A 72089-nucleotide genomic window follows, 5' to 3' on the forward strand; every position below is an offset into this window, starting at 1 on the left:
GTGGACAACGGAGGGCATTAATAAATAAATTGGTGTTAGTCCTTTATAGCAGCATAATGTTGGAACTGGGTAGTAGATGTCGCCTATATGCTGAAAATTCCTTGTGCTTTTTCTCTTTAATGAAAACGAATACAAGATACGTGGTAATTCACTTCGCTGCCGACTTATCGTGCTTTTGAGGTCCACAGTAGTACCTTGACTCATTCCGAACTTTTCTTCCAGTCATACCTCCTTCCCTTCGGCATTTGTACTATGTAACTCTCGAATTCCGCAAGCAGCTATGATATCTATATTCTTCTATCAGCAACATTACATTTCTTCGTACCATATCATCGCTCGCGGAACTCAACAACGGAAGTAGGCGAGACAGCGGAAGGAGGCTTTATGTACTGTTAGCCGCGACGCTACGGTCGCAGGTTCGAATCCTGCCTCGGGCATGGATGTGTATGGTGTCCTTAGGTTAGTTAGGTTTAAGTAGTTCTAAGTTCTAGGGGACTGATGACCTCAGACGTTAAGTCCCATAGTGCTCAGAGCCATTTGAACCACTTGAACTGTTAGCGCGAAGGCGGAGAGGACGCGAACTTCCATTCACCGTTCGGTATTAGAGCGACGAGCAGCGGAACACGAGGGAACACTACCGAATATGCGCCGAACATGACCGAACGCTCGTTCGCTGACACTCTCCTGCTGTTTACACCACGGCTGATGCTCGATCCCAGCTGTCCGCTGCCGCAGTCTGACGCAAACAGTTGCCGCACTCCCTTGCTGTTTGTTACCCACTGCGACTGCAGCGCTCCAAGCGGCCAGGAAGTTACACAGGATGTCAGATCAGACACCTTTCAGACATCTAACTTCCAAACTTATTTTATTTCAAAGCCTTAAATATGACTGCGAAACAGCACCTGTGTATGCCTGAAGAGGTTGAAAAATTTGCAACTGGTTGGCTGATTTTTCAACATCATCTTATTTTATGTGGCTACCAGTTTCGGCAGTAGCGCCATCTTCAGGCCCTGTGTACAGACAACAATGGTTTTTTTGAAATAGATAACAAAAAAAGCGGGGTGATGAAAAAATGGTTCAAATGGCTCTAAGCACTATGGGACTTAACATCTGAGGTCATCAGTCCCCTAGACTTAGAAACTACTTAAACATCACTAATCTAAGGACATCACACATATCCGTGCCCGAGGAAGGATTCGAACCTACGACCGTAGCAGCAGCGCGGTTCCGGACTGAAGCACCTAGAACCGCTCGGCCATAACGGGGGTGGTGCAGGTCTATTTATATACAGTGGTAACATGTAATAACAACAGTAGCAACCAGTACAGGAAGTTAGATGAGGTTATAGTCCGCCCTCGGTAGCTGAGCGGACAGCGCGACAGACTGTCAATCTTAAGGGTCCGTGTTCGATTCCTGGCTGGGTCGGAGATTTTCTCCGCTCAGGCACTGTGCGTTATTGTCCGAATCATCATTATTTCATCCCCATTGATGCGCATGTGGCGTCAAATCGAAAGACTTGCACCTGGCGAACGATCTATCCGACGGGAGGCTCTAGTCACACGACATTTTTATGAGGTTACAGATAAATTAAAGAATAAGATGAGAGGACAGTTGCGCACTATGTCAACTTAAAATAGTGAGCAAAGTATATTCGTCACATAATCGTAAAAAAGATGCCTACTCAACGGAGGATTTTAGGCGTAGATTATAACCTCGAAAAGTAATTTGTGCAGGTGTCAGGGATAGTCTGTCTTGTGATTAAAGCTCTGTAGTGGGTCTTTTTGCGTTGTGGTAGGTGGACATTATCCGTCTCATTGTTACCTTCTCCCCCTCTCTGTCGATCTTCTCCTCCAACTGTCTCTCTCTCTCTACAACTCCTTCTCCACCTTCTCACTGTCCACCTCGTATACCCTCTTCCCTGTCTCCGTCTCCCCCATTTCCTGTCAAACTCCTCCTTCCATCTCTCTATTTCCTCTACCCCCTCCCCCTTCTGCACATCTCTAGTTCCTCCCCCTTTTTTGTTTATTGACGCTGCAAAGGAAACGTTCATTGTAGAATGAATTCGCTTAAAATGAATAGCTAATCCGTATGTATGAATGATGTACATATGTGATCTGTGAGGACAGTAGCTTCAGCTGAGGTGTGGCCCCTTATATCGCTCCTGGCTAGAGCTTGTGTTTTGGGAGAAAGACCTTTGCTTGTTCAGTGACAGCGGGTTCAGTCGAGTATGTAGTTCTAATTTTCATCTGTTAGAGGACAGTAGCCAACAGGACTAAACAGAAAGAACTATAATTTGGTTAAGAATTTTGAACACCAGAGTCCAACAGTGCACGACATTCAAGAGACAGATCAGGAGAATGAGATTTTCACTCTGCAGCGGAGTGTGCGCTGATGTGAAACTTCCTGGCACATTAAAACTGGGTGCCACACCGAGACTCGAACTCGGAATCTTTGGCGGGTGGCATATTGAGCAGATCGGTGACTAAAACATGAGTGCATTAGACAGCGATAAATACTCTCAGACTTCAAGAAGAATATAATAATTCCAAACCCAAAGAAAGCAGCTGTTGACAGATGTGAAATTTACCGAACTATCACTTTAATAAGTCACAGCTGCAAAATACTAACGCGAATTCTTTACAGACGATTGGAAAAACAAGTAGAAGCCGACCTCGGGGAAGATCAGTTTGGATTCCGTATAAATACTGGAACAGGTGAGGCAATACTGACCCTACGGCTTATCTTAGAAGAAAGATTAAGGGAAGGCAAACCTACGTTTCCAGCGTTCGACAATGTTGACTGGAATACTCTCTTTCGAATTCTAAAGATGGCAGGGGTAAAATACAGGGAGCGAAAGGCTATTTACAATTTGTACAGGAACCAGATAGCAGTTGTAAGAGTCGAGGGGCATGAAAGGGAAGCAATGGTTGGGAAGGGAGTGAGACAGGTTTGTAGCCTCTCCCCGATGATATTCAATCTGTATATTGAGCAAGCAGTAAAGGAAACAAAAGAAAAATTCGGAGTAGGTATTAAAATCCATGGAGAAGAAATAAAAACTTGAGGTTCGCCGATGACATTGTAATTCTGTCAGAGACAGCAAAGGACTTGGAAGAGGAGTTGAACAGAATGGACAGTGTCTTGAAAGGAGGATATAAGATGAACATCAACAAAAGCAAAACGAGGATCACGGAATGTAGTTGAATTAAGTCGGGTGATGCTGAGGGAATTCTATCAACAAATGAGACGCTTAAAGTAGTAAATAAGTTTTGCTATTTGGGGAGCAAAATAACTGATGATGGTCGAAGTAGAGAGGATATAAAATGTAGACTGGCAATGGCAAGGGAAGCGTTTCTGAAGAAGACAAATTTGTTAACATCGTGCATAGATTTAAGTGTCAGGAAGTCGTTTCTGAAAGTATTTGTATGGAGTGTAGCCATGTATGGAAGTGAAGTATGGACGATAAATAGTTTGTACAAGAAGAGAATAGAAGCTTTCGAAATGTGGTGCTACAGAAGAATGCTGAAGATTAGATGGGTAGATCATGTAACTAATGAGGAGGTATTGAATAGAATAGTGGAGAAGGGGAGTTTGTGGCACAACTTGACAAGAAGAAGGCACCGGTTGGTAGGACATGTTCTGAGGCATCAAGGGATCACAAATTTAGCATTGGAGGGCAGCGTGGAGGGTAAAAATCGTAGAGGGAGACCAAATTTTCAGCATTCGTCTATAGCACCACATCTCAAATGCTTCGATTCCCTTCTGTTCCGGTTTTCCCACAGTCCATGTTTCACTACCATACAATGCTGTACTCCAGACGTACATCCTCAGAAATTTCTTCCTCAAATTAAGGCCGGTATTTGATATTAGTAGACTTCTCTTGGCCAGAAACGCCTTTTTTGCCATAGCGAGTCTGCTTTTGATGTCCTCCTTGCTCCGTCCGTCATTGGTTATTTCACTGCGTAGGTAGCAGAATTCCTTAACTTCATTGACTTCGTGACCATCAATCCTGATGATAAGTTTCTCGCTGTTCTCATTTCTACTACTTCTCATTACCTTCGTCTTTCTCCGATTTACTCTCAAACCATACTGTGTACTCATTAGACTGTTCATTCCGTTCAGCAGATCATTTAATTCTTCTTCACTGGGGTGGCGTGGTCCATCTTTGCAGCCACGACGCCTATTTACTTTCAAAATTTTACACGCTGCTCTTGTAAATATTCGGATATGTACACACATCAAAAAAAGCTTTGCATCACCCCAGTTCCCAGAAATCTTGAAGACAGACGTTGAGTGTGGATATTGTCTCATAGACACAGTCCCTTTGTTCAGAAGTGTCACTAAACCCACCCAAAGATGTAAACAACCATGCATGAGTAGCGCCTATTAGACGGAGGGAGTCTGACAGCCAATCAGTTCCAGTCATTCCACCTGGAAGGAGGTACACGGCTCGTGTTGTCTGTAGTTCAACCGTGCCTAGACGGTCAATACCGCTGTTCGATCGCGTCCGCATTGTTACTTTGTGCCAGGAAGGGCTCTCAACAAGGCAAGTGTCCAGGCGTCTCGAAGTGAACAAAAGCGATGTTGTTCGGACATGAAGGAGAGAGAGAGAGAGATAGGAACTGTCGATGACATGCCTCGCTCAGGCCGCCCAAGTGGATGGCCGCTATGTACGAATTATGGCTCGGAGGAACCCTGACAGCAACGCCACCATGTTGAATAATGCTTTTCGTGCAGACACAGGACGTCGTGTTACGACTCAAACTGTGCGTAGTAGGCTGCATCATGCGCGACTTCACTCCCGACGTCCATGGCGAGGTCCATCTTTGCAGCCATGACACCATTCAGCGCGGTACAGATGGACGCAACACCATGCCGAATGGACCGCTCAGGATTGGCATCACGTTCTCTTCACCGATGAGTGTCGCATATGCCTTCAACCCGACAACCGTCGGAGACGTGTTTGGAGCCAACCCCGTCAGGCTGAACGCCTTAGAAACACTGTCCAGCGAGTACAGCAAGGTGGAGGTTCCCTGCTGTTTTGGGGAGGCCGACGTACGCCGCTGGTGGTCACGGAAGGCGTTGTAACGGCTGTACGAGAATGCCATCCTCCGAAGGACAGTGCAAACGTATCGGCACCATATTGGCGAGGCATTCGTCTTCATGGACGACTATTCGCGCCCCCATCGTGCACATCTTGTGAATGACTTCCTGCAGGATAACGACATCGCTCGACTAGAGTGGCCAGCATTTTCTCCAGACATGAACCCTATCGAACATGCCCGGGATAGATTGAAAAGGCGAGTTTATGGACGACGTGACATACCAACCACTCTAAGGGATCCACGCAGAATCGCCATTGAGGACTGGGACAATCTGGACCAACAGTAGCTTGATGAACTCGTGGGGAGTATGCACCAATGCAAGAGGACGTGTAACTGGGTATTGGAGCTACTGGTGGGTACAGCAATCTGGACCACCCCTGGTGGTACAACATGCAATGTGTGGTTTTCAGCAATAAAAATGGCGGAAATGATGTTTACGTTATCTCTATTCCAATTTTCTGTACAGGTTCCGGAGCTCTCGGAACCGAGGTGATGGAAAACTTTTTTTGATGTGTGTATATATCTTAGAAAAATTTCAAAAAGCTCTTGACCGATTCATTCAAAATTTTCATACAATATTGTACCATATATTCAGATGAAGAATGCGCAGATTTTTGAAAAACCGACAGCGAGAAAAAAAAATGCTGTGCTGTGACGCGACAATGTGCGGTTTCGTTTTCTCTCCCTCAGTGCGATATCAGGAGATTTCAACAACTAGAAAGATGCTTCTCATATGTACGCTCTTTTTCCTTACATACAACTAGTGAACCTGATAATGTCTCACAATTACTAAACACGTATGGGAAGCGGATATAATCCCTATCTCCTCCTGCCCCTTCTCTTTGCATCTCCTCCTTCTCCCCCCCCCCCCTCTCGCTTTCCATCTCTTCCTCTTCCCCCATCTTTCTCTACATCACCTTCTTCCACCTTTCTACTCCGTCTCTCCATCCCCCCCCCCCCCCTTCCCCCTTCACCATTCTCTCATCTTGAGGCTTGTTTATTATCGTCGCAAAAGAGAACTGGTTTGGGAACTGAAGTCGCTTAACGCGAATGGGAAAAGCGATTCATTCTCGGCGGGGTCGGAGCTTTTTTCGGCTCGCGGACACGACGCTGTGTTTACCCTTTCGAGAACGGCTGCATATACTGCAGCAGAATTGTAACCATAAGGCGATGAGCCATAATTACATTCTTGTTCTTTTACGATTGTCACGAAGAAAACAAAACACCACATTCTTGTGTATACAATTCTTGTTTAAAATTATAGAGAGGAGAAAGAATATATATGCGGGAGACAACTAGTCTAACCGTTTAAATGCTCTGATATCGTAATTAATACCGGCTGCCGAAAGGAAAACGGAAACGCACATTTTCACACCACAGCAGAGCATTTTCTTTCTCGCAGTCGATTTTAACGGAAGACTATATATTATTCATTTAAGAACTGTGATACTGTATTGTAACACATCACCCCCGACTACAAGTCCATTATAAAATAAAAATAAAAAGTTAGGAAAAATTTTCTGCCTGACTCATGTAGTACTATCATCGTCAGAGGGTGGTACGGGACTACAAGTCCAACCGCCACACCTCCAAAGTGAACTGCAGTGACGCAGTCATTGCCCTGTGGAAATTTACTGCCTCACCAACACAGTTAGACTGCAATAGACCGGTGATGCTGTATTGTAACATATCACACCGGACTACAAGTCCATTAAAAAAAAAAATTACAGCTTGAATGTGATTGTTTATACACTCCTGGAAATTGAAATAGGAACACCGTGAATTCATTGTCCCAGGACGGGGAAACTTTATTGACACATTCCTGGGGTCAGATACATCACATGATCACACTGACAGAACCACAGGCAACAGAGCATGCACAATGTCGGCACTAGTACAGTGTATATCCACCTTTCGCAGCAATGCAGGCTGCTATTCTCCCATGGAGACGATCGTAGAGATGCTGGATGTAGTCCTGTGGAACGGCTTGCCATGCCATTTCCACCTGGCGCCTCAGTTGGACCAGCGTTCGTGCTGGACGCGCAGACCGCGTGAGACGACGCTTCATCCAGTCCCAAACATGCTCAATGGGGGACAGATCCGGAGATCTTGCTGGCCAGGGTAGTTGACTTACACCTTCTAGAGCACGTTGGGTGGCACGGGATACATGCGGACGTGCATTGTCCTGTTGGAACAGCAAGTTCCCTTGCCGGTCTAGGAATGGTAGAACGATGGGTTCGATGACGGTTTGGATGTACCGTGCACTATTCAGTGTCCCCTCGACGATCACCAGTGGTGTACGGCCAGTGTAGGAGATCGCTCCCCACACCATGATGCCGGGTGTTGGCCCTGTGTGCCTCGGTCGTATGCAGTCCTGATTGTGGCGCTCACCTGCACGGCGCCAAACACGCATACGACCATCATTGGCACCAAGGCAGAAGCGACTCTCATCGCTGAAGACGACACGTCTCCATTCGTCCGTCCATTCACGCCTGTCGCGACACCACTGGAGGCGGGCTGCACGATGTTGGGGCGTGAGCGGAAGACGGCCTAACGGTGTGCGGGACCGTAGCCCAGCTTCATGGAGACGGTTGCGAATGGTCCTCGCCGATACCCCAGGAGCAACAGTGTCCCTAATTTGCTGAGAAGTGGCGGTGCGGTCCCCTACGGCACTGCGTAGGATCCTACGGTCTTGGCGTGCATCCGTGCGTCGCTGCGGTCCGGTCCCAGGTCGACGGGCACGTGCACCTTCCGCCGACCACTGGCGACAACATCGATGTACTGTGGAGACCTCACGCCCCACGTGTTGAGCAATTCGGCGGTACGTCCACCCGGCCTCCCGCATGCCCACTATACGCCCTCGCTCAAAGTCCGTCAACTGCACATACGGTTCACGTCCACGCTGTCGCGGCATGCTACCAGTGTTAAAGACAGCGATGGAGCTCCGTATGCCACGGCAAACTGGCTGACACTGACGGCGGCGGTGCACAAATGCTGCGCAACTAGCGCCATTCGACGGCCAACACCGCGTTTCCTGGTGTGTCCGCTGTGCCGTGCGTGTGATCATTGCTTTTACAGCCCTCTTGCAGTGTCCGGAGCAAGTATGTGTTCTTTTTTCCATTTCCAGGAGTGTATAATGCGGAAGCACACTGGACAAGAATAATTCTGGTATTAGTTTTCAATGACATTTCCTCTCTATATTATTGTACATGATATTCATTAACAAATGTCGAATCCATGCTCGACAATGCTTGTTCGAGTAAGGTGAAAAAAACCGAACGTTATTCTTTCAAGAACTCTTCGAGAACTTTGGAAACAACATGACCCCTATATACATTATACACATATATTTATACTTTACCACTATATACATTATACAAAAACTACTTAAACCTAACTAACCGAAGGACATCACACATCCATGCCCGAGGTAGGTTTCGAACCAGCGACCGTAGCGGTCGCGCGGCTCCAGACTGCAGCGCATAGAACCGCTCGGCCACCCCGGCCGGCTATACAGGGTGAAAAATATTTAAACCGACAAACTCTGGGAGGTTGTAGGGGACATCAAAACAAATATTTTTCCCTAACGTCATTTTTTCCTATGAGGAGTATTTAAACCGGTAGAGGAAGATTTCTCTGACGAAAAATTAATTCAACCAACAGAAAAGTCCAGAGGGGACATATCTGGGGATCGAGCAGGCCATGGTACAGGACCACCTCCGCCAATCCACGTTTCTGGCAACTGTCGGTTCAGGAATCGACGCGCACGACGACTGAAATGTGCCGGCGCCCCGTCATGTTGGAAGCACATGCGTTGTCTTGTAGGGAGCGGGACGTCTTCCAGCAATTTGTCGATGCTCTGGAGAGAAAATTGTAATAGTGCCGCCATTTAATGGCCTAGGTGGCAGATACGGCCCAGTTAAACAGTCCTCAACAACACCGACCCACACATTAACGAAGAACCGCACTTGATGAGCGCTCCTAACTGTGGCATGTGGGTTTTCCTCATTCCAAACATGCGAAACAATGGAAAATTGTACTGAAATGCAGGAGGATCTGCAGCTAATTGACGCATGGTGCAGGGAATGGCAATTGAATCTCAATGTAGACAAGTGTAATGTGCTGCGAATACATAGAAAGATAGATCCCTTATCATTTAGCTACAATATAGCAGGTCAGCAACTGGAAGCAGTTAATTCCATAAATTATCTGGGAGTACGCATTAGGAGTGATTTAAAATGGAATGATCATATAAAGTTGATCGTCGGTAAAGCAGATGCCGGACTCAGATTCATTGAAAGAATCCTAAGGAAATGCAATCCGAAAACAAAGGAAGTAGGTTACAGTACGCTTGTTCGCCCACTGCTTCAATACTGCTCAGCGGTGTGGGATCCGTACCAGATAGGGTTGATAGAAGAGATAGAGAAGATCCAACGGAGAGCAGCGCGCTTCGTTACAGAATCATTTAGTAATCGCGAAAGCGTTACAGAGATGATAGATAAACTCCAGTGGAAGACTCTGCAGGAGAGACGCTCAGTAGCTCGGTACGGGCTTTTGTTAAAGTTTCGAGAACATACCTTCACCGAAGAGTCAAATAGTATATTGTTCCCTCCTACGTATATCTCGCGAAGAGATCATGAGGATAAAATCAGAGAGATTAGACCCCACACAGAGGCATACCGACAATCCTTCTTTCCACGAACAATACGAGACTGGAATAGAAGGGAGAACCGATAGAGGTACTCAAGGTACCCTCCGCCACACACCGTCAGGTGGCTTGCGGAGTATGGATGTAGACGTAAATGTAGATGAATTGTGCATGTTGAAGACTCCACCACGACCGAACGTTGCTTCATCGGTAAACAACACAGAGGATGGAAATGTAGGATGAATTTCACAGTGTCCCAGGTAGCACTGCGAAAACTGTGGTCTGAGTGGATAATCAACTGGTTCCAGGTTGTGGACACGCTGCAAGTGAAATGTACGTAACAATCGCTCTTGAAGGACTGTTCTTACATTCGTCTGATTCGTCCCCATGTTAAATGCAATTGCACGAGTGCTGATTGAAGGATCCCGCTCCACATGCTGCAAGACAGCTTCCTCAAATTGCAGCGTTCTTACCGTGCGACGGCGTCCCTGTCCTGGCAAGCTGCTAAATAACCCGGTCTCATGCAGACTTTGGCACACAGCATCAAAGGTGCGGATACGGCGATTAGGATATCGTTGTTGATGAACACGCCGTGCAGCTCGTCCGTTGTGGTGCGCTACGTAGTACGCACCAACCATATCAGTGTATTCACTCCAGGTGTATCGCTCCATTAGTAAACAGAGACAAAGCACTGCTACACTGGTGGACAGCAGTTGCCTTCAACTGAAGAGCGTAATACGGCCTCTAACAACTGAAGATCGTAATACGGCCTCCACCAATTTAGATAATCCTCATAGCAAAAAATGACATTAGGGAATAATATTTGTTTTGATGTCCCCTACAACCTCCCAGAGTTTGTCGGTTTAAATACTTTTCACCCTGTATAGCCTATGTCCGTCCGAATGTTTAGTTAAGCAAACTGTAAAAATTTCAAGCAAATCTCTCAAGAACGTTTCGAGATTTCTGCTAACAGCATTAAAGTAACTGTTATCGTTGTATATGAGTACACATTTCAAACAGATGTTGTATACAGAACACTGTGCTGGTTTGTTTTCTTCCTTGCAGTAGGTTTCAACAGGGAAGTTGCATTTATGGCTCATCGGCTTGTGATTACAATACTACCGTGGAATATGATTCGTCCGAACCTTTGTAACCCAATCCATTTGCAAATAAAAACTATACGAGATGCTGTGACTGAAGCTCAGAGATCCAACAGTTGGTGAGGTTTCTCTCATACCCCGTGAATGATCTAGTCGTTAATTTTAAACAATTCCGATCAAGGCTGCGTTTGCAGTAGCAATAAACGGGGAGTCAGAGGGAAGTAGGAAGATGGTGGCATGACAAGATGGGGGACAATATGGACATAGACAGGGAGCATAAGGACATAGATAGGGCAGGGGGAGGAGAAGAATGAGGAGAAGGAGAAGAGGGACAGAAAGGTGCAGGAGGGAGGGAGGGAGGGGTGAAGAAATGGAGATAGAGAGGAGTAAGGAGGAGATAGACAGAGGAAAAGGAAGAGATGGGCAGAGAGAACGGAAGGAGAAGATGGAGAGAGGGGAAGAGGAATGGAGGAAGAAAATGGAAAATAGAGAGGGGCAAGGTGGCGATGGAGAGATAGAGTGGAAGAGACGGACAGAGAGAGGGAAAAAAGAAGATGAACAGAGAGAGGTGTAGGAGGTGATTAGGTCGTACATCCAATCCCGATACAAAGAAACTGGTACACCTGTAGGGTGTAGGGCCCCTGCTAGTACGCAGAAGTGCCGCAACACGACGTGGTATGGACTCGACTATTGTCTGACGTAGAGCTGGACGTAGGGCTGTCCACAAATCAGAGCACGTTGTAAGGCATCCGAGATATGCTCCATAATGTTTGTGTCTGGGGAGTTTGGTGGCCAGGGGAAGTTAGTTGAAGTGTCTCGCAGTGACCTGCTGGAACTGCCCAAGTTCGTCGCAGGGCACAATGGACACGAATGGATGCTGGTGATCAGACGGGATCTTTACGTACGTGCCACCTGTCAGAGTCTTACCTAGACGTCTCAGGAGTCCCATGTAACTCACACCATCACAGAGCCTCCACGAGCTTCAACAGTCCCCTTCTGACATACGTTGTTGTTGTTGTTGTGGTCTTCAGTCCTGAGACTGGTTTAATGCAGCTCTCCACGCTACTCTATCCTGTGCAAGCTTCTTCATCTCCCAGTACCTACTGCAACCTACATCCTTCTGAATCTGCTTAGTGTATTCATCTCTTGCTCTCCCTCTACGATTTTTACCCTCCACGCTGCCCTCCAATACCAAATTTGTGATCCCTTGATGCCTCAGAACATGTCCTACCAACCGATTCCTTCTTCTAATCAAGTTGTGCCACAAACTTCTCCCCAATTCTATTCAATACTTCCTTATTAGTTATGTGATCTACCCGTCTAAACTTCAGCATTCTTCTGTAGCAACACATTTCGAAAGCTTGTATTCTCTTCTTGTCTAAACTATTTATCGGCCATGTTTCACTTCCATACGTGGCTCCACTCCATACAAATACTTTCAGAAACGACTTCCTGACACTTAAATCAATATTCGATGTTAACAAATTTCTCTTCTTCAGAAACGCTTTCCTTGCCATTGCCAGTCTACATTTTATATCCTCTCGACTTCGACCATCATCAGTTATTTTGCTCCATAAATAGCAAAACTCCTTTACTACTTTAAGCGTCTCATTTCCTAATAGAATTCCCTCAGCATCACCCGACTTAATTCGACTACATTCCATGATCCTCGTTTTGCTTTTCTTGATGTTCATCTTATATCCTCCTTTCAAGACACTGTCCATTCCGTTCAACTGCTCTTCCAAGTCCTTTACTGTGTCTGACAGAATTACAATGTCATCGGCGAACTTCAAAGTTTTTAAATTCTTCTCCATGGATTTTAATACCTACTCCGAATTTTTCTTTTGTTTCCTTTACTGCTTGCTCAATATACAGACTGAATATCATCGGGGAGAAGCTAAAAACCTGTCTCACTCCCTTCCCAACCACTGCTTCCCTTTCATGCCCCTCGACTCTTATAACTGCCATCTGGTTCCTGTACAAATAGTAAATAGCCTTTCGCTCCCTGTATTTTACCCCTGCCACCTTTAGAATTCGAAAGAGAGTATTCCAGTCAACATTGTCAAACGCTAGAAACGTGGGTTTGCCTTTCCTTATTCTAGCTTCTAAGATAAGTCGTAGGGTCAGTATTACCTCACGTGTGCCGGCCCGAGTGGCCGAGCGGCTCCAGGCGCTTCAGTCTGGAACCGCGCGACCACTACGGTCGCAGGTTCGAATCCTGCCTCGGGCATGGATGTCTTTGTCGTCCTTAGGTTAGTTAGGTTTAAGTAGTTCTAAGATCTAGGGGACTGATGACCTCAGATGTTAAGTCCCATAGTGCTCAGAGCCATTTTACCTCACGTGTTCCAACACTTCTACTGAATCCAAACTGATCTTTTCCGAGGTCAGCTCCTACAAGTTTTTCCATTCGTCTGTAAAGAATTCGCTTTAATATTTTGCAGCTGTGACTTATTAAACTGATAGTTCGGTAATTTTCACATGTCAACGCCTGCTTTCTTTGGGCTTGGAATTACTATATTCTTCTTGAAGTCTGAGGGAATTTCGCCTGTCTCATACATCTTGCTCACCAGATGGTAGAGTTTTGTTAGGCCTGGCTCTCCCAAGGCTGTCAGTAGTTCTAATGGAATGTTGTCTACTCCCGAAGCCTTGTTTCGGCTCAGGTCTTTTAGTGCTCTGTCAAACTCTTCAGGCAGTATCATAACTCCCATTTCATCTTCATCTACCTCTTTTTCCATTTCCATAATATTGTCCTCAAGAACATCGCCCCTGTATATACCCTCTATATACTCCTTCTAACTTTCTGCTTTCCCTTCTTTGCTTAGAACTGGGTTTCCATCTGAGCAAGTGGTTCTCTTTTCTCCAAAGGTCTCTTTAATTTTCCTGTGGGCAGTATCTATTTTACCCCTCGTGAGATAAGCCTGTACATCCTAACATTTGTCCTCTAGCCATCCCTAGCCTTCTGACATACAGGGTCCATGAATTCGTGAGGTTGTCTCCACATCCCATACACGTCCAGCCGCTCCATGAATTTGAAACGAGACTCGTCTGACCAGACAAGATGTTTCCTGTCATAAACAGCCCAATGTCGATGCTGACGGGCCCAGGTGAGTCGTAAAGCTTTGTGTCGTCCAGCCGTCGTGGGTACATGAGGGTTACACTCCGAAAGCCCATATCGATGACGTTTCGTTCAATGATTCGCACGCTGGCACTTCTTGATGGTCCACCATTGCAATCTGCAGCAATTAGCGGAAGGGTTGCACTTCTGTCACGTTGAACGATTATCTTCAGTCGTCGTTGGTCCCCATCGTGCATAATCTTTTTCCGACAGCAGCGATGTCGGAGACTTGTTATTTTACCGGAATCCTGATATTCACGGTACACTCGTGAAATGGTCGCACGGGAAAATCCTCACTTCATGGCTACCTCGGAGATGCTGCCATTGTAGCAGTAGTAACCGATCTGATAACTGCGCCAGACACTTGTCTTCTATGTGCGTTGCTGACGGCAGCGCCGTATTCTGCCTGTTTACATACACTACTGGCCATTAAAATTGCTACACCAAGAAGAAATGCAGATGATAAACGGGTATTCATTGGACAAATATATTATACTAGAACTGACATGTGATTACATTTTCATGCACTTTGGGTGTATAGATCCTGAGAAATCAGTACCCAGAACAACCACCTCTGGCCGCAATAACGGCCTTGATACGCCTGGGCATTGAGTCAAACAGAGCTCTGATGGTGTGTACAGGTACAGCTGCCCATGCAGCTCATCAGGAGTAGTGACTGGCGTATTGTGATGAGTCAGTTGCTCGCCAACATTGACCACACGTTTTCAGTTGGTGAGATATCTGGAGAATGTCCTGGCCAGGGCAGCAGTCGAACATTTTCTGTATCCAGAAAGGCCCGTACAGGACCTGCAACACGTGGTCGTGCATTATCCTGATGAAATGTAGGGTTTCGCAGGAATCGAATACAGGGTAGAGACACGGGTCGTAATACATCTGAAATGTAACGTCCACTGTTCAAAGTGCCGTCAATTCGAACAAAAGGTGAAAGAGACGTGTTACCAATGGCACCCCGCGATGTCGCCAAACACGGATGCGACCATCATCATGCCATAAACAGAACCTGGATTCATCTGAAAAAATGACGTCTTGCCATTCGTGCACCCAGGTTCATCATTAAGTACACCATCGCACGCGCTCGTGTCTGTGATGCAGTGTCAAGGGTAACCGCAGCCACGATTTCCGAGCTGATAGTCCATGCTGCTGCAAACGTCGTCGAACTGTTCGTTCAGATGGCTCTGAGCACTATGGGACTCAACTGCTGTGGTCATAAGTCCCCTAGAACTTAGAACTACTTAAACCTAACTAACCTAAGGACAGCACACAACACCCAGCCATCACGAGGCAGAGAAAATCCCTGACCCCGTCGGGAATCGAACCCGGGAACCCGGGCGTGGGAAGCGAGAACGCTACCGCACGACCACGAGATGCGGGCAATACTGTTCGTGCATATGGTTGTTGTCTTGCAAACGTCCCCATCTGTTGACTCAGGGATCGAGACGTGGCTGCACGATTCGTTACAGCCGTGCGGAAAATATGCCTGTCATCTCGACTGCTAGTGATACGAGGCCGTTGGGATCCAGCACGGCGTTCCGTATTACCCTCCTGAACCCACCGATTCCATATTCTACTAAAAGTCATTGGATCTCGACCAACGCGAGCAGCAATGTCACGATACGATAAACCGCAATCGCGATAGGCTACAATCCGACCTCTATCGAACTCGGAAACGTGATGGTACGCATTTCTCCTCCTTACACGAGACTTCACGACAACGTTTCACAAGACAACGCCGGTCAACTGCTGTTTGTGTATGAGAAATCGGTTGGAAACTTTCCTCATGTCAGCAGGTTATAGGTGTCGCCACAGGTGCCAACTATGTGTGAATACTCTGTAAAGCTAATCATTTGCATATCACAGCATCTTCTTCCTGTCGGTTGAATTTCGTGTCTGTATCACGTCATCTTTGTGGTGTAGCAATTTTATTGGCCAGTAGTGTATTTGAATACTCATGCGTATACCACTTTGGCGCTTCAGTGCATTTACCAGCTACGAAGCATGCCTGGTTTACTATCTGAATTTGAAAATCAGGGATTCGTTTGTTATGCACGCTGTAACAGTGGTACTTGTGAGAGGTTGGGCTGAGTGGGTCGCGCAGTGCGGGGCTTCCCCGGACCCAGGCCAGGTGGTTGGGGAAGGCCGGAGCGTGAAGCAGCGGCCCGCCGCTGTCTGCCTGCCCGGAGCCGCCGCAGAGCAGGGCAGCCACCGGTTGCCAGGCAACCGGAGCTCCGATCGATAACCGTGTCTGGCAGCAGGCCCTGCCCAGCCGCGTCTGCAGCCAGGGGCCACTTGCCGCCCTACATCCCTCACACACCTCCCACTCAGTGGGCGGGGTGCAGAGTATAGTCCAGAGGTGGGTCAAACGGCTATTTCGGAATATCTGTTATCGCGGATACGGTTATTTTTAGTAGCAGCTACTTTTATCAGTTATTTATGTCTTTCGGGTAATTTTACTGCTTAATACTCAAGAAAGGGGCCCAGTTAAGGCAGGACTGTGGGCAGTGTGTAGGCGAGAGTTGGGCCAAATGCTTACTTCAGAGTATCTATTATAGCGGTGACAGGTTTTTTTTTTTTTTTTTTTTTTTTTTTGTGTAGCAGCTGTTCTTATCAGTTATTTATAGCTGTCAGGAACCCAGAGAGGGGTACAGTTAACTCAGGACATTGTGCACTGCGTAGGTGAGATGTGGACCTAAACGTTATTCTGGACTATTATTGCAGTTACAGTTATCGTGTGAGACCCAACTCGCTTTATTTGTTTATGAGACCCAGAAAATATTAGATACAGGCTCCCAGGTAGATGCCATTTTCCTTGACTTCCGGAATGCGTTCGATACAGTTCCGCACTCTCGCCTGATAAGCAAAGTAAGAGCCTATGGAATATCAGACCAGCTGTGTGGCTGGATTGAAGAGTTTTTAGCAAACAGAACACAGCATGTTCTCAAAGGAGAGACGTCTACAGACGCTAAAGTAACCTCTGGCGTGCCACAGGGGAGTGTTATGGGACCATTGCTTTTCACAATATATATAAATGACCTAGTAGCTAGTGTCGGAAGTTCCATGCGGCTTTTCGCGGATGATGCTGTAGTATACAGAGAAGTTGCAGCATTAGAAAATTTCAGCGAAATGCAGGAAGATCTGCAGCGGATATGCACTTGGTGCAGGGAGTGGCAACTGACCCTTAACATACACAAATGTATTGCGAATACATAGAAAGAAGGATCCTTTATTGTATGATTATATGATAGCGAAAAAAACACTGGTAAAACACATCTGTAAAATATCTGGGAGTACGCGTACGAAACGATTTGAAGTGGAATGATCACATAAAATTAATTGTTGGTAAGGTGGGTGCCAAGTTGAGATTCATTGGGAGAATCCTTAGAAATCCGGCCGGTGTGGCCGTGCGGTTCTAAGCGCGTCAATTTGGAACCGCGTGACCGCTACGGCCGCAGGTTCGAATCCTGCCTCGGACATGGTTGTGTGTGATGTCCTTAGTTAGGTTTAAGTACTTCTAAGTTCTAGGGGACTGATGACCTCAGTAGTTAAGTCCCATAGTGGTCAGAGCCATTTGAACCAATCCTTAGAAAATGCAATCCATCAACAAAAGAGGTGGCTTACTAAACACTCGTTCTACCTATACTTGAATATTGCTCATCAGTGTGGGATCCGTACCGGGTCGGGTTGACGGAGGAGATAGAGAAGATCCAAAGAAGAGCGGCGCGTTTCGCCACAGGGTATTTGGTAAGTGTGATAGCGTTATGGAGATGTTTAACAAACTAAAGTGGCAGACTCTGCAAGAGAGGCGCTCTGCATCGCGGTGTAGCTTTCTGTCCAGGTTTCGAGAGGATGCGTTTCTGGATGAGGTATCGAATATATTGCTTCCCCCTACTTATACCTACCGAGGAGATCACGAATGTAAAATTAGAGAGATTCGAGCGCGCACGGAGGCTTTCAGACAGTCGTTCTTCCAGCGAACCGTACGCGGCTGGAACAGAAAAGGGGGGCAATGACAGTGGCACGTAAAGTGCCCTCCGCCACACACCGTTGGGTGGCTTGCGGATGCCAATTTTTATTTTTGTAGGCTTGTGTTCTTGGTCCACTTCACCCTCGTCACAGCAGAGTTTTTGATAATTACTGTGTTGATTGATTTTCTGACTTAATTACTATACCATGGATGGTACCAGATTAAATGAATTGTCATATTAGCCTATAAATGTTTTCTTTGATAAGTTCCTTCCTAACTGGAATTGCAATCATGCGTTTCATTGGCATTCTGTGTCACTATTAGCTGTAGTTAGCTTTTAGCAGTTAGTTTTTTTTTTTTTTTTTTTTTTTTTTTTTTTTTTTTTTTTTTTTTTTTTTTTTTTTTTTTTTTTTTTTTTTTAGCTGTTGACGAGTCTTTCTGCGTTACCGCTTCTGGCAGTACTCCGTTTCGCAGGTGAGTTTCATAATACGTGAGTGCTTCGTTGCCTTTGCGCAATTTGGGTTTTGTCAGTTTCTTTATTTTACCACGCCCATATGTCAGTGCAGAAATTTTTGTGTTTCACAGGTTACATGAATACAGGTCGACATCACAGTTTTTTTTAACAGTTACGTTTTTTTTAACGGTTCGCACTGACCAAGTCTACTGAGACTCAAATTATTGGTTTGGTTATTTATCTGCTTATGAATGAGATCGGTTTTCACACACACACACACACAATTGTTTTCAGTTTCATGTTAGTGATGTGGCTTTGAGCTCAGTAGCACATTTAGGTTGCTATTTCACATTCCCAGGTTTATATTTACGACAATACAAACACAAGTAAAGGCTATTCGCTTACAAGGATAATGTCAGAATTGCACGCCAGAAGCATCAGACTGAAGAAAAGAGCTGCGTGAAGATCACATGATCAAATTTATGGTTATTGCCAATATTCATATACTTGTTTCAGGCATAAATGCTAATAAAAATCATTTTTCTGCATTTCCTGCAACTTTTATTTTTCAGTGTATAAGGAACGTTTCTCGGTGAACCATTGCAGATAAGAAGGTGAAATTTCGTACAGACTTTCTAAATACGATGACATATCCTCCTGAAGTACAAAATTTTTCGAAGGCAATTGCTGTCAACTTTACTTAAATTTGTATGATACAAAAATTGCTGTATATCGTACATATAAATATAAAAAATTATTGCGAGAGTTCTAAGACTGATACTCAAAAACTAGTACACAGATTTGTCTACCTAATTACTAAAAATAGCCTAGCACATTTTGAAAGTGAAATGTTCTGTAACCCTTGAGAAAATGTTCCTCGTGTGACAGTATGTGCTGTAAAAGTACCCAGCAACGTCCTGATCAAATTATTTAACACAAAAAAATGAATAAAATGCACATTATAGCCAATAACGTAATGACAACTAGTCCAAAATATGCTTCAATTATCTTTGAGATATTAAAAGTTTTACTATCTTACGTATACCCACATATTTTCTGATGCATCCCTCTTATGATTTTTCATTTTTTTTTATTTTGTTCTTGTAGTTATATCTTCGAAAGGTACGTTGAGATATTTAACTTTTTTTATTCGGTCTGGTTGTTCTGAAAATCATTTCTGACAGGCGGTACCAGGCTAAGAGCTTCTCCGTGCAGGTTAACGGCAACTGCACGCGTGTTGGCGCGTGAATGAACGTAAGGGAATAACAATCCAGTTCCTTGTAAGCACTGTGTAATGCCCTAATAGCCGGGACTTGTTTATACAGGCGCACAAAAATACTTGCTTTACTAGAATACCTGTTCTCTCAGCCGGCCGGAGTTGCCGAGCGGTTAAAGGCGCTACAGTCTGGAACCGCACGACCGCTACGGTCGCAGGTTCCAATCCTGCCTCGGGCATGGATGTGTGTGATGTCCTTAGGTTAGTTAGGTTTAAATAGTTCTAAGTTCTAGGGGACTTATGACCACAGCAGTTGAGTCCCATAGTGCTCAGAGCCATTTTGAATCTGTTCTCTCTCGAAATATCATCGTCTGCTATGACCTGCTATGACACAGTTATTAACATCGAGGTTACCTGTAATGATGGCGCATAACTACCAGAGAACAAGAATTGTAGGCCACAGGAAAATACTTGCACTCATTTAATGACTGTTATTTCCATAGTCGCACCAATTCCTTTTGGTCACTCTATGTAGTCAGATAGGCGGAAGGCATAGTACACATATGGGCACACACATGGCGACCAGTCACACTGTCATTTGCATGAGCTACAGAATGCCATATACACTGAAACGCCAAAGAACTGGTATGGGCATGCGTATTCAAATACAGAGATATGTAAACAGGTAGAATGCGGCTCTGCGGTCGGCAAAGCTTATATAAGACAACAAGCGTCTGGCGCAGTTGTTAGATTCTACATCTACATCTACATTTATACTCCGCAAGCCACCCAACGGTGTGTGGCGGAGGGCACTTTACGTGCCACTGTCATTACCTCCCTTTCCTGTTCCAGTCGCGTATGATTCGCGGGAAGAACGACTGTCTGGAAGCCTCCGTGCGCGCTCGAATCTCTCTAATTTTACATTCGTGATCTCCTCGGGAGGTATAAGTAGGGGGAAGCAATATATTCGATACCTCATCTAGAAACGCACCCTCTCGAAACCTGGACAGCAAGCTACACCGCGATGCAAAGCGCCTCTCTTGCAGAGTCTGCCACTCGAGTTTGTTAAACATCTCCGTAACGCTATCACGGTTACCAAATAACCCTGTGACGAAACGCGCCGCTCTTCTTTGGATCTTCTCTATCTCCTCCGTCAATCCGATCTGGCACGGATCCCACACTGATGAGCAATACTCAAGTATAGGTCGAACGAGTGTTTTGTAAGCCACCTCCTTTGTTGATGGACTACATTTTCTAAGGACTCTCCCAATGAATCTCAACCTGGTACCCGCCTTACCAACAATTAATTTTATATGATCATTCCACTTCAAATCATTCCGCACGCATACTCCCAGATATTTTACAGAAGTAACTGCTACCAGTGTTTGTTCCGCTAGCATATAATCATACAGTATAGGATCGTTCTTTCTATGTATTCGCAATACATTATATTTGTCTATGTTAAGGGTCAGTTGCCACTCCCTGCACCAAGTGCCTATCCGCTGCAGATCTTCCTGCATTTCGCTACAATTTTCTAATGCTGCAACTTATCTGTATACTACAGCATCATCCGCGAAAAGCCGCACGGAACTTCCGACACTATCTACTAGGTCATTTATATATATTGTGAAAAGCAATGGTCCCATAACACTCCCCTGTGGCACGCCAGAGGTTACTTTAACGTCTGTAGACGTCTCTCCATTGATAACAACATGTTGTGTTCTGTTTGCTAAAAGCTCTTCAATCCAGCCACACAGCTGGTGTGATATTCCGTAGGCTCTTACTTTGTTTATCAGGGGACAGTGCGGAACTGTATCGAACGCCTTCCGGAAGTCAAGAAAAATAGCATCCACCTGGGAGCCTGTATCTAATATTTTCTGGGTCTCATGAACAAATAAAGCGAGTTGGGTCTCACACGATCGCTGTTTCCGGAATCCATGTTGATTCCTACATAGTAGATTCTGGGTTTCCAAAAACGACATGATACTCGAGCAAAAAACATGTTATAAAATTCTACAACAGACCGACGTCAGAGATATAGGTCTATTGTTTTGCGCATCTGCTCGACGACCCTTCTTGAAGATTTGGACTACCTGTGCTCTTTTCCAATCATTTGGAACCTTCCGTTCCTCTACTTACTGGTTACTGCTGCTACAATGATGGGTCATCAAGGTTTAAGTGAGTTTGAACGTGGTGTTGTAGTCGACGCACGAGCGATGGGACACAGCATCTCCGAGGTAGCGATGAAATGGGAATTTACTGTACGACCATTTCACGAGTGTTCCGAGATATCAAGAACCCGGTAAAACATAAAATCTCCGTCATCGCTACGGCGTGAAAAATATCCTGCAAGAACGGGAACAAGTACGGCTGAAGAGAATTATTCAACGTGATAGACGTGCAAACCTTCCGCACATTGCTGCAGATTTCAGTGCTGGGCCATCAACAAGTGTCAGGGAGCGAATCATTCAACCAAACATCATGGATATGGTCTTTCGGAGCCGAAGACCAATTCGTGTACCCTTGATGACTGCACAACACAAAGCTTTACCCTTCGCCTGGGCCCGTCAACACCGACATTGGACCGTTGATGACTGGAGACATATTGCCTGGTCGGACGAGTCTCGTTTCGTATTGTACCGGGCGGATGTTACTGGTATGGAGACAACCTCATTACGCCTTGGGCCTTGCATGACAGCAGTGGACTGTTCAAGCTGGTGGAGGCTTTTTAATGGTGTGGGGCGTGTGCAGTTGGAGTGATACGGGACGCCTGATACGACTAGATAGAACTCTGACAGGTGACACGTATGTAAGCATCCTTTCTGATCACCTGCGTCCATTCATGTCCATTGTGCATTCCGACGGACTTGGGCAATTCCAGCACGACAATGCGACATCCTACACTTCCAGAATTGCTACAGAGCTCCTCCAAAAACAGTCACCTGAGTTTAAACACTTCCGCTGGGTTTGGAGACAACCTCAAGAATCCATGGACCCTGCACGTCAGCATGGGACTGTTTAAGCTGGTGAAGGCTCTGTAATGTTGTGCAGTGTGTGCAGTTGGAGTGATATTGGACCCCTGATATGTCTAGATACGACTCTGACAGGTGACACGTATGTAAGCATCCTGTCTGATCACTTGCATCCATTCATGTCCATTGTGCATTCCGGTGGACTTGGGCAAATCCAGTACGACAATGCGACGCCTCACACGTCCATAATTGCTACAGAGTGGCTCCTGGAACACTCTTAGGAGTTTAAATTCCCCAGACATGAATATTATCCAGCATATCTGGGTCGTCTTGCAACATGCTGTTCAGAAGAGATCTCCACCCCGTCGTCCTCTTACGGATTTATGGACAGCCCTGCAGGATTCGTGGGGTCAGTTCCCTCCGGCGCTACTTCAGACACTAGTCGAGAAATTCCAGCAAACGTCGAAAGAGTAGAAAACGATAAAGAAGTGGACACAGAAATTGCTTCGCCATTGTATACAACAGGGTCTACGCCGACGTCTCTTTGGTACTAGAGCACTTACGGTAAGTGCATGAAACCACTCCTGAGTGTAAATAACTTATAACCGATGCAGGTTTGCATGTCTATTCTAGCCTTGGAACTGTCATAGTGACGATGGTACACAGAAATTGCGTCGCCATTGCATACACAGTGAATATATGAGAAGATTTTGGGAAGAAAAATGTAAGACAGAAAAAAATTCCATGAAAATTGATGCCCTTAATAGGGAGTTGTTAATAATAATAATAATAATAATAATAATAATAATAATAATAATAAATCCAACACATGGCTAAGAAAAGGCAATATATACAGTGAGACGGAAGGATTCATGATTGCAATACAGGATCAAACAATAAATACCAGATATTACAGCAAGCATATTATTAAAGATCCCAATACCACAACAGATAAATGCAGACTTTGCAAACAACAAATAGAAACAGTAGATCACATCACAAGCGGATGTACAATACTAGCAAATACAGAATACCCCAGAAGACATGACAATGTAGCAAAAATAATACATCAACAACTTGCCATAAAACATAAACTAATAAAACAACACGTTCCCACATACAAGTACACACCACAAAATGTACTGGAGAATGATGAATACAAATTATACTGGAACAGAACCATTATAACAGATAAAACACCACATCACAAACCTGACATCATACTCACCAATAAAAAGAAGAAATTAAAACAACTAATTGAAATAGCCATACTCAACACAACAAATATACAGAAGAAAACAGGAGAAAAAATTGAAAAATACATCCAACTGGCTGAGGAAGTCAAGGACATGTGGCATCAGGATAAAGTTGACATTATACCAATTATACTGTCAACTACAGGAGTCATACCTCACAATATCCACCAGTACATCAATGCAATACAGCTACATCCAAACATATATATATACAACTACAAAAATCTGTAATTATTGATACATGTTCAATGACCCCAAAGGTCCTAAATGCAATATAACATATACCGTACAGTTAAAAGGAAGTCACGCTTGATCAGGGTCCGCATCACTGTCCATTTTTGACCAGACATAACGTCTGAGAATAGAAAGAAGTAATAATAATAATAATAATAATATATCTAGGATACAGACAAATAATAGGAATAGATAATACAAATATTAAAGAAGAACTAAAAGAAAAATATAAACAAAGACTAATAAAAATACTGAAAACAGAATTGACAGCAAGAAACAAGACAAAAGCTAAAAATACTTATGCTATACCAATATTGACCTACTCATTTGGAGTAGTGAAATGGAGTAACACAGACCTAGTAGCACTCAATACACTTACACGATCACAATGCCACAAATATAGAATACATCACATACATTCAGCAACAGAAAGATTCACATTAAGCAGAAAGGAAGGAGGAAGGGGATTTATCGTCATAAAAAACCTACATTATGGACAGGTAGACAATTTAAGAAAATTCTTTCTAGAACGAGCAGAAACTAGCAAAATACACAAAGCAATCACTCATATAAATACATCGGCTACACCACTGCAATTTCATAACCACTTCTACAACCCTTTAGATCACATAACATCAACAGATACGAAGAAAGTAAATTGGAAAAAGAAAACACTACATGGCAAGCACCCGTATCATCTAACACAGCCACATCCAACACATGGCTAAGAAAAGGCAATATATACAGTGAGACGGAAGGATTCATGATTGCAATACAGGATCAAACAATAAACACCAGATATTACAGCAAGCATATTATTAGAGATCCCAATACCACAACAGATAAATGCAGACTTTGCAAACAACAAATAGAAACAGTAGATCACATCACAAGCGGATGTACAATACTAGCAAATACAGAATACCCCAGAAGACATGACAATGTAGCAAAAATAATCCGTCAACAGCTTGCCTTACAACATAAACTTATAAAACAACACGTTCCCACATACAAGTACGCACCACAAAATGTACTGGAGAATGATGAATACAAATTATAATGAAACAGAACCATTATAACAGATAAAACAACACCACATAACAAACCTGACATCATACTCACCAATAAAAAGAAGAAATTAACACAACTAATCGAAATATCCATACCCAATACAACAAATATACAAAAGAAAACAGGAGAAAAAATTGAAAAATACATCCAACTGGCTGAGGAAGTCAAGGACATGTGGCATCAGGATAAAATTGACATTATACCAATTATACTATCAACTACAGGAGTCATACCACACAATATCCACCAGTACATCAATGCAATACAGCTACATCCAAACTTATATATACAACTACAGAAATCCGTAATTATTGATACATGTTCAATCACCCGAAAGTTCCTAAATGCAATATAACATATACAGTACAGTTAAAAGGAAGTCACGCTTGAACAAGGTCCGCGTCACTTTCCATTATTACTTTCCATTATTGACCAGACATAACGTCTGAGAAAAGAAAGAAAGAAAGAATAATAATAATGAGAGAATAATGTGGTCATAGTACCATCTGGTGAGCAAGATGTATGAGACCGGCCAAATTCCCTCAGACTTCAAGAAGAATATAATAATTCCAATCCCAAAGAAAGCAGGTGTTGACAGATGTGAAAATTACCGAACTATCAGTTTGATAAGTCACAGCTGCAAAATACTAACGCGAATTCTTTAGAGACGAATGGAAAAACTGGTAGAAGCAGACCTCGGGGAAGATCAGTTTGGATTCCGTAGAAATACTGGAACACGTGAGGCAATACTGACCTTACGACTTATCTTAGGAGAAAGATTAAGGAAAGGCAAACCTACGTTTCTAGCATTTGTAGACTTAGAGGAAGCTTTTGACAATGTTGATTGGAATACTCTCTTTCAAATTCTAAAGGTGGCAGGGGTAAAATACAGGGAGCAAAAGGCTATTTACAATTTGTACAGAAACCAGATGGCAGTTATAAGAGTCGAGGGACATGAAAGGGAAGCAGTGGTTGGGAAGGGAATAAGACAGGGTTGTAGCCTCTCCCCGATGTTATTCAATCTGTATATTGAGCAAGCAATGAAGGAAACAAAAGAAAAATTCAGAGTAGGTATTAAAATCCATGGAGAAGAAATAAAAACTTTGAGGTTCGCCGATGACATTGTAATTCTGTCAGAGACAGCAAAGGACTTGGAAGAACAGTTGAACGGAATGGATGGTGTCTTGAAGGGAGAATATAAGATGAACATCAACAAAAGCAAAACGAGGATAATGGAATGTAGTCGAATTAAGTCGGGTGATGCTGAGGGAATTATATTAGGAAATGAGACACTTAAAGTAGTAAAGGAGTTTTGCTATTTGGGGAGCAAAATAACTGATGATGGTCGAAGTAGAGAGGATATAAAATGTAGTCCCCATACAAGTCTGAGGACTGCTGTACACATCGCAAAACAGGGCTGGACAGTGTTACCCCATCCACCCTACACCCCTGACCTAGCCCCCTGGGACTTCCACTTGTTTGGGCCATTAAAGGATGCCATTCGTGGAAGACATTTTCAGGACGATGAGGAGGAGATTCACACAGTGAAGCACTGGCTCCGCCCCCAGGACAAGGATTGGTACCGACAGGGCGTACACGCCCTTGTTTCACAGTGGAGGAAGTCCATAGAACGGGATGGTGATTACATGGAAAAATAGGATGGGTAGATAACACACCATTCTGTCGTGTGTGTAATTCTCATTGGTTCAATACAAAAATGTTGAAGAAAAAAATGCGGTGCATTACTTTCTGGAAAATCATCTTATAATTTGTTTGCCTTCAATGCCAGTTGTAGTAGGGCCATGTGACACATCGTTTTTCGGTAAAATTACTTTACGAAGACAAAAAAATGTGAGTGAAATCTTATAGGACTCAACTGCTAAGGTCATCAGTCCCTAAGCTTACACACTACTTAAGCTAAATTATCCTAAGGACAAACACACACACCCATGCCCGAGGGAGGACTCGAACCTCCTCCGGGACCAGCCGCACAGTCCATGACTGCAGCGCCTAAGACCGCTCCGCTAATTCTGCTTGGCTTAGTCTTCTCGATCAAGTGATTAAATGTTCTAGAAATATTAGATGGATAAACACGTTTTTCTGCTAGAGGATCTGAAGAGGGGTACCACGTCAAAAACTTTTGTCAACATGACCACTAAGGATTCAGGATTCACACTCTTAGCAGTGGAAGCTCAAAAACATGACAAAATAATTTTTTTACATCTGAAATTTCATCATTTTTTCAGGTACTATTGGCTGCACTTGTTGCTATAGGTACACTTTCCTTCATAAGTAAGAGACATTCTTCGATGAATTTTGCTTGGCATACAAACCATATTTATGGGTGTATGAAACTCTAGAATATTCTAAAGCTATTAAAATACTGTGGTAAAAATTGACATAATTAACTATAAAATTTGATTAGGTTAACTTCCATTCAGAAGGCTGTTGCACGCAGCGACTGTAATATTGACTTCTAAATAATAGATTTCAGCTATCAGTCGTCCTTTTGAAATTTTATTGGCAGATCTAGATTTCAGCTAGAAACTAGCCGTTCTCAATGCATTACCATTTTTGATCGATGCATGTAATGCCTGTTGGTCGGGCTTCATCCACAGTTCAATGAAACTGAAACTGATAGCTGAAATCTATTATTTACAAATATATAAAATTTGAGTTTTTCCTAAAGATGAAGTTTACAATGTGACAGATCATTATTTTTTTCATAAATTAAGTGAATTCTAGAGTTTCATACACCTGTAAGTATGGTTTGTATGCTGTGCAAAATTCAGCGAAGAATCTCTCTTACTAATGAAGAAAAGTGTACCTATAGCAACAAATGCAGCCAATAGTAAATGAAAAGATGACGAAATTTCACTTGTAAAAAAATTCTTTTGTTTTGTTTTTGAGCTTCCACTGGTATGAGTGTGAATCCTGAATCCTTCCTTGTCATGCTGGCAAACATTTATGAATTTAAGCCGGCCGGCGTGGCCGAGCGGTTCTAGGCGCTTCACTCCGGAACCGCGCTGTTGCTACGGTCGCAGGTTCGAATCCTGCCTCCGGCATGGATGTGCATGATGACCTTAGGGTAGTTAGGTTTAAGTAGTTCTATGTCTAGGGAACTGATGACCTCAGATGTTAAGTCCCGTAGTGCTTAGAAGGGAACCTCCCCATCGCACCTCCCTTCAGTTATAAGTTGGCACAGTGGATAGGCCTTGAAAAACTGAACACAGATCAATCGAGTAAACAGGAAGAAGTTGTATGGAACTATGAAAGAAATAAGCAAAATATACAAACTGAGTAGTCCATGCGCAAGATAGGCAACATCAAGGATAGTGTGAGCTCAGGAGCGCCGTGGTCCCGTGTTTACCGTGAGCAGCTGCGCAACAAGAGGTCCTTGGTTCAAGTCTTCCCTCGAGTGAAAAGTTTAATTTTTTAATTTCAGACAATTATCAAAGTTCAGGCACTCACACATAATCAACTTCGCTCTCCAAAATTCCAGGACACGTTCCGATTTGCTTGGACATATGCAGGATTTGACGGTCAACACACGGAAAAGTTTGAAAACGTTAAAAACATATGTTTTGACAGAGCACAGGGTAAACTGTGCGCTTGTGAAACTGTTGCATTCATTTGTAGCAGTTTATGTGACAAACTCTTATGTTTTCATCACTTTTTTGGGAGTGATTATCACATACACAAGAAAACCTAAATCGGGAAATACAGAAGAATCTTTTTACCCATTCGCCAAGTGTACAAGTTAGGTGGGTCGACAACATATTGCTGTCACGTGACGCAATGCCGTCACCAGTGTCGTAAAGAATATATCAGACGTGTTTTCCTGTGGAGGAATCGGTTGCCCTCTGACCTTGCGATCAAATGTTTTCGGTTCCCATTGGAGAGGCACGTCCTTTCGTCTACTAATCGCACGGTTTTGCGGTGCGGTCGCAAAACACAGACACTAAACTTATTACAGTGAACAGAGACGTCAATGAACGAACGGACAGATCATAACTTTGCGAAAATAAATACAGTGAAATCTCCACTCGAGGGAAGACTTGAACCAAGGATCTCTCGCTCCGCAGCTGCTCACGCTAACCACGGGACCACGGCGCTCCTGACCTCACACTATCTTTGATGTTGCCTACCTTGGACATGGACTACTCAGTTTGTATATTTTGCTTATTTTTTTCATAGTTCCACACAACTTCTTCCTGTTTTCTCGATTGATCTGTGTTCAGTTTTTCAAGGCCTATCCAGTGTGCCAAGTTGTAACCAAATCTGAAGGGGGTGCGATGGGGAGGTTCCCTTGCTAGAGCCTTTTGAATTTTTTTATGAATTTATTTGTAAAAGTAAATACAGTGGAAATTGAAATGTCCTGTGATGGGTCTCCAGCTCCAAGTCGGCCCGTTTGACGTCCTGGCTCCCTTAAAGAGTCAGCGGGTATGAGAGCTACTGCTATTTACTAGAGCGAGAGGAGTTACAATTTCCGGGTATGCCATCCAGATAACGGGTGAAATACGTAGCTCCGTGCAACTGAATAATGTAAAGCTGTACAGGGGCACTCGGTGAAGCGAAGAGCAGGGAGGGAGGCGATGGCGGAAAAGTGGGGCAGGCGTTAGTTGGAAGCTTCCAGAAACCGTCAAGTGTGCCTGTGTGTCTGTGTCTGAGGCAGATGGGCGCCGAGATGTCTGCGAGGGGCCGGCCGTCTATCAGGATTTATGGCGGGAGCGGCGAAAAAGTCTGCCAGAGGTGTTGTTTCAGCGAGTTGTGCAGGAGCCGTCTCAAGGACGCCCTAGCTGTCTAGGAGGGGGGGGGGGGGGAGGGGTGTAAAGGAGAGGCGGGGCGTTCGATAGTCAAGCCAACAACCGAACGGAGAGGAGTGAGAAACATTTACAGGGTATAGGCAAAAGTAACGTGAACAGTGGTAGTAATGGGATGGTTGTGTTTGACGGTCAGCAACGCTGGTAAGCCACGTGTGCCACTGGACTGTGCGTTTTCACTTCAAAAACTTTGTGTGTATTCTTATGGGACTTAACTGCTAAGGTCATCAGTCCCTAAGCTTACTCACTACTTAACCTAAATTATCCTAAGGACAAACACACACACCCATGCCCAAGGGAGGACTAGAACCTCCGCCGGGACCAGCCGCACAGTCCATCGCTGCAGCGCCTTAGACCGCTCGGCTTGCGTGTTCAGTACGGACTCGTTTATGGTCGGGCATCTGCTGTCCTATGCGCGCAAATGAAGGATCCCCATTTATTTAAACTGTCGCCTCAAAAACATCATTTCGTGTTGGGAGTACCTATGTTGTTGGCAACACCCCTAGTGTCGGAACTTCCATGCGGCTTTTCGCGGATGATGCTGTAGTATACAGAGAAGTTGCAGCATTAGAAAATCGTAGCGAAATGCAGGAAGATCTGCAGCGGATAGGCACTTGGTGCAGGGAGTGGCAACTGACCCTTAACATAGACAAATGTAATGTATTGCGAATACATAGAAAGAAGGATCCTTTATTGTATGAATATATGATAGCGGAACAAACACTGGTAGCAGTTACTTCTGTAAAATATCTGGGAGTATGCGTGCGGAACGATTTGAAGTGGAATGATCATATAAAACTAATTGTTGTAAGGCGGGTACCAGGTTGAGATTCATTGGGAGAGTCCTTAGAAAATGTAGTCCATCAACAAAGGAGGTGGCTTACAAAACACTCGTTCGACCTATACTTGAGTATTGCTCATCAGTGTGGGATCCGTACCAGATCGGGTTGCAGAGGAGATAGAGAAGATCCAAAGAAGAGCGGCGCGTTTCGTCACAGGGTTATTTGGTAACCGTGATAGCGTTACGGAGATGTTTGACAAACTCAAGTGGCAGACTCTGCAAGAGAGGCGCTCTGCATCGCGGTGTAGCATGCTCGCCAGGTTTCGAGAGGGTGCGTTTCTGGATGAGGTATCGAATATATTGCTTCCCCCTACTTATACCTCCCGAGGAGATCACGAATGTAAAATTAGAGAGATTAGAGCGCGCACAGAGGCTTTCAGACAGTCGTTCTTCCCGCGAACCATACGCGACTGGAACAGGAAAGGGAGGTAATGACAGTGGCACGTAAAGTGCCTTCCGCCAAACACCGGTGGGTGGCTTGCGGAGTATAAATGTAGATGTAGATGAATCGATTTCGGCTTCCCGACCAGTGTTCGGCTTTTACTGCCGAGCTTTACGCTGTTCTCCAGCCTGTCCAATACATCCGTCGCAATCACCGGATACAGTATACTACACTACTGGACATTAAAATTGTTACACCACGAAGATGACGTGCTAAAGACGCGAAATTTAACCGACACGAAGAAGATGTTGTGATCTGCAAATGATTAGCTTTTCAGAGCATTCACGCAAGGTTGGCGCGAGTGGCGACACCTACAACGTGCTGACATGAGGAAAGTTTCCAACGGATATCTCGTACACAGCCGGCCGGTGTGGCCGTGCGGTTCTAGGCGCTTCAGTGTGGAACTGCGTGACCGCTACGGTTCGAATCCTGTCTCCGGCATGGATGTGTGTGATGTCCTTAGGTTAGTTAGGTTTAAGTAGTTCTAACTTCTAGGGGACTGATGACGACAGATGTCCCATAGCGTTCAGAGCCATTTGAACAATCTCGTACACAAACAGCAGTTGACCGGCGTTGCGTGGTGAAACGTTGTTGTGATGCCTCGTGTAAGGAGGAGAAATGCGTACCATCACGTTTCCGACTTTGATAAAGGTCGGATTGTAGCCTATCGTGATTTCGGTTTATCGTATCGCGACATTGCTGCTCGCATTGGTCGTGATCCGATGTCTGTTAGCAGAATGTGGAATCGGTGGGTTCTGGACGGTAATACGGAACGCCGTGCTGGATCCCAACGGCCTCGTATCGCTAGCAGACGAGGTGACAGGTATCTTATCCGTATGGTTGTAACGGATCGTCCAGCCACGTGTCGATCCCTGAATCAACAGATGGGGACGTCTGCGAGACAACAACCATCTGCACGAACAGTTCGATGGCTATCAGCTCGGACACCATGGCTGCGGTTACCCTTGACGCTGCACCACAGACAGGAGCGCCAGCGATGGTATACTCAACGACGAAGCTGGGTGCACGAATGGCAAAACGTCATTCTTTGGTATGAATCCAGGTTCTGTTTACAGCATCATGGTGGTCGCATCCGTGTTTGGCGACACTGCGGTGAACGCACATTTGAAGCGTGTATTCGTCATCGCCATACTGGCGAATCACCCGGCGTGATGGTATGGGTTGCCATTCGTTACACGTCTCGGTCACCTATTATTCGCATTGACGGCACTTTGAACAGTGGACGTTACATTTCAGATGTGTTACGACCCGTGTCTCTGCCCTTCATTCGATACCTGCGAAACCCTACATTTCAGCAGGATAAAGCACGACTGCATGTTGCAAGTCCTGTACGGGCCTTTCTGGATACAGAAAATGTTCGACTGCTGCCCTGGCCAGCACATTCTCCAGATCTCTCACCAACTGAAAACGTCTGGTCAATGGTGGCCGAGAAACTGGCTCGTCACAATACTCCAGTCACTACTCTTGATGAACTGTGGTATCGTGTTGAAGTTGTATGGGCAGCTGTACCTGTACACGCCATCCAAGCTGTGTTTGACTCAAAGCCCAGGCGTATCAAGGCCGTTATTACGGCCAGAGGTGGTTGTTCTGGCTACTTATTTCTCAGGATCTATGCACCCAAATTGCGTGAAAATGTAATCACATGTCAGTTCTAGTATAATATATTTGTCCAATGAATACCCGTTTATCATTTGCATTTGTTCTTGGTGTAGCAATTTTAATGGTCAGTAGTGTATATGCTCAAATTCGCTCAGCTCTCTCCTCAGTCTCCAAGCTTTCTACCCTGTCCACCCTCTGGTCCACTGGATTCAGGACTGCCTCCACTTGCTCCACTTGGGGAGCGTCTCTGTGGCGTTTCTCTGGATGCCAGGACACATTGGTATCCGTGGAAACGAGGTGGCCGATATGGCGCCCCAGGCTGCAGTCACTCTTCTTCAGCCTGCTGTTCGCATGGTTCCCTTCGCCGATCTACAGAGTATTTTATGTCGTCGTGTTGCTCTCTTATGGCACTTACATTGGTCTACAGTTCCCAACAATAAATTGCGGGACGTGAAAGCTCTTCCCTGTGCTTGGACCTCTTCCTCCCGAACTCGTCGTTGGGAGGAGGTAATTTTAACTGGACTCCGGATAGGGCACTGCCTTTCTAGCCATCTACATCTTTTAAGTGGCGATCCTCCCACGCTTTGTCCTCATTGCTCTCAACCGTGGACTTTTTATTGAGTGCCGCCGGCCGGGGTGGCCGAGCGGTTCTAGGCGCTACAGTCTGGAACCGCGGGACCACTACGGTCCCAGGTTCGAATCTTGCCTCGGGCATGGATGTGTGTAATGTCATTAGGTTATAGTTAGGTTTACGTAGTTCTAAGTTCTAGGGGACTGATGACCAAAGAACCATTTGAACCATTATTTTAACTTGAGTGCCCCTATTTTACTCCGATACGCGCCCGTCTACAGCTGTCGCCTGATATATCTTCCATTTTAGCAGATGACACGTGCTCAGCCGATCGCGTCCTCGAGTTTATCAGTGCCAGTGAGATGACGTCGGTCATTTGAAGGTATTTTTGGGGAAAACAACCCCCTCCCCCCCTCTTCTAAAGTGTTCCATGCTTTCCTTCTGTTTTTTAGTTTCCCAACTTTTTGAGTTTCGATCCCATTGCTGCTCATTTCCAATTCGGTTTCTTTTTACCCTTCCCTAAGCTACAGAACGGGCGCTAATGACCGTAGCAGTTTTGCGCCCTAAAACCATAACAAAAAAATTTCATATTTGCATTTAGAGGCCGATGTCCTGCAATGAAAGACGTAACACAGTTCCAAAGAGGGGGCCCGAATGGCTGGAGCATCACCTAATCAACAGCCAACTTATTGAATGCTTCAAGAGCAACCGTTTCAACAGTCATGACAGCCTACAGAAAATATGGAAAGACATCATCGTGTAAACGTAATAGTGGTCGCAAATCAAAAGTAAATGACAGAGATTGTCATACGCTAACACGATTTGTGTCAAAACAATACGAAACTACAGCGGCTAAAGTGACTGCAGAGGTCAATAGCCACCTTAGAGACCCCGTATCTATCGACACTGTCCGCCGAGAACACCATAAGCCCATATTGGTGGACGAGCTGCTATTCCGAAACCATTAGTGACGACAACTAACGCAAAGAAGTGTAAAACGTGGTGTCAGGAGCATAAATCCTGGACGGCTGATCAGTGGGAACACGTCATACGGTCCGACGAGTCAACGTTTTCGTTATTTTCAACATCGGGCCGGGTTTATGTCTGGAGAACGCCAAAAGCAGCCTACAATCATGATTGCTTGATTCCAATGGTCAAAAAATGGTAAAAATGGCTGTAAGCACTATGAGACGTAACATCTGAGGTCATCAGTCCCCTAGACTTAGAACTAGTTAAACCTAACTCAACTAAGGACATCACACACATCCATGCCGTAGGCAGGATTCAAACCTGCGACCGTAGCAGCAGCGCGGTTCTGGACTGAAGCGCCTAGAACCGCTCGGTCAAAGCGGCCGGCTTATTCCTAAAGTTAAACATGGAGGTGGAAGTGTGACGGTGTGGGCAGCCGTATCATGGTATTCTGCTGGTCCCATCATTACTCACAAAGGCTGTGTTACAGCCAACGATTATGTGAGCATTTTAGGTGATGAGGTGCACCCCATGATTCAAATGTTGTTCCCCACCGATGATGCCATATTTCAGGACGACAACGCACCCATTCACACAGACAGGACTGTACAATCGTGGTATGAGGAGCAGGCAACTGAGCTGCAGCGTCTTTCCTAGCCAGCACAGTCCCCGGATTTGAAGATTATGGAACCCTTGTGGGCGGTATTGGATTACAGACTCCGGAGGAGATTTCCGCCAAGAGGTTCTGATCGAAGACGGGCATAACATTTCACTGCAGACTATACAATCATCGTATGCCAGTATTCCAAGAAGATTCCAGATGTATTACGGGCTAATGGGGGTCCACCAATTATTAATAAATCGTTCCCAAGTAGATACAGGGGCTCATATTAGTTTGCTTACCGCCCATATACGATGGTCACTCCAAAAGAAATGCACACTATTTTTGTAAAAATACAGTTTTCATTCTGCATGTGTGAAAGTATTACAGTGTGTAGATACATCCTTCCCACTTGTTTTCAAACTTAGTTCAACCTGTCCCCGTGAGTAGCGCCGTCACAGCATGTCTTGGCTGCTACACTTGACGTTCGTCAAAGCAACGTGCTGTCATAGAATTGCTGTGCTGTGAAAACGAGACAGTGGGAAACATCCACCAGAGATTGAAAAAGGTGTACGGAGATGCTGCTGTCGATCACAGTACAGTTAGCCGGTGGGCGAGCAGGTTACATGATGAAAGCGGGCACAGCAATATTGGGGATTGTGCTCGCAGCGGCAGGCCTCGTACTGCACACACTCCAGACAATGTGCAGAGAGTTAACGAACTGGTGACTGCTGACAGACGCATCACAGTGAACGAATTGTCACGCTACGTTGGGATAGGGGAAGGAAGTGTTTGCAGAATACTGAAAAGTGTTGGCGTTAGAAACGGTTTGTGGCAGGTTGGTTCCCAGGATGTTGACAGTGGCTCACAAAGAAACAAGAAAAACGGCATGCAGCGAGCTTATGGAACAGTACGAGAATGGTGGAGATGAATTTCTTGGAAGAACTGTGACAGGCTCCATCATTTTTCACCAGAGACGAAGAGGCAATCAACGGAGTGGTATCATGCAAATTCACCCAAGAAAAAGATTCAAGACCACGCCTTCTGCTGGAAAAGTTATGGCTACGGTGGTTTTCGATTCCGAAGGAGTCTTGCTTATGGACATCATGCCAAGTGGAACCACCATAAATTCTGATGCATACGTGACGACACTGAAGAAACTTCAAGCTCGACTGTGTCGTGTTCCACCACATCGGCAAAACCACGACGTTTTGCTGTTGCACGACAATGCACGGCCACATGTCAGTCAAAAAACCATGGAAGCGATCACAAAAGTCGGATGGACAACACTGAAACACCCGCCGTACAGTCCCGACCTGGCTCCATGTGACTATCATCTCTTGGGGAAACTGAAAGACTCTCTTCGTGGAGCAAGGTTTGAAGATCATGACTCCCTTGTGCACGCTGCCAAACAGTGGCTCCAACAGGTTGGTCCAGAATTTTACCGTGCCGGTATACAGGCGCTGGTTCCAAGATGGCGTAAGGCAATTGAGAGGGATGGAAATTATGTGGAGAAATGAAAATATTGTTCCTAAAGGATGTATCTACACACTGTAAAACTTTCAAACACGTAGAATAAAAGATGGATTTTAAAACAAATAGTCTGCATTTCTTTTGGAGTGACCCCCGTATCCCCCATGTGATGTGGTCGCAGAGACAAGATTCGTTCGTCTTCAGTACGAAAAAGAGTCTTGGTTGCAATAACAGCACAAGCTTTAGTGGCGCTTTTCTCCTTTTTGAACCACTTCACAACTGAGGTGTTGACATTAAAAACGGATCGTCTCGTCCTTTTTGAGTTATATGACATTACTGCAGTTTCGGGCGCTAATGACCATAGCAGTTTTGCGCCCCGAAAAAAAAAAAAAAAAAAAAACAAAAAAAAAACAATACTGCAGTTCATCTTTCCACACGATTCCGCGTCTGTGGGTCCTAAAATGGGCGTTGTTGAGTGATTTCTTTCCCTTCTCCAGACCAGTATTGAAATTTCGTTTGGTGCTGGAAGAGGACATGTGAGAGAGGGAAGTACACATATTGTACACGAGCATTCGAGTCGTGAGAGATTTCAAAATGGCTTCGGTGACGAGTCTGGTGAAGTTGGTTTTGTGGACTGACAAGAGCAGCCAGTCCACAATGAAGTAGCCGATAGGGCACGCGTCAACTCACGCCGTCTTGCGTTAAGTCTGAAACAGGATACTTCATAAATGCTATAAAGAAAAGAACGGAGCGTCTCATATACTTAACTTTATTCTCTTGTGTGGTACATCTCTATGGTGAATACAAGTAAGACTCTCTCCAGATATGGTTAACTGCGCCTTGCTAGGTCGTAGCTATGGACTTAGCTGAAGGCTATTCTAACTGTCTCTCGGCAAATGCGAGGAAGGCTTCGTACGTCTAGTCGCTAGCAATGTCGTCCGTACAACTGGGGCGAGTGCTAGTCCGTCTTTCTAGACCTGCCATGTGGTGGCGCTAGGTCTGCAAGTACTGACAGTGGCGACACGTGGGTCCAACATGTACTAATGGACCGCGGCCGATTTAAGCTACCACCTAGCAAGTGTGGTGTCTGGCGGTGACACCACAGTTGGCACCCAACTTTCGAGAAGCACACATTTTCTTCAGAGTTCTTGATAAGCTTACCACAGTTCTAGAGTTCTCTGTACAAATTTTGAATAGTTCTGCTGAATACCGCCAAGAATACAATACTTGGGACATCTTTAATCTTGTAGAGAAAAATAATTGCAACATTTGCTAACAAGCATAATAATCACAATTCCACATAGCGCCCCAACATCTACACTAACCCCTAATGACAATTTTCTGTGCGCATAACACTTAACGAGATAATTGCAATAATGAGGGACCCATTTCCACAGTCGTGTGAAATTGACAACCGAATTTCGAAACTTACACGTTTTTTTTTTTTCAGACTTCCTGCTAGATATTCTATAGTTCATGAGTTCTCCGCAAATATTCCAAACAGTTCTCTAGAATTCTGCGAAAGAAACTGTGATTACAATTCTAAATAGCTGGGAAGTTCGCACCCAATTTTCGACAAATATACATTTCTTCAGTGTTACTTATGTATATCGTATAGTTATAGATCTTTAAAGTCAGTACCGCCGTTAGACTGTTTTTTATTTGCAGTGTTACATTTACACGATCATGACTTCGGCTTTACAATGCCATTATCAAGTGTTTTAATGTTATACAGCGCCTAAGATGGCATACTGTCGTATTTAAAATACACTATAGTATACTCAGTGATAAAACAAAGCATTGGGCTTTTACCAGAAATATTGACAATGTGTCTAATAGTGTATTTTAAATACTGCAGTATGCCATCTTAGGCACTGTATAACATTAAAACACTTGATAATGGCACTTTAAAGCCGAAATCATGATCGTGTAAATGTAACACTGCAAATAAAAAACAGTCTAATGGTGGTACTGACTTCAGAGAAATATATTATGACTGTGGCCCCACATTATGAAAAAAATTATTATTGTTACAGAGTTCTTTGCAGAAACTTCGAATAGTTCCGTACAATTTCGCAAAAAAAAATTATAATTACTTTTATGAATAGATTACTAGCTGTGAAGTTGGCTCCTGATTTTAGTGAAATAAACATTTCTTTCAGAGTTCTTTGTAGATATTCTATAGTTCTGGGGTTTTCTGCAGTAAATTTGAATAGTTCTGCACAATTTCGCAAAGAAAACAGTAGTAATTGGAAAATTTTAATGTTGTAGAAAAAGTATTTATCAATTTGCGAAAGTAAAATTGTGATCACAACTGTGGATAGCTCCCCAAGACTTCTACAGAGCATCTTAATGACTTTTTTTGCAGGTAACAGTTTATGAGATAACTGAAATAATGAAAGACCCATTTTTATCACCTGAAATATACGAAATCAAACTGGAGTTCGGATGATAGTTCTGATCACAGATCTGGATAGCATTCCAAGAGTATTGTGTCTCACTGTTTAGAGGCACAAAACGCGTGGGTGTTTTCAGCTCGTTACTAAATGCAAATAAGTAGGGGGCCGAGTTGATAGGAGCTGATGAAGTCCAGGTTGCAATAATATGCGGTACGGCACACTGTTAGAGAGAAGGATTATTATTCAAGAAACACACAGTACAATGAAACTACTTATCTTCAGTAGTTTGTAGGACTGCAGCTGCAGCTTTGAACTGACAATCTCGTAACATAGAATACCAGGAACTAATGCAACATACGAGGTGCATTCAAGTTCTAAGGCCTCCGATTTTTTTTCTAATTAACTACTCACCCGAAATCGATGAAACTGACGTTACTTCTCCACGTAATCGCTCTGCAGACGTACACATTTTTCACAACGCTGACGCCATGATTCCATGGCAGCGGCGAAGGCTTCTTTACGAGTCTGTTTTGACCACTGGAAAATCGCTGAGGCAATAGCAGCACGGCTGATGAATGTGCGGCCGCGGAGAGTGTCTTTCATTGCTGGAAAAAGCCAAAAGTCACTAGGAGCCAAGTCAGGTGAGTAGGGAGCATGAGGAATCACTTCAAAGTTGTTATCACGAAGAAACTGTTGCGCAGCGTTAGCTCGAGGTGCGAGTGCATTGTCTTGGTGAAACAGCACACGCGCAGCCCTTCCCGGACGTTTTTGTTGCAGTGCAGGAAGAAATTTGTTCTTCAAAACATTTTCATAGGATGCACCTGTTACCGTAGTGCCCTTTGGAACGCAATGGGTAAGGATTACGCCCTCGCTGTCCCAGAACATGGACACCATCATTTTTTCAGCACTGGCGGTTACCCGAAATTTTTTTGGTGGCGGTGAATCTGTGTGCTTCCATTGAGCTGACTGGCGCTTTGTTTCTGGATTGAAAAATGGCATCCACGTCTCATCCATTGTCACAACCGACGAAAAGAAAGTCCCATTCGTGCTGTCGTTGCGCGTCAACATTGCTCGGCAACATGCCACTCGGGCAGCCGTGTTGTCGTCCGACAGCATTCGTGGCACCCACCTGGATGACACTTTTCGCATTTTCAGGTCGTCATGCAGGATTGTGTGCAGGGAACCCACAGAAATGCCAACTCTGGAGGCGATCTGTTCAACAGACATTCGGCGATCCCCCAAAACAATTGTCTCCACTTTCTCGATCGTGTCATCAGACCGGCTTGTGTGAGTCCGAGGTTGTTTCGGTTTGTTGTCACACGATGTTCTGCTTTCATTAAACTGTCGCACCCACGAACGCACTTTCGACACATCCATAACTCCATCACCACACGTCTCCTTCAACTGTCGATGAATTTCAATTGGTTTCACACCACGCAAATTCAGAAAACGAATGATTGCACACTGTTCAAGTAACGAAAACGTCGCCATTTTAAGTATTTAAAACAGTTCTCATTCTCGCCGCTGGTGGTAAAATTCCATCTGCCGTACGGTGCTGCTATCTCTGGGACGTATTGACAATGAATGCGGCCTCATTTTAAAACAATGCGCATGTTTCTATCTCTTTCCAGTCCGGAGAAAAAAAAATCGGAGGCCTTAGAACTTGAATGCACCTGGTATTCTCAGGGGCTAAGCCTGATGGGCCCTCCTCAGAGAATCAGTGCAAACATTACAGAACTGGCTGAGGGCGGATTATGAAAGTGCGTCTGCCCAGGTTGAAATCCAGCTAAGAAGTGGACGAGGCACACTCCAGTTCCGTCGAGCTGCACAGCCCGCTAGAGTGCGCTGTGCTCGGCACACGACGGGCTGCCAACCTTGTGTTGGTGCGGCGTTGTGGTAGTAATATCTGTGGCAATGATACTGCGAGGGCTATCCACAAAGTACATTACGTTTTGGAATTAAAAATAAATAAAGTACTGGAAATTTTTTTTATTATATACAGATGAAAGCCACACTTAAATACTACTTTTCTACATAGTTGCCATTTAAATTAAGGCACATATCGTAGCGATGGACGAGCTTGGAAATTCCTTCGTCGTAAAATTCGGCCGCCTGTGCCTTCAACCACGTGGTTACCTCTTTTGGGACAGAAAAGGTGTGATTTTTGTGGATTTCCTGGAAAGAGGCACTACAATAAACTCTCAAAGGTATTGCCGAACTCTGCACAACCTCATAAGAGCAATACAAAACAAGAGCAGGGGAAAATTGGGCTCCAAGATCTTGCTGATTCACGATAACGTCCGCGCCCACACGGCAAATGCCACTCGTGGAGTTCTCGAATCTTTTAAGTGGGAGTTGTTTCCTCATCCGCCGTACAGTCCCGACCTGGCACCGAGCGACTTCCACTTATTCCCAGCAATGAAGAAGTGGTTGGCTATGCAGCGTTTTGATGACGACGCACAGCTTCAAGAAGAGGTAACCACGTGGTTGAAGGCGCAGGCGGCCGAATTTTACGACGAAGGAATTTCCAACCTCGTCCATCGCTACGACAAGTGCCTTAATTTAAATGGCAACTATGTAGAAACGTAGTATTTAGGTGTGGCTTTCATCTGTATATAATAAAAAAATTTCCAATACTTTATTTATTTTTAATTCCAAAACGTAATGTACTTTGTGGATAGGCCTCGTACAAAGAGTTTTATCGAATATCTTACTATGATTCCTTGCGAAGATAATCGTTTATACCTGAAATAATGTGGGCCTGCTTCACTAACATACAGCTTTTCGGTCGGAAGCTGAACCTCGCTATCCTTGTAGTTTTGGCCTCTGCATGTACGTACCAGCCGGCACAGATCGTATCGACTGCCGGCAACATCACAATCAGCAGACTAACGGTAGTTACTATTTTTTCGTCTACTTAATTGCGCTTTATCACAATAACTTTAATTTATTTATTACAATGTAAATGTCGTGTGACTAGGGCCTCCCGTCGGGTAGACCGCTCTCCAGGTGCAAGTCTTACGATTTGACGCCACTTCGGCTACCTGCGCGTCGATGGGGATGAAATGATGATGATAAGGACAACACAACACCCAGTCCCTGAGTGGAGAAAATCTCCGACCCAGCCGGGAATCGAACGCGAGCCCTTAGCATTGACATTCTGTCGCGGTGACCACTCAGCTACCGGGGGCGGACATTTACTACAACTAAGTACCGGATTTGAAGAAGATAGCTCCCTATCAGTTTAATAAGTCACGGCTGCAAAATACTAACGCGAATTCTTTACAGACGAATGGAAAAACTAGTAGAAGCCGAACTTGGGGACGATCAGTTTGGATTCCGTAGAAATATTGGAACACGTGACGCAATACTGACCCTATGGCTTATCTTAGAAGCTAGATTAAGGAAAGGCAAACCTACGTTGCTAGCATTTGTAGACTTAGAGAAAACTTTTGACAATGTTGACTGGAATACTCTCTTTCAAGTTTTGAAGGTGGCAGGGGTAAAATACAGGGAGCGAAAGGCTATTTACAATTTGTACAGAAACAAAATGGCAGTTATAAGAGTTGAGGGGCATGAAAGGGAAGCAGTGGTTGGGAAGGGAGTGAGGCAGGGTTTTAGCCTCTCCCCGATGTTATTCAATCTGTATAGTGAGCAATCAGTGAAGGAAACAAAAGAAAAATTCGGTGTAGGTATTAAATACCATGGAGAAGAAAACTTTGAGGTTCACCGATGACATTGTAATTCTGTAAGAGACAGCAAAGGACTTGGAAGAGCACTTGAACGGAATGGATGGTGTCTTGAAGGGAGGATATAAGATGAACATCAACAAAAGCAAAACGAGGATAATGGAATGTAGTCGAACTAAGTCGGGTATTGTTGAGGGTATTAGATTAGGAAATGAGACGCTTAAAGTAGTAAAGGAGTTTTGCTATTTGGGGAGCAAAATAACTGATGATGGTCGAAGTAGAGAGGATATAAAACGTAGACTGGCAATGGAAAGGAAAGCGTTTCTGAAGAAGAGAAATTTGTTAACATCGAGTATTGATTTAAGTGTTAGGAAGTCGTTTCTGAAAGTATTTGTATGGAGTGTAGTCATGTATGGAAGTGAAACATGGACGATAAATAGTTCAGACAAGAAGAGAATAGAAGCTTTCGAAATGTGGTGCTACAGAAGAATGCTGAAGATTAGATGGGTAGATCACATAACTAATGAGGAGGTGTTGAATAGGATTGGGAAGAAGAGAAGTTTGTGGCACAACTTGACTAGAAGAAGACATCGGTTGGTAGGACATGTTGTGAGGCATCAAGGGATCACAAATTTAGTATTGGAGGGCAGCGTGGAGGGTAAAAATCGTAGAGGGAGACCAAGAGATGAATACACTAAGCAGATTAAGAAGGATGTAGGTTGCAGCAGGTACTGGGAGATGAAGAGGCTTGCACAGGATAGAGTAGCATGGAGAGCTGCATCAAACCAGTCTCAGGACTGAAGACCACAACAACAACAACAACAACAACAACAACAACAGCTCCCTCTATAATGTGCTTTCACGAACCCTTGTTGCTTCAGTGTTCGATACATACTGGAAATTTCCAACATTTAGCAAGACGCACGTTATTCTTTTCGCATATGAATTCATCTCCTTACAGTTCAAGCAACTTTTGCACTGGCGTGGTTGCAAAACAGAGATAGGGGTAGGAGCTCGTTCACTCAGATGTGGTACAAAAATAACTGACTCACGCTTTTAAATCATACAATGTACGCTTTCACGGCCGGTATTGTCTTCACTTAAAACTTCCAGCTGGTAAGCCGTGGTCGAAGTATAAAATTCTCTCCTGACGTTTCGTCTCCGAATGCGGGAGACATTCTCGGAGGTACAGCGGCGAACTGCGAAGAGAACTCGAGGAAGCGCTGATTGTATAGGCAGTACAGAGGGCGCCACTGCTCATCACGTGGCGTCCTGCTATGAGATTGTCTCCGGTAATGCCAACATCTCGATTGAAGGTAATCGATCGTCACGCTTGCGGTGCAGCGCTGACATCCAGATTTCATCCAGTTTAACACCTTAGTCTTTCCTGTTAAAAGTATTACGTTGTTTATCAATTTCGACAGCATCTGTATACATGCGTGCATAATAATGCGAGGTTCTTCATATGACGCTCGTCTCGCTGAATTTTACTTCATGGTCACCTTCCTGGTAAACATGTTCCGCTAGGGCCGATTTATCCGTGTGACCCAGGCGGCAATTCGTCTTATGTTCACACTTCTCTTTGTGGTACCGATATAAACCTGTCCACATCTGCAAGGAATTTTATATACCCCCGGTGTAGCCAAAGGGTGTCGTGCATCTTTTGCCGATCTTAAATATTCTTTTATTTTCCTGGTCTGTCTGAAAATAGTTTCCACCCCGTTCAAAAATGGCTCTGAGCACTATGGGACTCAACTTCTGAGGTCATTAGTCCCCTAGAACTTAGAACTAATTAAACCTAACTAACCTAAGGACATCACATACATCCATGCCCGAGGCAGGATTCGAACCTGCGACCGTAGCGGTCTCGCAGTTCCAGACTGCAGCGCCTAGAACCGCACGGCCACTTCGGCCGGCTTTCCACCCCGTACTTGCTTAAAACTTTCCCAATGCGATCGGTGACCTTACTAATGAACAAAAGAAAAACTTTGCGATTGCGCCCTGCGAGAGTTGAAACTAAATTTAAATCAAATGGTAATTTTTGTTATCTGCACTAAAGCTAAGCACGTGAATTTAGAGTCTCGGTCAGTGGGTTTAGTCATTTAATTGAGTATTCCCCAAGCCATCTTACTTCGTGTTCCCCAACGAGTGTACTGTCTTTACCAGTAACTTGTGGGCGCCAAATATTACATCTACATTTATACTCCGCGAGCCACCCAACGGTGTGTGGCGGAGGGCACTTTACGTGCCACTGTCATTACCTCCCTTTCCTGTCCCAGTCGCGTATGGCTCGCGGGAAAAACGACTGCTGGAAAGCCTCCGTGCGCGCTCGAATCTCTCTAATTTTACACTCGTGATCTCCTCGGGAGGTATTAGTAGGCGGAAGCCGTACCTTTTTTTTGTAACGCCCTGTATACAGCAGTAGGCTTGCTCTCCTATCCTCTCCTCTAGTGGAGCTGCCCACACAGAGTTGCCAACTCTCTGCGCCCCGTGTAAGAACCGCCCAGAAGCTCCGCGCCGCGCCGTCAGCTGTGCTGCGCGCCGATCAATACTCGGCGGCACACTGGCGAGCTTACGACGTCGGCCGCCAGGGGCGCCACGGGACGGGACGGGCCCGCCCCTGGCGGTGGGCGGGGCGCCGCGCCGACCAATCGCGAGCCGCCGCCCGCCGGCCGCGATCTGCCGCAAAGCGGCCGTTTGTCGGCTGCGCGCTGCCTCTGCGGTTATACAGCTCCGGCGGCGAGGCAGAGATGCCTCAAACAGCTCCCGCCCCTCTCTCAACGCGAGGAAAATTAACACTACAGTAACGAGAACACCTTACAACTCCATTTACTCGAGGCAGTCCCGTGACCATTCACTAGATTCCGAAACTCAACAGGGAATTGGCAGCGGCATGCCAGTGGCGTAACGTACGCACTACGGCCCCTAATACAAAAATATTCTATAATTGGAAGGAGAAAGAGCCTTGGTCGTATTTTTTTGTTTTATTATCCGCAAAATCGATTTTCGGCCACTTAGTGTCCATCCTCAGCGCTGTAAGACACAATTAAAATTGTTAGGCACTGGCATTAACAAACTTAGAGCGATAACATAAAACAAAAAAATACGACCAAGGCTGTTTCTCCTTCCAATTATATCCATTATCTGGTCGTGGTGCATAGAACACTCCACGGAGTCACCATCAACAAAAATATTCGTTTCAAGAATTGGACTGCCGCACAAATCAGAACAGAATTGGATGAAATTTACGCGGACTCTACACCATCACTGAAAACCATTTGCTTTTGGATTAATGAATTTAAAAATGGCACCAAAGACGAAGGGTGCTCTAGCCGTCCAGTTGAGGTCACCTCGAAGGAAACCAGTGACAAATATCCACAATATGGTAATGCGAGACCGCCGAATAAAAATTCGCGAGATTGCATATCAACTGAGCGAGTGCATAATCCCGCGAACGGAGAACTGGCTGTGAGGTGGGTGCCGCAATTGCTCATGGTCGATCAAATGCGTATCCGGCACAATATTTTGAAAGGGTACAGTACCGCCCGACATTCAAAACAGGTACAACATTCTTCGTTATTCTTGTCAGAACAAAAATTTTTTTCTAATAATAACTCAATTTCAATTAATACAGTGAAGCCGGATGCCAGTGTAGGAAAGGACAGTTTATTTATTTAATTGATCACATATGCACTCCCACAAAATAAATCCCTACATCCAATTTGGTGAGATCGGCGAAATGAATGAATGTATAGTCGTCTGCTAACTGCAGATAGTGAATGTGCAATATATGATTATCTTTGAGACGGTCCTTTGGTCAGCTTTGGTAGAACCTGAGCTTTGAGCGCCTGAAATGTGGCTGACCAATACGGTAGCATGGTGCTCCTCCACCTCGGCGGAGGTGCGAGCTGACCTGAAGAACAGCCATGTTTCAGCACTCTGGCGCTGGATCTTGTGTTGGTAAGACCTGACTTAGGTGTGCTCCATAAAGACAAAAGAGTGGAGACAATGTATGCATGTGAAATACTTAAGAGTAGTTTGGAGTAATAATTTCTCTATTTCAGGAACTTTTGTGGGGAGAATTAAATGTCAGGCAGGTAATATTAAGGGGATCATAGTAATCTTTGGAAGTGACTAATGGTCACAATGAAACCATGTGTAGCAATAAGTTGAAATACTTCCGAGTGCTTAAGTTAAGCTGAATTACTAGCGTGTGTACTACAAGTTGGAAATATTTAAGAAATGGCGAGTGCAGGACTTGAAATTAGAGACGAGTACTTCCACGTGGTGAGTACTGTGTGAGTCTCAATCTGTGTATGAGACAAAGGATAAAGAGAAGTACTCGTCCATGGTATCAGTTGAGGACTCGAGGGTGTGATGAATATGTTCTTATTATTACTCTGCGTGTTATGTTTCCGTGTGACGCTTGATTCAAACTATAATACTCTGAGAGTGAAGCAAGGTGAGTCATCCGTCTATCCAGCAATGCCACTTGACTTACATTGCACAGGAAGACGTGCATATATCCTCCAGAGTTCATAGTAGGAAAGAAAAATTACGAAGTGGGGCAGTGTCGTGTGAAACTGGGATGAATACTAATTGAAGTGGGAATACTGAAAGTGATGTGATTATAACGCTGTGACTATTCCCTGTGTTGTATTCCATGTTGCCAGTGTGGTGTATTTGATGTAATTTAAGTATGTGTGGGTTGCATGGGAGAGCAGCAAGATAGGTACAGAAGGAGTGGGTTATGCATGTTCTTTTTGTACCGCTCGGTCTGAAAGAAATTTTCGATGATGGGTGTGAGAGTCGAAGTGTGAGATATAGCAAAAGATCCACCATCCTATCCAGAAAGTGCACAGTAGTGTTAGATAATTACGAGACCATAAGATAGAGAATCACCAATGTAATCCATGCCCTCTGGGCGGAGTTTCTCATGTGTAATTGTTGTAGAAAATGTGATGGTGTGTTAAAGTTATAGAATTTATCGGAATAAAAAAGATAGTGAAAAGAAAAAGATTGGTGGCCTTTTCCTTCGAATACTATGTTGTCGTGATATCCAGAATTTATAATGTGTGCGCCATTCATATTCAGTGCGATGGCCACGTGTTGATCAAAGCCGTTGGGTAAGAAAGAAAATGTGGTATTTTCAGTGCGTAGTGAACAGTCAGAGTTGTGTAAATTACTAATAGTCAGATGTGCGTTATCCGTTGCGTAATATTCAAACAGGAGAATAACTTGTAACTTAATTGTGAGTACTAGAGTTCATGTTACTCGATAAATAAGAATGAATCCACTCGCTTGGCAGACCACTCATCTTGCAGGCCTGGCTGCTTGATGCCACAGTGTGAGCAAGGCATGTGGGTGCCTCTCAATTTAAACACAATGTCTAGCATTATTTAACCCTTGGAGTCTCTTAGACCACGCCTCGTGAACTACGTACCTGTTTTCTTCAGTACGGTACGGTAGAAAAAAAAATGGTTCAAATGGCTCTGACAAGGGAACCTCCCCATCGCACCCCCCTCAGATTTAGTTATAAGTTGGCACAGTGGATAGGCCTTGAAAAACTGAACACAGATCAATCGAGAAAACAGGAAGAAGTTGTGTGGAACTATGAAAAAATAAGCAAAATATACAAACTGAGTAGTTCATGTGCGAGATAGGCAACATCAAGGAGAATGTGGGCTTAAAAGCCCCGTGGTCCTGTAGTTAGCGCGAGCAGCTGCGGAACGAGAGGTCCTTGGTTCAAGGCTTCCCTCGAGTAAAAAATTTAATTCTTTATTTTCAGACAATTATCAAAGTTCAGGCACTCACACGTAATCAACTTCGCTCTCCAAAATTCCAGGACATGTTCAGATTTGCTTGGACATATGCAGGATTTGACGGTCTACACACGGAAACATTTGAACACGTAAAAAACATATGTTTTGAAAGAGCACAGGGAAAACTGTGCGACTGAGAAACTCTTGCATTCATTTGTTGCAGTTTATGTGAGAAACTCTTATGTTTTCATCACTTTTTTGGGAGTGATTATCACATCAACAAGAAAACCTAAATTGGGCAAGGTAGAAGAATTTTTTACCCATTCGCCAGGTGTGCAAGTTAGGTGGGTCGACAACATATTCCTGTCATGTGACGCACATGCCGTCACCAGTCTCGTATAGAATATATCAGACGTGTTTTCCTGTGGAGGAATCGGTTGACCTATGACCTTGCGATCAAATGTTTTCGGTTCCCATTGGAGAGGCACGTCCTTTCGTCTATTAATCGCACGGTTTTGCGGTGCGGTCGCAAACCGCAGACACTAAACTTATTACAGTGAACAGAAACGTCAATGAACGAACGGACAGATCATAACAATGCGAAAATAAAGAAAGTAAAATTTTCACTCGAGGGAAGACTTGAACCAAGGACCTCTCGTCCCGCAGCTGCTCACGCTAACCACGGAACCAGGGCGCTCCTCGGCTCTCATTCTCCTTGATGTTGCATATCTTAGACAGGGACTACTCAGTTTGGATATTTTGCTTATTTTTTCATAGTTCCACACAACTTCTTCCTGTTTTCTCGATTTATCTGTGTTCAGTTTTTGAAGGCCTATCCACTGTGTCAATTTATAACTAAATCTGAGGGGTGTGCGATGGGGAGGTTCCCTTGTGGGCACTATGGGACTTAACATCTGAGGTCATCAGTCCCCTAGAACTTAGAACTACTTAATCCCAACTAACCTAAGGACATCACACACATCCATGCCCGAGGCAGGATTCGAACCTGCGACCGCAGCGGTGTCGCGGTTCAGGACTCAAGCGCCTAGAACCGCTCGGTCACCAACGGGCGGCTGGTACGGTAGAGTTCAAATTGTACTGGTACGAATGAGTCATTTTTAACTTTCCCAAGTCTGATGAAATTGCTAGTCGGTCTATGGAGGAAGGTGGCAGTCATATTCAGTAAGAAATAAACGAAAAAGACGACGATTTTACTTTAGCCAGTGATCACAGTTCTGCTGTCGGACAAGAGTGTCATTCAGGGGAAGAACTTCGGGAAAGCTGTGATGGAGATCTGCGTGTTTTTTCAATGAAATACTTGAAGTGTCTTAAAATCGAATGTGTTCTGTGTAGTGATAAGAAAAATCTAATTGCCAGCAATGAATGTCAATTTGACAGGCTTTCTCTTTGAAATTATCGGGTGGAATTTTTACGTGCAAATTTAAACCCTGGAATTTAGTTTTATTTGGAAATTTATTTTCTAATAAAGAGATTGTATAATTTTTCAGAGTGTAAAATTCAATACTCTAACAGTCTATTTATGTGTACTTTTGAAAGAACTACAAAAAATTATGTGCTTTTGTGTGATAAATAGTACGAGGTGCATTCAAGTTCTAAGGCCTCCGATTTTTTTTCTAATTAACTACTCACCCGAAATCGATGAAACTGGCGTTACTTCACGACGTAATCGCGCTGCAGACGTGCACATTTTTCACAACGCTGACGCCATGATTCCATGGCAGCGGCGAAGGCTTCTTTAGGAGTCTGTTTTGACCACTGGAAAATCGCTGAGGCAATAGCAGCACGGCTGGTGAATGTGCGGCCACGGATAGTGTCTTTCATTGTTGGAAAAAGCCAAAAGTCACTAGGAGCCAGGTCAGGTGAGTAGGGAGCATGAGGAATCACTTCAAAGTTATCACGAAGAAACTGTTGCGTAACGTTAGCTCGGTGTGCGGGTGCGATGTCTCGGTGAAACAGCACGCGTGCAGCCCTTCCCGGAAGTTTTTGTTGCAGTGCAGGAAGGAATTTGTTTTTCAAAACATTTTCGTAGGATGCACCTGTTACCGTAGTGCCCTTTGGAACGCAATGGGTCAGAATTACGCCCTCGCTGTCCCAGAACATGGACACCATCATTTTTTCAGCACTGGCGGTTACCCGAAATTGTTTTGGTGGCGATGAATCTGTGTGCTTCGATTGAGCTGATTGGCGCTTTGTTTCTGGATTGAAAAATGGCATCCACGTCTCATCCATTGTCACAACCGATGAAAAGAAAGTCCCATTCTTGCTGTCGTTGCGCGTCAACTTTGCTCGGCAACATGCTACACGGGCAGCCGTGTGGTCGTCCGTCAGCATTCGTGGCGCCCACCTGGATGACACTTTTCGCATTTTCAGGTCGTCCTGCAGGATTGTCCGCACAGAACTCACAGAAATGCCAACTCTGGAGGCGATCTGTTCAACAGTCATTCAGCGATCCCCCAAAACAATTCTCTCCACTTTCTCGATCGTGTCGTCAGACCGGCTTGTGCGAGCCCGAGGTTGTTTCGGTTTGTTGTCACACGATGTTCTGCCTTCATTACACCGTCGCACCCACGAACGCACTTTCGACACATCCATAACTCCGTCACCACATGTCTCCTTCAACTGTCAATGAATTTCAATTGGTTTCACACCACGCAAATTCAGAAAACTAATGATTGCATGCTGTTCAAGTAAGGAAAACGTTGCCATTTTAAGTATTTAAAACAGTTCTCATTCTTGCCGCTGGCGGTAAAATTTTTGGTGCTGCCATCTCTGGGACATATTGACAATGAACGCGGCCTCATTTTAAAACAATGCGTATGTTTCTATCTCTTTCCAGACCGGAGAAAAAAAATCGGAGGCCTTAGAACTTGAATGCACCTCGTAAAATGCTACAGGTTTTGTTTAGTACAATAAAATAAACTATGAGGGGCGTTTGAAAAGTCCTTGCAAAAATAAAAACTACTTACGTGTTTGGGATAAGCCTATTTTATTTTTCGGCATAGTCTCCTTTTAGACTTATACACTTCGCGAAATGCTGTTCTAATTTGTTGATCCCTTCCGAACAATAAGAATTGTACAAGTCTGCAAAAAAGTTTTTAGTTGCTGCCATCACCTCCTCGCTTGAATAAAATCTTTGTCCCGCCAACCATTTCTTCAAATTGGGGAACATATGGTAGTCTGAGGGAGCCAAGTCTGGAGAATAGGGGGGGATGTGCAACGAGTTGGAATCCTACTTCCACTAATTTTGCGACCACAACTGCTGAAATGTGTGCTGGTGCATTGTCGTGATGGAAAACGACTTTTTTGCGGTCCAATCGCCGGCGTTTTTCTTGCAGCTCGGTTTTTAAACAGTCTAATAACGATGAATAGTATGCACCTGTAATAGTTTTACCCTTTTCAAGATAGTCGATGAGGATTATTCCTTGCGAATCCCAAAAGACAGTCGCCATAACCTTTCCGGCCGAAGGAGTGGTCTTTGCCTTTTTTGGTGCAGATTCTCCCTTGGTAACCCATTGTTTAGATTGTTGTTTGGTTTCAGGAGTATAGTAACGTATCCACAGTGACGAAAGACGCTAAGTCCTGCGGATTCTTCCTGAACGGCTGCAAAAAAAAAAACCTTGCAACGCTTCACGCGATTCCGTTTTTGGTCAAGCGTGAGCAATCGCGGAACCCATCTTGCGGATAGCTTTCTCATCTCCAAATGTTTATGCAAAATATTATGTACCCGTTCATTCGAGATGTCCACAGCACTAACAACATCACGCCCCTTAACTCTTCTGTAATCCATCACCATATCATGGATTTTATCAATGATTTCTGGAGTCGTAACCTCCACAGGGCGTCCTGAACGTTCAGCATCACTCGTGCCCATACGGCCACTCCGAAAATTTTGAAACCACTTATAAACTGTTCTAATCGGAGCTGCAGAGTCACCGCAATGTTTATCAAGTTTCTCTTTAGTCTCCTGAGGCGTTTTGCCTTTCGTAAAGTGGTGTTTACTCACCACACGAAATCCTTTTTCGTCCATTTTTTGATAATCTCTCGACTTCCTCGAGTCACACGAATGCCAAACACAAAGAAACAGACCAATATGGCTGAAACTTGGTGTGCGTTTTTTCCAAAGATGCTACTGACTAAACGTGACCTCGATACGCGCCGGTGGTGCCATCTCTCGGACTTTGCACCGACTTTTCAAGCATTTAAACAATACTTAAATAATTGTCAAAATAAATGTTATATAGCATAAATTAGAAACTTCGTATGGTTTTTGCCTTAAATATCGCTTTAAACATAGGGGTCCCAGAGACCCCACCTCGTGCTATGCGTTACTGGAATCTCGCGAGTTAAAACCGCAATCCGGAAGGCATTTTTCGCCGATTCGTGACTGCTGACGAAACTTGAACGGCAGTCAAAACAATGGATCTGTCCGCTGGCAGTGTTTCTTGGGATCCCCAAAGAATAATTCTCATACATTATAGGCAACCCTGTTATTGAAACTTCCTGGCAGATTAAAACTGTGTGCCGGACCGAGACTCGAACTCGGGACCGTTGCCTTTCGCAGGCAAGTGCTCTACCAACTGAGTTACCCAAGCACGACTCACGCCCCGTCTTCATAGCTTTACTTCCACCAGTACCTCGTCTCCTACCTTCCAAACTTTACAAAAGCTCTCCTGCGAACCCTGCAGAACTAGCACTCCTGAAAGAAAGGATATTGCGGAGACATGGCTTAGCCACAGCCTGGGGGATGTTTCCAGAATGAGATTTTAACTCTGCAGCGGAGTGTGCGCTGATATGAAACTTCCTGGCAGATTAAAACTATGACCCGGGTGACTTTTTCCTATTCCCTAACTTGAAAATGCTGCAGTTTTAATCTGCCACGAAGTTTCATATATCAGCGCACACTCCGCTGCAGAGTGAAAATCTCATCCTGAACCCTATTATTATTCGCTGTTGGATATTTTGCATTGACTGAAAAAAGACCACGGTTAGGACGTAACAAACTGTTCTTTCGGTAGGATAACGCACCAATCGCGTACATAGACGATATCAATGCTGGAAGTGCAAGTTGGGATTTGAATTGGTTCTTCATACATCCTCTTCACCACAGTTAGGCCCGGGTGACTTTTTCCTGTTCCCTAACTTGAAACTTAAGCCCGCTGGTATGAAATGTTCGTCTAATGAGGAAGTAATATTTGCAGTCAACGAGTATTTTGCAGAGTTTCATAGGAAGTACTTTTCCGATGGGATGAAGCAGCTGTAGGATTGCTGGACCAAGTGTACATCACTCCAAGGAACCTATGTCGAGAAATAAGGCGAACAAACATTTTTTCTTACTTCTTTACCCAACCTATTAAACCATCCTCGCATATTGACACAATCGTCATAACCGTGAGCACTCTATTTCATTCTATTTCTAACGGACTTTGATCCTTTATTTCATGAAATCCTAGAAAGCTTTCGTTTATCTTCAAGTCACAGGGCCTTCCAGTCACATTATGTCAAACTGCGACATATTTACTAACTGAGTTAATCGAACTATTTTTAAAGGCCCTGTTTTCTATCCTTAATAATAGAGAAGAACAGGAGAGTCTTTAATGTCATTAATAATTTCTTTCTCAACTGCACGGGGTAGGACATTTACTAACTCATTCTGAATTGAAGGGCGAAGTACTTTTGCGTATATTTTGGTTTATTTATTACATCGTACTTTGCGAGAAGTCAGAATCCGGTAAAAAGATTCCACTGTTTCCCTAGCCTCCTCCTTCCCGAGTACACGTAACACTATATCATTCGTTGCCTGTGTTAACGTAACATTCACCTTTTGCCATATATTCTCACTTTTCTTTAGTTCTGAATCCATACTCACGTCAACCGTGTTTTTCTTACGGCATGAATTGAAAATAACCGATAAGTTTAAATGTTCGTAATTTAGTATCGAACTACACTTTTGGTTAGCGACCTCCAAACTTGAACCCCTCCAAAATAACAACGATTTCTATCCTTCAAAGAACCAACTCGATTTACACCAATCAGAGCCATTTTAAGATCAATAACACAAACATTCTCTCCACCGCTGGTGGCAAGACAAAAGAAAATATTACTTATTTTCGCTAATTTGATTTTTTTGTTTTCCGTTTTTGTAATTCTCGCTTCTTCTCTCTTTTTTTGTGCAGCACTCAGATATTCGTACATAACTTTAGAAGACTTCATTTTTCTATACAAGCGCAAAGATAAACAGGAATAAATTAAAACTTTACACTGTTCAAGTCACATCTAAAAAATATCAGACAACTTAACGATACACCCATTATTAACTGAAACTGAGATGGCTCTTGGTTGGTCTCTACTATCTCACGACATCTTACCGGATAACCGATACTACTGCCTAATAAATGTCTGACAAAAAAGAGATTTTTTTGAAAAAAATGTTCAAGTGCAAGTGGGACTCACATGCTGTGAGTTCCCTGCAATCTTAATTATGTATACAGACAGTTCATACGTCCCGGGAATAGAGAATCTCACCGATTTATGCCTGTTATCGATATCGATACTGGCAAGATGTCGGTCATGATGAATATTTTAATTTTAAGTTCAAATTTCTTGTATAATATCTCAATTTCTATTGTACGTTTTCAAAAAAATGGCTCTAAGCACTATGGGACTTAACATCTGAGGTTATCAGTCCCCTAGAACTTAGAACTACTTAAACCTAACTAACCTAAGGACGTCACACACATCCATGCCCGAGGCAGGATTCGAATCTGCGACAGTAGCAGCAGCGCGGTTCCGGACTGAAGCGCCTAGAAGCGCTCGGCCACAGCGGCCGGCTGCAAGTTTTCGTTTTTATCTTAATAATTCTAGAGTTTTATTAATATGCTATACTAATTAGCAGCATCAATTACTTTTTCCTCCATTTGCACTGTAAAATCTTCTTTCTTGCCGTATTTCACGATTCTAGATCAATGGGAAGTACCCTATAGTTTTTGAGGGGTAAATTTGCGATTGTCAAAGTAAGTGAGATAAATTGCCGCATCTTCCAAACTGTACTCGCTTCGAGGCTTAAAGTTTTCCCATCGCCAAGGGACTGTAGACATTAGTACGTGACATAAATTTCAGCTTTATGCGTCAACCCGTTTCCGGGAAAAACGGTTCTTAACAGGGGGACGGAGAGACTGAAAGACAGACGAAGTAATCCTATGAGGGTTACCGGTTTAGTTACGGGACGCTAAAAGTATGCATAATACAATTACAGGTACACTACACGTAAAGAAAGAATTATTTTCTACCTATATGTGGGTGTTTTGGTACACATCTTCATTGTTATCGTTGTTTTGTAATAACTAATATGCGCCGCTCTTTGTGATGGTCGCGGAAAATGCTGCAAACCATGTCTTCCGAGGAGTCGGCAAAGACAAGAAGGTAGCAAAACCCTAATTAGGTTGGTTTTATTAATTTCAGATTATTCGCCGTTAGACTAATGAAAAGTCAAACACAAAACTAGTTTTTTCAAGCATCTCAGTCTTTATCAGTTACGACGCCATATTTCCCGAACTATAGATCGTACAATGATATAATTTTGCAGGTATATTCAGTTGTATTTGTGGATACTGTGTCCTAATCTCTTGGGAACAAAGTTAGTAATAAACAACTAATAAATTAGAATTTCCGGCCTGATACTGAAGTTTTACTGCATCGATAGTGAAAATTTTTTCTGTTTTCATTATTATCTCCCGAGAGAACGTTTCGAAAAGATGTGCAATTACGAGGGTCATTCTATACTTAAAGAGACAAATTGGTCTGAAGAAAAAAGTGTTTACTTTTATAAAACAATACTTTTTCTTCTTTGCAACATAATTCCCTTTCACATCTGTGTACTTGTGGCAGGAGGCTACAAGCTTTTTTATTCTGGCTGCAAAGGACTTTTTTCCTTGACGTTTGAACCAATTTTACCACAAACTTTTTCACGTCCTCGTTGTCCTGGAACCTCCTCGCACGTATTGCCTCCTTCAGCGCACCAAACAAATGGAAATCACTAGCTGCTATATTAGGACTGTAAGGGGGACGAGGCAGTACTTCCCAGCCCATTTTGTCGATGGTTTCACGCGTTAGTTGAGCAATATGAGGACGTGCGTTGTCTTGCTGGAAAATCACACCTCTCCCCGAGATCCACGACATCTCTCTCTTATGGCTGGCTTCACCTTGTTTAAAAGCCAATCCGAGTAATTTTGGCTGTTCATTGTACGCTGCTCTTCGAGATAATCACAAAAAACTGGATCCTCGGCATCCCAAAACGTGGTCAACATGACTTTTCCTGCTGGTGCTTGGATTTTGAATTTTTTCTTGGCAGGTGAGTTGGTGTGCTTCCACTCCACGCTTTGTCTTTTCGTTTCTGGCTTGTAATACTGAACCCAAGTTTCCACAAGTTAAAATTTTGTTGAGGAACTGCTCACCTTCTCTTTCATAACGTTCATTTAGCTCTGTGCACACTCTCAACCATGTTTCCTTGTGTAGCCGCGTCAACTACTTTAGGACCCATCTTGTACATATTTTGCGGTACTTCAGCTTGTTGCAGATAATGTTATGAACTGTACCAGTACTAACTTGAACCTTATCAACTATTATTTCTACAGACACACGGCAGTCGGCGCGAATAATGTCATCAGTTCGTCTTTGAAGTGAGGGAGTTGAAACTGCAACTGGTCGACCAGAACGGTGTTCGTCGCTCACGGAGTGGCGACCATTTTTGAGCTGCTCTACCCACTTGTAACAATTGGCACGATTCATCCCACGTTCACCACAAACTTTAGACTTTCCACAGCGGATATTCAATCGTTTCTCGCCTTCGGCAAGCAAAAAACGAATAACAGAACGTTGTTCAACAAATGACGACGTTTCAAACGGACTCGCCCTCTTGAAATGTATTTTTAACGTTATAAACAGATCAAGGCTCATCCAGTGATGCCAGCTTAAAGCCTTAAAAGTACGAAACTTGTCCTACCAACAGTTTTTTTCCCCAGACCGATCTGTCTCCTTAATTATTGAATGACCTTCGCACATGTAAAGTTTGTTGAAAGTCGCTGACTGCTCTCATTTGCAAATACTGCATGAATATAGCCTGGGTAAATTGCACGTCATAAGTTTAACGCCCATTCATTCATTCTCTCTCTCCCTCCGTCTCTCTCTTCAGAAATATGGCTCTATCCTATCCACAAATAATTTGAAAAATGAATGGGAAGTTACCTGAATTTTAAATAATTGTAAATTTCTCGACATTTAATTAGTTATATTTATTATTTATGGTTTATTATGTTTTATATTACAACTGGAACAAACTTTAAAATTTACGATTTCTTGCTGAAGCATGTAACTATCGTTGCTCACAGTGCAGGGCGTTACTGTCTGCCCACGTGTTCTTGGCCGTTACTTGAGCTCATGCAGAGAGCCAACCATGCATAGTTACCAACCGTGCACAGGCAGGGTGACGACTCCAGCGAGCGACCAAATGGGTATAAACATCTGTTTATTTGTGTAACTTTGACTATTTGCTTGTAGATTACGTACATGATTACTGTGGTGTCACCGCCAGACACCACACTTGCTAGGTGGTAGCTTTGAATCGGCCGCGGTCCATTAGTACATGTCGGACCCGCTTGTCGCCACTGTCAGTGATCGCAGACCGAGCGCCACCACACGGCAGGTCTAGAGAGACGTACTAGCACTCGCCCCAGTTGTACGACGACTTTGCTAGCGACCACACTGACGAAGCCTTTCTCTCATTTGCCGAGAGACAGTTAGAATAGCCTTCAGCTAAGTCCATGGCTACGACCTAGCAAGGCGCCATTAACCATTTCTATAGAGAGTCTCACTTGCATCATCAAGAATGCTGTATACAAATGATGGATTAAAGTTAAGTATAAACGCAGCTACGTACTTTTCTTTATAGCATTCATAACGTATCCTGTTTCAGACCTCACGCCAGCCGGCGTGTGTGTACGCGTGCATTTCGGCTACTTCCGAGTGGCGTGGCTGTCTTGCTACGCCACAACAATTACTTACTAATATTATAACTTTACAGTGTCAATTGCCCTGAAGATGACCACATCGCGGGTTTAAACCGGTTGGCGGCAAAACAAATAATGCGCTTGTAACTGTCATTTTGAATAATTGATTATAAGTAAATTAATCGCTGTTATCTCCACACAACTATGTCGTCTAAAAATTTTGAACGGTCCCTAGCGATTCCACTACACATCAGAGCAAAAACTGCCGTTGCGCTACCTTCCAAAGGGCCTGCGATCACTTTCAATAGTGTTACTAGAACTGTCGATTTTTAAAAAATATCGCGAATCTGTTGTTTCGATGCATATAAACAATAACATAAGCACTAGCCATATAACAGAAAATTATCGGTGAATCGATATATCGACGGAAAAAGTACTGACGACCGACCTATAAAAATATGGGCCAGACATTGTAAACATGCTGCCCGTTTTAGAGCTGTACATTTAAGTATTGATTTCTCATTTGGTATTCTGGACATCAAAAAGTTAGTGCCTGGCTTTCACCCTTAGAGCAAGAGCTGAAAGGAAAACGATGCACGTTCACGCTCGGTGATAACCACTTTGCTGAGAATGGTAACTGCATGTAAGTGGAACATTGTTCAATGGGTCCGTCGTTCGGTTTCGTCACGTATGGGATTTGTCCAGAACACTCCACATCGACTTCGCAGTATTTTTCATTGCTGCAAACGCCAGCGACCTAGCAGTTGTAGTGTCAAAACTGCGTGGCGCAACCAAAAGGCCGGCCGCTGTGGCCGAGCGGTTCTGAGCGCTTCAGTCCGGTACAGCCCTGCTGCTACGGTCGCAGGTTCGAATCCTGCCTCTTGCGTGGATGTGTCTGATGTCCTTAGGTTAGCTGGTTTAAGTAGTTCTAAGTCTAGGGGACTGATGACCTCAGATGTTAAGTCCCATAGTGCTCAGAGTCATTTGAGCCGTTTGAGCAATAAAAAGTTTCAGTTGTGTTGCTAACGCTGAGCGCCGATTACGTCAGCATATCCCCACCGCAAAGACCAATCTTGTCATTTAGATTTTTGCTCAATAGTTTCAGCAACTGTTTTTGAAGAAAGTCAATGGGAAGAAATAGATTATCATATTCCTGTACATAGCCATGAAGATAAATGTATAGACACTTTGTCAAGTATCAGAGATATATGAGAATAAGATTAACGTACCAAGACCAAAGGAACTTCAGTTTGTCAATTGTAAACAGCATCCAGAATGAAGTTACGTAAGGTTAATGCTTGTTACTATTTTCATAAATGTGTGTGAAAATTAATCAAGTTCTGTTTAAAGTTGGTCGCCGTCAATCTGCTACTCTAAGCGTGCAAGTGGCATTTCTATCGTCTCACCTAACGGCAGAAGATAAACACGCCACGATAAGACCACGAGACATATTGCTGACACTCGCCTACTTTGTTAGAGCGACAAGTCAAATAATCTGATAGTGTGTGTACCGAAGGTCTTATAGTACGCACACCACACTTTTCAACGTAATCTCTCCCACGCTCAATGAAAGTCCTCCAGCGCTTACAAAGTGCATAAATTCCTTTAGAAAAAAATTCTTTTGGTAGTCCGCACAACCACTCATGCACCGTGTGGCGTACCTCTTCATCAGAACGGAACTTCTTTCCTCCCATAGCCTCTTTGAGTGGTCCACCATATGGAAATCACTTGGGGCAAGGTCTGGTGAGTATGGCTGATGAGAAAGACACTCAATCTGCAGGTCTGTGATTGTTGCAACTGTTGTATGGGCAGTGTGGGGCCTTGCATTGTCATGTTGGAAAAGGACACCTGCTGACAGCCATCCACGTCGCTTATGTCTCTGTTCGAAACTTGTTTGGTTTTTATGATGAGGAACGGCGCCATTCCTTGCTCGCGGTTGGTGGAAGTGAACCCAGGTTTCGTGCCCAGTAACGATTCTTGCAAGGAAGCCGTCATCTTCTCGTTCAAAGCGCCGAAGAAGTTCTTCACAAGCATGCACACGTCTTTCTCTCATTTCAGGAGTCAGCTGCCGTGGCACCCACCTTGCAGACACTTTGTGAAACAGGAGCACATCATGCACAATGTGGTGTGGTGACCCATGACTAATCTGTAAACATGCTGCAATGTCATGCAGTGTCACTCGGCTGTTTTCCTTCACTATGGCTTCAACTGCTGCAGTGTTCTGTAAAGTCACAACTCGTTGTGCCTGACCTGGACGAGGAGCATCTTCCACTTGAAGTCACACCATTTGCGAACTTCCTACTGCATACGTAGACTTCCTGCTGTGACAGACATGCATCACCGTACTGAACCTTCGGTCGTCGATGATTTTCAATAGGTTTCACACCTTCACTAAGCAAAAACCGAATAACAGAACGCTGTTCTTCTCTGGTGCAAGTCGCGAGTGAGGCGGCCATCTTTATACGGATACTGTGACGGTATGTGTGCATCTGCACTATGCTGCCACCTACAGGCCATTCTGCACGCTGTTTGTAGCACGCTTACCAACTTACAGGATAACGATGCGAAATTTCGATTTGTTATTACAAATTGAAGGTTTTCATTTGACTCACCCTCGTATTATGGGTAATTTGGTTGCCGTGACTTGGGCTACCTCAAGACATACATAAACACAGAGCCTAATTGTAATACTCCACTTACTGTGTCAACCCGTAACCTGTAATGTAACATTAAATCTCTGAAGGGGGATAAGACGTCAGACGGGCTGACATGGAGTAGGAGAGGTACCACAGGACATTTTAACTTCCAGTGTCTATACTTTTACAAATAAATTAATAAAACGTTGTCAGCATGAACAGGAAGGATTCAGGATTCACAGTCATAGCAGTGCAAGTTCAAACCAATAGAATTTTACATCTGTTAAAAATTGTCGAAAATAGAGGTAATTAATTACAAAATTACGAAATTTGAGTTTTTTAAAACATGCAGTTTAAAATGTAACAGCTCATTCATTTTTTTATAAAGTAAATAAATGCTAGAGTTTCATACATGTCTAAGTATGGTTTGTATGCTGTGCAAAATTCATCGAAGAATCTCTCTTACCTATGAAGAAAAGTGTACCTATAGCAACAACTGTAGCCAATATTAAGTGAAAAAATGATGAAATTTGCATGTAAAAAAATTATATTGTTATGTTTTTGAACTTCCACTGTTGTGAATGTGAATCCTGAATCCTTCCTGGTCATGCCTACAAAGTTTTATAAATTTATTTGTAAAAGTATAGACATTGGAAATAAAAATGTCCTGTGGTGCCTCTCCTGCTCCAAGTCGGCCCGTTTGACGTCCTACCCCCCCTTAATGGGTAGATTGTGACAAGGTCAAATTTTTTGATTAGGTCAATAATTATACAAAATAGTGAAAAGCAAATTCTTGGTGGCTTTGGAATATATATGAAAACGTGCAAATGGCACTTGGTAACCGCTTTACCCATTTTGTAGTATAGCTGGAAATATTTAGGAACGAACAGAACTTTTCATAATCTTGTATATAGAAATGAAACCTGTTACAGCGTAGAGTCAAGCGCCGACACTCCAGTCGGGAACGGTAGAGGAGAGATGGCTGTGAGAAGACGTCAGCCAATCGCACGCTGACCCCACCTCTCTCCAGCACGACAACGCAACAGCAGCGGCCCCTGTGTGGAGAGGACATAAGCGCCGCGACCGACTGGTGACGGCCCAGTTCGGTATCAGCTTCAAGATTAGCGAGTTGAATAGCAGCGTCAGCTCTAGTTACTTTGCTTGTACAGTCTATGTAGCACAGACTTGGAACTGTCTATACTGAACAAGATAGCTTACTTTGTATGTCGCCCTTTGCTTGCGAGACATCTGTGTAAATGCAAAAGTAAAGTATTGTATCTTTTTCTTTTCTAATAAAACACATTAATGGCTCAAATGGCTCTAAGCACTATGGGGTCATCAGTCCCCTAGACTTAGAACTACTTAAACCTAACTAAGGACATCACACGCATCCATGCCCGTGGCAGGAATCGAACCTGCGACCGTAGCAGCAGCGCGGTTCCCGACTTAAGCACCTAGAACCGCTCGGCCATAGTGGCTGGCAAAACTCATTAATAAAACACCACGAAAAGTAAGACTGTTTATCTCGTTATCGTCTGAAACATGATGTATTCCAAAGAAAAGGGAACAAAACACGGAGAGTATGCCGAAAATATCGGCAAAAAACGTAGAAAACATGCTGTGGCTCCAAGTAAATAAGATATTATGAAACCATTCACAGAATGCACTATTTGGAAGCAAACAGTAGCCATGTAATGTTTTATAATGCTTATAACGATGCTAATTTTGTATTTTGTAGGATAAAGAAAACCCACTGATGATGTTGATATTGCCAATGAAATTAGTCTGGGGAAAGAAATAAATAAAACGAAAGTGTTCTACATGAAGGCGGACCATAATCCCATATTGTTGTCTGAAACATCATCCCCCTTGCTGTACACATAAAACCATACGTGAGCATAACCTTTATCAACTAGAACCAAGTTGCATCAAACTTGGCTACAAATACATGAGGTATTATCTTCAGTCTGTCGAGCGAGAATGCTTACAGAAAATTGTCTACAATTGATTGCATATGATTGACAATGCATTTCACAATCTGCCTGGTGAAGCAAACTTAATAGCAGTGCGAGTACACAAATGTGAACCTGAATGACACATTGGCTTCGGCACTAGTTGTGATTACGAGCCGGCCGGAGTGGCCGAGCGGTTCTAGGCACTTCGGTTTGGAACCGCGTGACCACTACGGTCGCAGGTTCGAATCCTGCCTCGTGCATGGATGTGTGTGATGTCCTTAGGTTAGTTAGGTTGAAGTACTTCTAAGTTCTAGGGGACTGATGACCTCAGAAGTTGAGTCCCATAGTGCTCAGAGCCAACTGAACCATTTTGAACAGGCGAGGTATCACGCAGACGTCTTACAGAAATGAAAACAAACAAATAAATGTCTGTGAACTATGTTGCAGGAAAGGAATTCAACAGTCAAAAACGTCTGAAACGGAAGGCAACTTCAAAAGCGTTAAAAAATATTTTGACAGAGCACAGAGAAACTGTGTGATTGTGAAACTGTAGCGTTCATTTCTTGCAACTTATGTGAAAAACCGTTACGTTTTCGTAACTTCCTTGGGAGTAATCATATTCGCATTCAACCGAACACCCAAATCGCGCAAGGAGGCTCATATCACCGTGCGTACAAATTAGGTGCGTCGATAAGAGATGCGTGTCAAATGACAAACGTACTGTTAGTAATGCCGTGTTCGACGCACCAGACGTATTTTCCGGTAGAGGATTCTGCTAACTTGTCGCCTTGTCGTCAAAGGTTTGCGATTCCCATTTGAAAGCCACTTCCTTTCGGTTTCTAAGAGAGTAGTTGTGCAGAATCACCTGTCATTATAGGTCCGTTCCTTACTCGTCGCTGTTGCAAACGGACGCTACACCACGTCACAGAGCCAAATTTTAATACAGCGAACAGCGAGGAAAAAAGAAAAGAAAAGAAAAACCCGGAATATATATACGAGGGCAATCCCAAAAGTAAGGTCACCTATTTTTTTATAAGTATATAGACCTGTTTATTTCTGCAATGGTTTACATCAGTTTACAGCATAAACATTTAGCTATTTTTCGACATAATCACCATTTCTGTCGATGCATTTTTGTAGACGCTGTGGCAGTTTTTGTATGCCCATGCCATACCAGCTCGCCGCCATGCTGTTCAGAAAGTTATGAACCTCTTCTGTCACCTCGTCGTCGGAGCTGAATCGCTGGGACCACAATTAACGCTGACAGGTACTGTGGGACTCTGAAAAAACTCAAACGGGCAATTCAGAACCGGAGAAGAGGAATGTTGAGCAAGGGCGTACAGATTCTCCGTGACAACTCTCGCACACATATCACTCGGCAAACCGTTGCTCTCCTGCAACAGTCTCAGTGGAACATAATCACCCACCCACCCTATAGGCCTGACTTGGCGCCCAGTGACTATCACCTGTTCCCTAGGTTAAAAGAACATTTGACCGGAAAGCGATTCAGCTCCGACGACGAGGTGAAAGAAGAGGTTCGTAACTTTCTGAACAGCATGGCGGCGAGCTGGTATGACATGGACAAACAAAAACTGCCACAGCGTCTACAAAAATGCAGCGGCAGAAATGGCGATTATGCCTAACATTAGCAAAATGATCAAACTGTAAACTGATGTAAACCTCTGTAGACATAACAGGTCTATGTAATTATAAAAAAAAAATAGGAGACCTTACTTTTGGGATTACCCTCGTAGTTGCACTGACAGTCAGTCACATTACGATCTATCTTTCGTCGAACACTGGAACCACAACGAATACATTTGTCGTTTAACTGCACATGGGGCCGAACAAAAAAAGAAAGATGTGCGGGGTAGCCGCACGATCTAAGGCAACTTGTCCACGCGGCTTCCTCCGTCGGAGGTTCGAGTCCTCCCTCGGACATGGCTGTCTGTGTTGTCCTCAGCGTAAGTAAGTGTAAGTTAGATTAAGTAGTGTGTAAGCCTAGAGACCGAAGACCTCAGCAGTTTGGCCCCTTAATATCTTACAGCAAATTTCCAAAAAATGGTTCAAATGGCTCTGAGCACTATGGGACTTAACTTCTGAGGTCATCAGTCCCCTAGAACTTAGAAATACGAGGTGCATTCAAGTTCTAAGGCCGCCGATTTTTCTTCTCTGGACTGGAAAGAGATAGAAACATGCGCATTGTTTTAAAATGAGGCCGCGTTCATTGTCAATACGTCCCAGAGATGGCAGCACCGTACGGCAGATGGAATTTTAACACCAGCGGCGACAGTGAGAACTGTTTTAAATACTTAAAATGGCATCGTTTTCCTTACTTGAACAGCGTGCAATCATTCGTTTTCTGCATTTGCGTGGTGTGAAACCAATTGAAATTCATCGACAGTTGATGGAGACATTTGGTGATGGAGTTATGGATGTGTCAAAAGTGCGTTCGTGGGTGCGACAGTTTAATGAAGGCAGAACATCGTGTGACAACAAACCGAAACAACCTCGGGCTCGCACAAGCCGATCTTACGACATGATCGAGAAAGTGGAGAGAATTGTTTTGGGGGATTTCTGTGGGTTCTGTGCACACAATCCTGCATGACGATCTGAAAATGCGAAAAGTATCATCCAAGTGGGTGCCACGAATGCTGATGGACGACCACATGGCTGCCCGTGCGGCACGTTGCCAAGCAATGTTGACGTGCAACGACAGCATGAATGCGACTTTCTTTTCGTCGGTTGTGACAATGGATGAGACGTGGATGTCATTTTTCAATCCAGAAACAAAGCGCCAGTCAGCTCAATGGAAGCACACAGATTCACCGCCACCAAAAAAATTCGGGTAACCGCCAGTGCTGATAAAATGATGGTGTCCATGTTCTGGGACACCCAGGGCGTAATCCTTACCCATTGCGTTCCAAAGGGCACTACGGTAACAGGTGCATCCTACGAAAATGTTCTGAAGAACAAATTCCTTCTTGCACTGCGACAAAAACGTCCGGGAAGGGCTGCGCGTGTGCTGTTTCACCGAGACAACGCACCCGCACATCGAGCTAACGTTACGCAACAGTTTCTTCGTGATAACAACTTTGAAGTGATTCCTCGTGCTCCCTACTCACCTGACCTGGCTCCTAGTGACTTTTGGCTTTTTCCAACAATGAAAGACACTCTCCGTGGCCGAACATTCACCAGCCGTGCTGCTATTGCCTCAGCGATTTTCCAGTGGTCAAAACAGACTCCTAAAGAAGCCTTCGCCGCTGGCATGTAATCATGGCGTCAGCGTTGTGAAAAATGTGTACGTCTGCAGGGCGATTACGCCGAGAAGCAACGCCAGTTTCATCGATTTCGGGTGAGTAGTTAATTAGAAAAAAAAAAAAGTCGGAGGCCTTAGAACTTCAATGCACCTCGTACTGAAACCTAACTAACCTAGGGTCATGACAAACATCCATGCCCGAGGCAGGATTCGAACCTGCGACCGGGGCAGCTGCGCGCTTCCGGACTGAAGCGCCTATAACCGCTCGGCCACAGCGGCCGGCACAAATTTCCAAAACTATTTCCAGAAACGAAAAACGTAAGTCACGTAGGAAGGACGTGGACAGCTGTACTTGTCGACTTTGTCGCGCGTGTGTGGGATTCCTTTTGCTTCTCGGTTAGCGAGTTGCCGGTTCCTTGAATCCCTCGTTTTCTGATCACGCCAGTCTTTCTCCGCTGTCGGGCAGTACGCTACCCACCGGTGCTGTATCGCTGCCGCGCGCCTGCCGGTTCTGCTACCCGCCGCACAAAGCCGCCACAACTCGCTATCGCACGCCGCACAAACTATTTCCCGTCTATTGTCTAGCGCGTAACATATCTAGCTGTGTTGCAAAAGCTGCTCTCCTCTACCTAGGGATTCTACTACTATGCACACCACGTCTCCTCAGCCTAGTGGGAATGTAATTCGCCTGTGGTCGAGTCCGTGCAGTTTAAGGTAACCGATGCAGAGTGACCAATTTACGTCGAAAGCGCTCGGCGAGTACGAGGTGCATTCAAGTTCTAAGGCCTCCGATTTTTTTTCTAATTAACTACTCACCCGAAATCGATGAAACTGGCGTTACTTCTCGACGTAATCGCCCTTCAGACGCACACATTTTTCACAACGCTGACGCCATGATTCCATGGCAGCGGCGAAGGCTTCTTTAGGAGTCTGTTTTGACCACTGGAAAATCGCTGAGGCAATAGCAGCACGGCTGGTGAATGTGCGGCCACGGAGAGTGTCTTTCATTGTTGGAAAAAGCCAAAAGGCCCTAGGAGCCAGGTCAGGTGAGTAGGGAGCAAGAGGAATCACTTCGAAGTTGTTATCACGAAGAAACTGTTGCGTAACGTTAGCTCGATGTGCGGGTGCGTTGTCTTGGTGAAACAGCACACGCGCAGCCCTTCCCGGACTTTTTTTTTTTTTTTGCAGCGCGGGAAGGAATTTGTACTTCAAAACATTTCCGTAGGATGCACCTGTTACCGTAGTTCCCTTTGGAACGCAATGGGTAAGGATTACGCCCTCGCTGTCTCAGAACATGGACACCATCATTTTTTCAGCACTGGCGGTTACCCGAAATTTTTTTGGTGGCGGTGAATCTGTGTGCTTCCATTGAGCTGACTGGCGCTTTGTTTCTGGATTGAAAAATGGCATCCACGTCTCATCCATTGTAGCAACCGACGAAAAGAAAGTCCCATTCGTGCTGTCGTTGCACGTCAACATTGCTCGGCAACATGCCACACGGGCGGCTGTGTGGTCGTCCGTCAGCATTCGTGGCACCCACCTGGGTGACACTTTTCACATTTTCAGGTCGTCATGCCGGATTGTGTGCACAGAACCCACAGAAATGCCAACTCTGGAGGCGATCTGTTCAACAGTCATTCGGCGATCCTCCAAAACAATTCTCTCCACTTTCTCGATCGTGTCGTCAGACCGGCTTGTGCGAGCCCGAGGTAGTTTCGGTTTGTTGTCACACGATGTTCTGCCTTCATTAAACTGTCTCACCCACGAACGCACTTTCGACACACCCATAACTCCATCACCACATGTCTCCTTCAACTGTCGATGAATTTCAATTGGTTTCACACCACGTGAATTCAGAAAACGAATGATTGCACGATGTTCAAGTAAGGAAAACTTCACCATTTTAAGTATTTAAAACAGTTCTCATTCTCGCCGCTGGCAGTAAAATTCCATCTGCCGTACGGTGCTGCCATCTCTGGGACGTATTGACAATGAACTCGGCCTCATTTTAAAGCAATGCGCATGTTTCCATCTCTTTCCAGTCCGGAGAAAAAAAATCGGAGGCCTTAGAACTTGAATGCACCTCGTACAATGGTTGGAACTTAAATAGTGGCAACTATTTATTTACAGCTTGTACAAAATAGATACGTGTTTCAATGTTGTACTGGCCTTCAAAGTAGTCACCAGAATTGTGTATAACCCATTGCTAGCGATGTAGAAGTCGTAGGGTACTCTTAGCAGTGCCAGTTGTGTTGACAGTTCGAGCGGCGCGGTCTGTTGCCCGACGAATTTGTAACAGTTCTGAGGCGAATGCTGTGAAGTGTTTCCTTCAGTTTATAAATCGAGTTGAACTTTCGAGGGCTTAAGTCAGGGGAGTGCAGTAGGTGGTACAGCACATAGCAGTCCCATAAGTCAACGAATCAGAATTGAGCACTGTCCTGCTAAATGATGGTCAGGTCCTGCAGAAAGTGTGATCAGTGCTCTGTCTAAGGTGGTCGTAGGTTGTGTTCCAAAAATGAACCTGCTGTGCTCCCATTCACGAACAGCATCCCAGGGGCTGTTTTCCAACAGGATAACGCTCGCCTAACTACCGCTGTGATTACCCAACATGCTCTACAGAGTGCTGACATATTGTCTTGGTCTGCTCGGTCAGCAGATTTGTCTCCAATAGAGCACATAAGGGATATCATCAGACGAGAACTTCAAAGGTTGTGGTTAATGAAAACCCCTAAGTTTTGGAAAGTAAGCCCGTTCTCAGAGCTCTCCGAATCGAAATTCAACCTCAGTTTTCGTATTATTAGGTCTGTCATTTTCCCGCGGAAACAATCTGATCAGATTAGATTAGATTAGACGTACTGCTCGTTCCACGGATGTATAGTGATGAAATTAAAAAAAAAATGTACAACAAGTCGGAAAATAAAAATACACAGTATGTATTTACAAAGAGAAAATACATGCTGATGTCACAGCCATGGATACCAAGTGAAAAGCTTGTCATTGGTGTGGAATAAGTCAAAAAATCTTAAACATACATATGTGTAAATGTTAATAAATAACTTGTCACAAAACATTAACAGAACTGTAACGTGTATATGATAATTCTTATGACATTGTAGCCACGGATCGTTAAAGAGAAATATCAGTTTTCAACACTTATTTACGCTGATGAAGTTATTGAAAAAAAGATTTGCACAAGTCGGTTTTTACATAACACACAACCTCCGGGGCTGAATTTGCCAAAACAGTGAAACACGTATTTTTTTTATGTCCACCTAAGAAGTCAGATACCAACTTTCATAGATGCAGCTTTAAAAATGCTTTAGTGGTACTTCAATAATGATTTATTTAACAAAGCTTCCTCTCCCAGTTTTACCGCCCCCCCCGGGCCCCCAATCAGTAGTTGACTTTCCACAAAAAAGCTGAAACACCTATTTTTTTCATTTCTGGGCAAGAAACCAAACACCAATTTTCGCAGTTCTAGCTTCAAAATTGCCTTAATGGTGTCATATTTTGAAAAAAAAAACTTTTCATTGTCTATTTAACACCTGAAAGACTTGAACTTCGAAAAACAATGAAACACACACTTTTTTATTTCTAACTGAGAAGTGAAATACCAATTTTGATAGATGCAGCTTTAAAAATGCTTCAGTAAATCTTTAATAATGATTTATTTTCAAAAATAAGTTTCACGATTTCACCACATAGGGGTTAAATATTAAAAAATGCTGAAACATGTATTTATTTATATCTGGCCGAGAAACGAAATACCAGCTGTCGTACTTCTAGCTTCAAAATTGCCTCAACAGCGAAATATTTTCAAAAAACCTTTCATCCCGTATTTCACTCCCTTAACGGTGGAATTTCGAAAAATCCTTTAGTATCAACACCGTCCCCAAATTTTTTGTCCTTTGTAGTTTTGGCTCGGGAATGATGAGTCAGGCAGGACATTTGATTTATGTAGAGAGATCGTTACAATGGATGCAAATGTACCGATTCAAATAAGAATTTCGTCAATGGATCAGAAAGAGTTAGCCGCCGATAAGTCCTTTAAGATTTCCTTGAAGTGAACTTAAGAAGTACTTCAACTTTTTACAGCTGCCGGCAAGTTATTTGAAATGTATTTTTCTGCACAATGGTTTTTTTTTTTTTTTTTTTTTTTTTTTTTTTTTTTTTTTTTTTTTTGTGGATCAACGTAACGGTCTAAATCTTTGCGAAAGTTTGGAGCTGTTGCTTTGCAAAAGTGATATAATATTTGTGGCACCTTTCTTTATGAATAAATATATTGGGAAGGATTAGTTGGCACCCCCACTGCCTTGAACGATGTGACTTTCTTTTGTCAATGGTACACACAAAACAAAACAAAAGAAAAAGATGTCAAAGCTGCAGCAGTCGTAGCCTTCCATGTCTTCAATAGCAGTTATGGATGTGCAAGCAGATTATGCAGACACGTAGTGGTCGTGTAGCAGAACTTTTTGAATTATGTAGCTCCGATGACTACGAAGTGCGCGACCTGGCCTGGATGTTGAAGCAGCACTACAGCGATGAATAGCAAGAAGTGTTCAATTTTTTATGCGCCCTTGGCTGCAGCACCGAAATCCGAAAGGGAATTTCGTACAAAGGGCGTTGGCAAGCCTGTTTCGCTGCTCCTTCTTGGCTATCGACCGGCAGAGTTTCGAAGATCGTTTGCGAACTTCGCCGCTTGGCGGCTCTCGCGGCGACGGCGTCACAAGATGGCGGCGCAGCCCCTCGGTTGTGCGCAGGCGCGGCCGCGTTTTCGGCGCGTGCGCGTTGCGGCTTTGCACGCACCTGTATTGTCCCACACGCGACAATCAATAACTGGCGGTGTGAATGCCCCGTAACGGCATTGAAATGCGAGGACTTGGGCTGCGACGCAGGGGGGGATTGCGCGTGACCTTTCAGCTGATTCCGCACAAAATCGGACGCAGCGCCAGTCGATAGAGTCACTTCCTGGCGAAATGGGACTCGCCGTAGCCCTATTTCCGCCTCCATATCTTCCTTCCGCTTCACTGCCTTTCCTTTCCGTCTAAGGCCTTCTGTTCGGCCATTACTCGGCCCTCACGCTAAATCAACTTTTCACCACCTACGCGAGATTTTCAGTTATTTCTGTCCTTATTTGTGGACTCCCATGTTATCATCATAGCATTAATATTTTAGGAACAGAATATCAAGGTCAGTGCTTAAAACGAGACACATAGCAATTGACAATATGACTACGACGGTGAATCACCCACTCACATATTGTGGTCTGTAAAATTCATCCCCTGCAGGGATATGGAACCAAGAGAAAGGCAAATATTCAGTCTACATCCACATCTGCATCACACCCTGCAAGCCAACTGGTAGTGTGTGGCGGGTCACTCTTTCCCAGTTCCACTCGTGAATGGTGCGTAGAATGAATGAATGTTGGTAAACGCTCTGAATTATAATCCGTTAATCATAAGAATAAACCTGATGTAAACATTGCACTATGTATTCTTCCGCGTTTGTTGGAACCTCATTGGATTTCCGTTCCACATGGCCTTACGACTTATCTTAGAAGAAAGATTAACGAAAGGGGAACCTACATTCCTAGTATTTGTAGACGTAAAGAAAGCTTTTGACAATGTTGACTGGAATACTCTCTTTCAAATTCTAAAGGTGGCAGGGATAAAATACAGGGAGCGAAAGGCTATTTACAATTTGTACAAAAACCAGATGGCAGTTACAAGAGTCGAGGGGAATGTAGGGGAAGCAGTGGTTAGGAAGGCAGTGAGACGGGGCTGTAGCCTCTCCCCGATGTTATTCAATCTGTATATTGAGCAAGCAGTAAAGGAAACAAAACAAAAATTCGGAGTAGGTATTAAAGTCCAAGGAGAA

This window comes from Schistocerca cancellata, chromosome 12 (assembly GCF_023864275.1).
Source record: "Schistocerca cancellata isolate TAMUIC-IGC-003103 chromosome 12, iqSchCanc2.1, whole genome shotgun sequence".
Lineage (NCBI taxonomy): Eukaryota > Metazoa > Arthropoda > Insecta > Orthoptera > Acrididae > Schistocerca > Schistocerca cancellata.